Source organism: Macaca fascicularis, chromosome 15 (assembly GCF_037993035.2).
Source record: "Macaca fascicularis isolate 582-1 chromosome 15, T2T-MFA8v1.1".
NCBI classification, from domain to species: Eukaryota; Metazoa; Chordata; class Mammalia; order Primates; family Cercopithecidae; genus Macaca; species Macaca fascicularis.
This window is the reverse complement of record NC_088389.1, coordinates 93,887,451-93,959,539: the sequence shown is the minus strand read 5'-3', so window position 1 is coordinate 93,959,539 and position 72,089 is coordinate 93,887,451. Positions and strand designations below refer to the sequence as shown.

The following is a 72,089-nucleotide window of genomic DNA, read 5'->3' as shown; positions in this document are numbered from 1 at the left end:
TATTTTAGTTGTGATGTTCGGTTGTTAACTTGAGATCTAACTTTTTGATGTGGGCATTTAGTGCTACAAATTTCCCTTTTAATACTGCCTTAGCTGTGTCCCAGAGATTCTGATACGTTGTATCTTTGTTCTCACTAGTTGCAAAGAATGTCTTGACTTCTCCCTTCATTTCATTATTTACCCAAAAATCATTAAGGAGCAGGTTATTCAATTTCCACATAATTGTATGGCTTTGAGTGAACTTCTTAGTTGTGATTTCGAATTTTATGGCACTGTGGTCCAAGAGACCATTTGTATGATTTCAGTTCTTTTGTATTTGCTCAAGAGCGTTTTACTTCTGATTATGTGATTGCTTTTAGAGTATGCCAAGTGGTGATGAGATGAATGTATATTCTGTTGTTTTGGGGTATCTATCAGTATCCATTTGATCCAGTGCTGAGTTCAGGTCTTGTATATCTTTGTTAATTTTCTGTCTTGATTTAATATTGTCAGTAGGGTGTTAAAGTCTCCTACTATTGTTGTGGGGGGGGTGGTGTCTAAGTCTCTTTGAAAGTCTCCAAGAATTTGCTTTATGAGGGTGTTCCTGTATTGGGTGCATACATATTTAGGATAGTTCCATTTTCTTCCTGAATAGAACTCTTTACCATTATGTAATGCCCTTGTCTTTTTAAATCTTTGTTAGTTTAAAGTCTGTTTTGTCAGTAACTAAGATTGCAACCTCTAATTTTTGTTTTCCATTTCCTTGGTAGATTTTTCTCCATCCCTTTATTTAGAGCCTATGTGTGTCTTTGCATGTGAGATGGATCTCTTGAAGGCAGCATACCAATGGGTGTTGGTTCTTTATCCAGCTTGCCATGCTGTGTCTTTGGGGGCATTTAGCCCATTTATATTTAAAGTTAGTATTGCTATGTGTAGATTTGATCCTGTCATTATAATCCTAGTTGGTTATTTTGTAGACTTGTTTATGTGATTGCTTCATAGTATTACTGGTCTGTATTCTTCAATGTGTTTTTGTAGTGGTTGGTACTGGTCTTTCCTTTCCATATTTAGTCCCTCCTTCAAGAGCTCTTGTAAGGCAGGTCTAGTGGTAACAATATCCCTCAGTATTTGCTTGTCTGAAAAGGATCTTATTTCTCCTTCACTTATGGAGTTTAGTTTGGCCAGATATGAAATTATGGGTTGGAATTTCTTTTCTTTAGAATGTTTAATATTGGCCCCCAATCTCCTCTGGCTTGAAGGGTTTCCACTGAGAGGTCCACTGTTAGTAAGACAGACTCTCCTTTGTAGATGACCTGGCCTTTCTCTCTAGCTGCCTTAATATTTTTTTCCTTCATTTTGATCTTGGAGATTCTGATGATTAAGCATCTTGGGGTTGATCTTCTTGTGGAGTATCTTACTGGGGTTGTCTGCATTTCCTGAATTTGAATGTTGGCCTGTCTTGCTAGGTTGGGAAAGTTCTCATGGGTGATATCCTGAAATATGTTTTCCAAGTTGGTTCCATTCCTCTCAGCTCTTTCAGGTACACCAATCAGTTGCAGGTCGGGTCTCTTTACATAATCCCATATTTCTTGGAAGGTTTGTTTATTCCTTTTCACTCTTTTTTCTCTATTCATGTCTGCCTACATTACTTCAGAAAGGCAGTCTTCAGGCTCTGAGGTTCTTTCCTCTGCTTGGTCTATTAATAGTTGGGATTGCATTATGAAATTATTGTAGTGTGTTTTTCAGCTCTATCAGAATGGTTACATTCTTCTCTAAACTGGCTATTTTGTCTTTCAGCTCTTTTTATTATGATTTTTAGCTTCCTTGCATTGGGTTACAATGTACTCCTGTGGCTCAGTGAACTTCATTCCTATCCATATTCTGAATTCTACTTCTGTCATTTCAGCCATCTCAGCCTCAATCCAGTCCTTAACCCTTGCTGGAGAGGTGATGTGGTCATTTGGAAGAAAGAAGGTACTCTGGCTTTTTGAGTTTTCAGCATTTTTGTGCTGATACTTTCTCATCTTTGTGGGCTTATCTACTTTCAATCTTTGAGGTTGTTAACCTTTCGGGTTTTTTTTTTTTATCCTATTTGATGACTTTGAGTGTCTGATTGTGGCATAAAGTGAATTCAACCAATTGGCCTTGTTTCTGGAAGATTTTAGGGGGCCAGTGTTCAGCTCCCAAATCCTGGACTGTGTGCTGTAAGTCTGAGGGACTTGAATTGGGCCCCAACATTGTTCTCTGGCTCCTCAACGTTTGGAGTCTACTATGTTAAGTAGACTAACATGTGGCAGCTGCATCAGAGTGCTAGTGGATTCAGGGGTGCCTGCCTCCCTGCAGGCATTCACCACAGCAGTGGGAGCAAAGTGTTGGTGGGGAGCAAGGGGCCCCTCCTGGAGACTGTGTGCACTGCTGCACTGGAGGTAGTGTTGGTTTGAGGTGGGGTGCTGGACAGCACAGGTGTGGGTGCCATCTCTGTGCCCCATAGCAGGAGTGATCACTCAGGGTGTGAGAGGATACCCTGTTCTCTGTGCAGCATTAACACAAGGGCGGAGCACTGGTGGGGGTGGGGCTTGCTGGCTCTGTGCCTGCCAAGGCTCCATCTGCAATGGCAGTCATCAGAGGTTGAGGGGAGTACTGTACTCTTGTGTGCTGGTGGGGCAAGTAAAGCAAAACCTGCCCATGCAGACATGGGCCAGCAAAGTGATGCAGGCAGTTGTGTGGGTTTGGGGGAAGCTAATGTATGGGGATGAAATGTGTGGGCTGGTACACAGCCATAGGGACTGCCTCATTGGAGCTGTCCACCAGTCAGGCATGGTCCACTGGTGCAGAAGCTATGATGTGGGCCTCCAGGGCACCTGAGACTTCCCTGTTAGCAGGTATGACCAGGATGGGGCCCCGGGAGAGGCCAACACCAAGGAGTGTTCAGGTCGGACCAGCCATATCTGATCTGCAGTATCACCCTTCAGAGATCAGGTCCAACAGTTTCCCTAGAACTAACGTCTCTTATGGGAGCAAGCCAAGCCTAGAGAGGTGGTCATCTCTGGCCACATTCTGCTACAGATGCTCCTGCAGCACATCAGTTGGCTGCTACTCTACCACTTTGCTTGTCTCCTGGGGGCTCTACCCCAGAGTGACGTGGGTCAGCAATTCCTCAGTGCAATCAGTCCAAGATGGAGGGTCTGTGCTGTGGAACGAAACCAGGGGTTCCCTGTTTGATGACAAGCAGTGGGGGATATGTGGGGCCCACAGGAGACAGACTAGACTCCTCTCCTTGGGTCGACTGCAGCTTGCTGGAGGTGTGGATAAGGTGCTTAGGGTTTTTGCTCCTTTGTTATTCCAAGGGTAGCAAGGAAGGTTCCGCTGCAGAGGCAATGGCAGAGAGATTTTCAGTTGCCCCTGGAGGCTCTGTCTAGGGAGTTGCCAAGTTGCTACTGGCTTGATAACTCTGGCAAGGGGTAGCTAGAGGTCCAGGTCTGGAAGACCTGCCTGGTGAGGAGATTTCGGAATGGGGTATCTTGCTGGACTTGTCTGTATTTCTTGTACTTAACATGTCAATCTCTCTAACGAGATTGGGGAAATTTTAATAGACTACCTTCAAATATACTTTCCAAGTTTCTTATTCTCTCTTTCTCTCTCAGGAATGCTGATGAGTTGTAAATTTAGTGTCTTTACATAATTCCGTATTTCTTGGATGTTTTGTTCATTTTTACTTCCTTTTTATTTTTGACTGTGTTGATTTGAAAACCTGGTCTTTGAGCTCTCAGATTCTTTCCTCAGGTTGGTCTGTTCTTCCATTAATACTTCTGATTGTATTATGAAATTCTTGTAGTGAACTTTTCTCCTCAAGAAGTTCAGTTTGAGTCTTTCTTAAAATGGGTATTGTCTTTCAGCTGTTAAACTGTTTCACTGGATGGCTTGGCTTCCTTGGATTTTCAATTTTCTCAATCTTGATGAGCTTCCTTGCCATCCAGACTCTGAATTCCACATCTGTCATTTCAGACAATTCAGACTGGTTAAGAACCCAACTGCTAGTGAGCTAACAGGCTCCTTTGGAGGTTAAGGGGATACTCTTTTTTAATGGCCAGAGTTTTTATGCTGATTCTTTCTCATCTGAGAGAGCTGGTATTCCTTTAATTGTGGTATAAACTGAGTATAGTCCACTGGCTACATATCTGGAAGTTTTCATAAGACTAATGGTCTGTACAGGGTCTTTGAATTTTTGCACATAGTTATGTAGAGGGGAGAATTAATGATTTTTGGTGTACTGTTTTGGCTGTGATCCATGGTGCTTGAGAGCAATAGGTTCTTAGTCACAAAGTTCCTGGCTTTTGCAGCTGTATTCTGCCCTGTTAGGGAGAGAAAGGTGACCCCCCTCACCCGGTCGGCTCATGGACCTTGGGAGAGACACCTCTGATCACTGGCACTGTGCTCACAATTTTGCTGTCATTATTATTAGGTCTTTTGGGCCACAGAGCTCCCGTGGGGAGAGGTCAGATAGGGAAATAGGCCACAGCCTTACAGGACCAGCCCTGTGGAGGGAGGCATGCCTAGGCCCCATACCAGCCTGCAAACCTGTGCAACTCATCTCTCCGTTTTCTAAGAGTGTGGGCTCCTTCCCAATTCAAGTGTCCAGCAGTTCCTGGCTTGGCACTCCTGAGCTACAGACTACAGCCCTGGGGCACCAGGACCTGCTCCTGGCTCCCTTTTCCAGACATTTGGGGTTGGGTTCCCAGTGTGGTGGGAGATCCAAAGGTTTCCCAGGCTGTCAGAATGTATTCGGGTAGAGCAAGCCACCAGGCTGTGCATCAGAGCTTCACTGAGAACACTACATACTCCCACAGGGCAGCTAGGCAGGGACCCTGGGAGGTGCTGGTGGGTAAGCTGGCCTGCAGAACAGACATGCTGTGTCCAGTGGAGAAGTAGGCCCTGTTCTCTCCCCAGCAGTTAGCTGAGGCCAGAGTCTCTCAGAGGGAGACAGGCAGCCTTGAGCAGTAGGCACTTATGGCCAGTCTCTGCCAGAGCTGCCCCAAACTCAAAGGTCCCTGGCTCTGAGCTTGCTTTAACTCCATCTCTGTCAAATCTCTGGAGAGATCCCCCTGCCATCTCACACATCTGTGGGAGTGTGGGGTCCCCTGTAGCAGCTAAGATCCTAGAGGTACATGGCGAGAGTAAGCAGACCCCCAGTCCCTTGACTCACCCCTTCCTTGGGTGCCCTTTGGGGCCAGGAATCAGCCATAGCATTTAGGCAACCCACACGGGATTCCCAGCTCCCTTTGTTTTCAGGCTCAGCAACTGTATCTTTTTTCTATTCACCTTCAGTGTTTTCTTTCTGAAGATCTATTCAAATTTTGTTGGTGTAGTCTCTGTGTGAATTACTTTTCCCAGCTGCATCTACTCAGCCATTTTGCTTACCCTCCTACCCCCCATGATTTCAGCAGCATTTCTATACACGAGTAACAATCAAGCTGAAAACCAAATCAAGAAGGTGATCCTATTTGCAATAGCTACAAAGAAAAATACCTACAAATACAGTTAACTAAGTATATGAAAGATCTCTATAAGGAAATCTATAATGCAGTGGTGAAAGAAATTATAGATGATACCAACAAATGGAAAAACGTCCAATGCTCATGGACTGAAATATCTTTAAAATGACCATATTGCTCAAAGCAATCTACAGATTAAATACAATTCCTATCAAAATAGCAATGTCATTTTCCATAGAATTAGAAAAAAATCCTAAAATTCACAAGGAACCAGAAAGAGCCCACGTGGCCAAAGCAATCTTAAGCAAACAAGAAAATAAAAAATTTAAAGCAGGAGGTATTACATTATGTCACTTTAAATTATATTACAAGGCTATAATATCCAAAGCAACATGCTACTCATATAAAAACGACACATAGATCAGCAGAACAGAATAGAGAACCCTGAAATAAAGCCACATACCTACAGCCAACTGATCTCTAACAAGGTTGACAAAAGCAAAGGCTGGGGAAAGATCACTCTAGTTTAAAAATGGTGCTGGGAGAATTGGATAGCCCTGTGCAGGAGAATCAGTCTAGACCCATCTCTCTCACCAAATACAAAAATTAACTCAAGATAGATTAAAGATTTAAATGTCAGAACTGAAACTATAAACATTCTAGAAGAAAATCTCAGAAAAACTTTCCTGGACATAGGTTTAATCAAAGAATTCATGACAAAGTCCTTGAAAGCAAATGCAGCAGAAACAACAAAATACAAATGAGACATAGTTAAACTAGAAAGCCTCTGCACAGCAAAAGAGATAATCAACAAACACACAACCTACAGAATGGGAAAAATATTTGCAAAATAAAATATGAATCTGATAAAAGATTAATATCCAGAATTTACAAGGAACTCAAACAATTCAACAAGGATAAAACAAATAATCCCGTTAAAAAGTGCACAAAGGACATGAACATTTTTAATGGCCAATAAGCATATGAAAAAATGCTCAACATCACTGATGTTCAGAGAAAAACAAACTGAAACTACAATAAGATGATATCTTACACTAGTCAGAATGGCCATTATTAAATCATCAACAAATAACAGATATTGATGAGGATGTGGAGAAAAGCGAACACTTACTTACTTATTACTAAGTTAGTACAACCTCTATGTAATATAGTATGGAGATTTCCCAGAAAGCTAAAAATAGAACTACCATTCAATCCAGCAAACTCACTACTGCATGTCTACCTAAAGGAAATCATTATAGCAAAAAGATACCTGCATTTGAATGTTTATAGGACCACTCTTCACAAAGACAAAGATAGGAAATCAACCTAAGTATCCATCAACAGATGACTGGATAAAGGACACACACACACACACACACACACACACACACACACACACACACACACACACACAAACACATCACGGAATACTACCCAGACATAAAAAGAATAAAATGTATTTTGCAGCAACATGGGTGGAACTGGAGGCTATTATCTTATGTAAAATAACTGAGAAACAGTAAGTTAGATGCTGCCTGTTCTCACCTAAAAATGGGACCTAAATAACGTACACACATGGTCATAAAGTGTAGAATGATAGACAATGGAAATGCAGAAGTGTGAGGGGGGGGGGTGGAGGTGGACGATGAGAAATTAACTAATGGGTACAGTGTACACTATTCAGGTGATGGTTATACCAAAGGTCCAGACTTTACCACTATGCAATATATCCATGTAACAAATCTGCACTTGTACCCCCTAAATCAATATTAACAATAAAATGATTGTATAAGTAGAAAAGCACGAAAAAGACATTGCAGGATAAATTTGATACTAGTAGAAGAAGTATTTTCATTTGGAAGAATGAAAAATAAGAAAATGTGTGCAACGGCAATAATCTCATTAAAAGTATATAAATAAAAAGATAACTGGTTTAAACAAAGTAATAAAAATGTTCATGTGGTTTATAATGTATGCAGCAGTAAAATGTATGGCACAAACACCAGAAAAAAATGAGCAGGGGGTGGGGACGGAAAGAAAATTGAAGTATACTATTGTAAAAGTCTTAAACTGCCTGTGAAGTGATATCTCATTATTTGAAGGTAGTCTGTGATATAAAGATGTATATTGTAAACCCTGAAGCAATCACTAAAAACTAAAGTTTAAAGTTAAGATAAATAACCAATAGAAGAAATGAAATGAAATTATAAAAAAAATTCAACCCAATAGAATGCAAAAAAGGACAAAAAGCAACAGATCAGATGGAGCACATAAAAAGTAAGACTGTATATTTAAACACAAATCATATTGATAATTACATCAATACAATATTAAACACTCCAATAAAAAAAATACTGTGAACTTGAAAAAGCAAGAACCAATGACATGTTGTTTACAAGAAACTAATTTTAAACATGAAGATACATATAGGTTAAAAATAAATAGTGGGAAAATGATATATGATGGAAACATTAATCATAACAAAGCTGGAATATTAGCAGTGATAAAAGGAGATATGACACAAGAATCAACTTACCAAAAAAAGATACGTAGCTAGCAAAATAATTTTGAAATACATTATGAATGAATGCATGAAAAAAATATAAATGACCTGAGAAGGCAAATAGGCAAATCCATTATTACAGAGATTTCAATACTTATATCTCACTCACTGAGAGAACAAGAAAGCAAGATCAGTAAAGACACAGAACAATGAATAACACTGTCAACCAACTTGACCTAACATCTATAGAATATTCCATCAAAAAATAGCAGAATATACATTTGTTTCATGCACACATGGAATAATTACCACAAATTATTATTTATGGACTATAAAACAATTCTCAAGAAATTTTAAAATATTAATATTCACTGTCAAAATATTAAATTAGAAATTAACATAAGAAAGGTATCTAGTAAATACTGAAACAGCAATTTTAAAACAAACCTATATAACCCATGAGTCAAGAAAAATCACAAAAAAAAGAATGAAAATAAAAACATTAAACTTAAAGCTGTGAGTACAGTGAAATTTATAGCTTTAGATGCTTCTATTTAAAAAGGATATAAAACCAATACCTTAAGAAACTAGAAAATGGTCTTAATAAGACTATTACGGAGGTAATCAGGAGGAAATAATAAAGCTAGAAGCATAAATCAGCAAATGAGAAAAAGAAAATGGAGAATATCAGTAAAGGCAAAAGGTGATGATTTGAAAAGACCAAGAGTTGCTGGTGAGGTGGCCAAATAGGAACAGCTCCGGTCAGCAACTCCCAGCAAGATCGACACAGAAGGTGGGTGATTTCTGCATTTCCAACTAAAGTACCATATTCACCTCATTGTGACTGGCTGGACAGTGGGTGAAGCCCAAGGAGGGCAAGCTGAAGCAGAGTGGGGCGTCGCCTCACCCGGGAAGCGCAAGGGGTCAGGAAACAACTTCTGCAAGCCACGGGAAGCCCTTAGGAACTGTAGCATACACTTTAGTCCAGATACTGTGCTTTTCCCACAGTCCTCACAACCCACAGACCAGGAGATACCTCCCAGTGCCTACACCACCAGGGCCCTGGGATTCCAGCACAAAACTGGGTGGCTGTTTGAGCAGACACTGAGCTAGCTGCAAGAGTTTTTTCCTTTCATACCCCAGTGGCGCCTGGAAAGTCAGCAAGACAGAACTGTTCACTGCCCCAAAAAGGGGGCTAAAACCAGGGAGCCAAGTAGTCTGGCTTGCTGGGTCCCACCCCAACAGAACCCAACAAGCTAAGATCCACTGGCTTGAAATTATTGCACCAGCACAGCAGTCTAAACCCCACCTGAGACACTTGAACCTTGTGGGGGAGGATCATCTGCCATTGCTGAGGCTTGAGAAGGTGGTTTCACCCTTGCAGTGTAAACAAAGCCACTGGGCAAGTTTGAACAGGGTTGAGCCAACCCAACTCAGCAAGGTCACTGTGGCCCGACTGCCTCAGGCAAGAGAAAGAAATAAAAGGTATTCAATCAGGAAAAGAGGAAGTCAAATTGTCTCTATTTGCAGATGACATGATTGTATATTTAGAAAACCACATTGTCTCAGCCCCAAATTTCCTTAAGCTGATGAGCAACTTCAGCAAAGTCTCAGGATACAAAATCAATGTGCAAAAATCACAAGCATTCCTATATACCAATAACAGACAAACAGAGAGCCAAATCATGAGTGAACTCCCATTCACAACTGCTACAAAGAGAATAAAATACCTAGGAATACAACGTATGAGGGATGTGGAGGACCTCTTCAAGGAGAACTACAAACCACTGCTCAGTGAAATATAAGAGGACACAAACAAATGGAAAAACATTCCATGCTCATGGACAGAAAGAATCAATATCGTCAAAATGGCCATACTGCCCAAAGTAATTTATACATTCAATGCTACTGCCATCAAGCTACCTTTGACTTTCTTCAGAGCATTGGAAAAAACTACTTTAAATTTCATGTGGAACCAAAAAAGAGCCTGCATAGCCAAGACAATCCTAAGCAAAAAGAACAAAGCTGGAGGCATCACACTACCTAACTTCAAATTATACTACAAGGTTACAGTAACCAAAACAGCATGGTACTGCTACCAAAACAGAGAGATAGACCAATGGAACAGAACAGAGGCCTCAGAAATAACACCACACATCTACAACCATCTGATCTTTGACAAACCTGAAAAAAATAAGCAATGGGGAAAGGATTCCCTATTTAATAAATGGTGTTAGGAAAACTGGCTAGTCATATGCAGAAAGCTGAAAATGGATCCCTTCCTTACACCTTATACAAAAATTAACTCAAGATGGATGAAAGACTTAAACATAAATCTAAAACCATAAAAACTCTAGAAGAAAGCCTAGGCAATACCATTCAGGACACAGGCATGGGCAAAGACTTCATGACTAAAACACCAAAAGCAATGGCAACAAAAGCCAAAATTGACAAATAGCATCTGATTAAAGAGCTTCTGTACAGCAAAAGAAACTATCATCAGAGTGAACAGGCAACCTACATAAAGGGAAAAAGTTTTTGCAATCTATCCACTTGACAAAGGGGTAATATCCAGAATCTACAAAGAATGTAAACAGATTTACAAGATAAAACCACCCCATCAAAAAGTGGGCAAAGGATATGAACAGACACTTCTCAAAAGAAGACATTTATGCAGCCAACAAATATATGAAAAAATGCATATCATTACTGGTCATTAGAGAAATCCAAATGAAAACCACCATGAGATACCACCTCACGCCAGTTAGAATGGCGATCATTAAAATGTCAGGAAACAACAGATGCTGGAAAGAATGTAGAGAAATAGGAATGCTTTTACACTGTTGGTGGGAGTGTAAATTAGTTCAACCATTGTAGAAGACAACTGGTGATTCCTCAGGGATCTAGAACTAGAAATACCATTTGAACTAGCAATCCCATTACTGGGTATATACCCAAAGGATTGTAAATCATTCTCTTATAAAGACACATGCACACGAATGTTTATTGCAGCACTGTTCACAATAACAAAGACTTGGATCCAACCTAAATGCCTACCAATGATAGATTGGATAAAGAAAATGTGGCACAGATACACCATGGAATACTATGCAGCCATAAAAAAGGATGATTTCATGTCCTTTGCAGGGACATGGATGACACTGGAAACCATCATTCTCAGCAAACTAACACAAGAACAGAAAACCAAACACTGGGTGTTCTCACTCATAAGTGGGAGTTGAACAATGAGAACACATGGACACAGGGAGTGGGACATCATACCCTGGGGCCTGTTGTGGGGTGGGGGACTAGGGGAGGGATTGCATTAGGAGAAATACCTAATGTAGATGATGGGTTTACGGGTGCAGCAAACCACCATGGCACCTGTATACCAATGGAACAAGCCTGCGTGTTCTGCACATGTACCCCAGAACTTAAAGTAAATTTAAAAAAAGAAAAAAAAGACCAATACATTTGTAAACTTCAGCTAGAATAATCAAGAGAAAAAGAAAAACCACATGTTATCAAAATCAGTAATAAAAGAAGCATTAGCATTTATACAGATTCTACAGACATTTAAAGGACGGTCAGGGAATATGATGAAAAACTTTATGCCAATAAATATGACTAAGAACTTTCATTCAATTGACAAATTTCTTAAAAGGAAAAAAAGGCCAAATGAACTTAAGATACAGAAAATCTAAACAGACCTATAACTTTTCAAAAATTGAATTTGTAATTAAAACCTGCAAGCCAAAATAACTTTATTGGTGAATTCTAGCAAACAAGGAAGAAATCATATAATCCTAAACAGATTATTTATGAAAATAAAGCAGGCAACACTTCACAACTCACATTAGGAGTCCCCCATTACTCTGATATCAGAACCAGATAAAGACATAAAACTATAAATGAATATCTCGGTGGATATTGATGCAAAACCCCATGCCTATTAGCAAACATATCTGGATTCCTCAAATGATCAGAATAAAGAAGAAAGCCCATATAAAGATTTCCATATATGCAGAAAAAGTATTGGACAACACTCAACACCTACTCATGGTTAAAAACAAATTCTTAGCAAACAGAAAATAAAAGGAAATGTTTTCAGTCAGAGAAACTGTATCTACAAAAACCCCAAAACTTTCCCTGGTTAATATTGCATTCTCTAGTCAATGTTGCACTGGAAGTCGTAGGCAATGCAATGAGTTAATAAAAAGAGATTAAAGACATTATATTTGAAAAGAAAAAATAAAAGTATCTACTTACAATAACAGGACTGTTTGTAAAGAAAATCCCAAGCAATCTAATCAAATATTAACAAGTTACAAGAATAAGTGAATTTACAATGTTGCAGGAGACAAGTACTAACAGCAACAATGAGACCATCACATTTTAAAAATACCATTTATAGTAGCATTAAAAATAAAATACCTAAAGGTAGGAGAACTGCTGGCACCTGAGAGGCAGAAGGTGCAGTGAATTGAGATTGCAACACTGCACTCCAGCCTGGGTGACAGAACAAGACTGTTTCAAAAAATGAAAAAATAAAGTAAAATAATAAAATACTTAGAGGTACATTTAACAACATATGTATTAAATTGTACATTAAACTACAAAATATTGCTGAAATTAAAGAAGACCTGCAAGAGAGGCGCGCCCAAGATGGCCAAATAGGAACAGCTCCAGCCTCCAGCTCCCAGCATGAGCAACAGAGAAGACAGGTGATTTCTGCATTTTCAACTGAGGTACCGGGTTCATCTCACTGGGTCGTGTTGGACAGTTGGCGCTGGTCCGCCGGTGCAGCCCATTCAGCAAGAGCTGAAGCAGGGCGAGGCACCTCTGCATCTGGGAAGTGCAAGGGGGAAGGAAATTCCTTTTCCTAGCCAAAGGAAATTGAGACATACAACACCTGGAAAATCGTGTAACTCCCACCCTAATACTGCACTTTACCAAGGGTCTCACCAAATGGCACACCAGGAGATGATATCCCACACCTGGACCAGAGGGTCCCACGCCCACGGAGCCTCCCTCATTGCTAGCACAGCAGTCTGAGATCTAACTGCAAGGCGGCAGGGAGGCTGGCGGAGGGGCACCCATCATTGCTGAGGCTTAAGTAGGTAAACAAAGCCACCCAGAAGCTCGAATTGGGTGGAGCCCACCAAAGCTCAAGGGGCTGGCCTGCCTCTGTAGACTCCTCCTCTGGGGACAGGGCATAGCTAAACTAAAAGCAGCGGAAACCTTGGCAGAGATAAATGCGCCCGTCTGTCACCTTTGAAGAGAGCAGTGGATCTCCCAGCATGGAGGTTGAGATCTGAGAACGGACAGACTGCTTGCTCAAGTGGGTCCCTGACCCCTGAGTAGCCTAACTAGGAGACATCCCCCACTAGGTGCAGACCGAAACCTCACACCTCACACAACTGGGTACACCCCTGAGACGAAGCTTCCAGAGCAAGAATCAGACAGCAACACTCGCTGTTCAGCAATATTCTATCTTCCGCAGCCTCCACTGCTGATACCCAGGCAAAGAGCGTCTGGAGTGAACCTCAAGCAAACTCCAACAGACGTACAGCTGAGGGTCCTGATTGTTAGAAGGAAAACTAACAAGCCAAAAGGTCACCCACAACAAAACCCCATCAGTACATCACCATCATCAGAGACTAAAGGCAGAGAAAACCACAAAGATGGGGAAAAAGCAGTGCAGAAAAGCTGGAAAATCAAAAAATCAGAGCGCATCTCCCCCTCCAAAGGAATGCAGCTCATCGCCAGCAATGGAACAAAGCTGGAGGGAGAATCACTTTGACGAGTCGAGAGAAGAAGGCTTCAGTCGATCAGACTTCTCAGAGCTAAAGGAAGAACTACGTAACCACAAAGAAACTAAAAACCTTGAAAGAAGATTTGATGAATGGCTAACTAGAATAACCAATGTAGAGAGGTCCTTAAAAGAACTGATAGAGATGGAAACCATAACACGAGAACTACATGACAAATATACAAGCTTCAGTAACCAACTCGATCATCTGGAAGAGAGAGTATCAGCAAATGAAGATCAAATGAATGAAATGAAGCTAGAAGTTTAGAGAAAAAAGAGTAAAAAGAAATGAACAAAGTCTCCAAGAAATAGGGGATTATGTGAAAAGACCAAATCTACGTCTGATTCATGTGTCTGAAAGTGACGGGGAAAATGGAACCAAGTTGAAAAACACTCTTCAGGATATCATCCAGGAGAACTTCCCCAACCTAGTAAGGCAGGATAACATTCAAATTCAGGAAATACAGAGAATGCCACAAAGATACTCCTCGAGAAGAGCAACTCCAAAATACATAATTTTCAGATACACTAAAGATGAAATGAAGGAAAAAATGTTAAGGGCAGCCAGAGAGAAAGGTCGGGTTACACACAAAGGGAAGCCCATCAGACTAACAGCAGATCTCTCCACTGAAACTCCACAAGCCAGAAGAGAGTGGGAGCCAATATTCAACATTCTTAAAGAAAAGAATTATAAACCCAGAATTTCATATCCACCTAAAATCAGGTTCATAAGTGAAAGAGAAATAAAATCCTTTACAGAAAAGCAAATGCTTAGAGATTTTGTCACCACCAGGCCTGCCCTACAAGAGATCCTGAATGAAGCACTAACATGGAAAGGAACAACAGGTACCAACCATTTCAAAAACATGTCAAAATGTAAAGTCCATCGATGCTAGGAAGAAACTGCATCGACTAGCGAGCAAAATAACCAGCTAATTAGGATCAAATTCACACATAACAATATTAACCTTCAATGTAAATGGAATAAATGGTCCAATTAAAAGACACAGACGGGCAAATTGGATGAAGAGTCAAGACCCATCAGTTTGCTGTATTCAGGAGACTCACATGCAGAGACACACATAGGCTCAACATAAAGGGATGGAGGAAGATCTACCAAGCAAATGGAGAACAAAAAAAAGGCAGGGGTTGCAATCCTAGTCTCTGATAAAACAGACTTCAAACCATCAAAGATCAAAAGAGACAAAGAAGGCCACTACATAATGGGAAAGGGATCAATTCATCAGGAAGAGCTAACTATCCTAAACATATATGCACCCAATACAGGAGCACCCAGATTCATAAAGCAAGTCCTTAGAGACTTACAAAAAGACTTAGACTCCCATACAATAACAATGGGAGACTTGAACACCCCCCTGTCAACATCAGACAGATCAACAAGACAGAAAGTTAACAAGGATATCCAGGAATTGAACGCAGCTCTGCACCAAGCAGACCTAATAGACATCTACAGAACTCTCCACCCCAAATCAACAGAATATACATTCTTCTCAGCACCACATCGCACTTATTCCAAAATTGACCACATATTTGGAAGCAAAGCACTCCTCAGCAAATGTAAATGAACACAAATTATAACAAACTGTCTCTCAGACCACAGTGCAATCAAACTAGAACTCAGGACTAAGAAACTCAATCAAAACCACTCAACTACATGGAAACTGAATAACCTGCTCCTAAATGACTACTGGGTACATAATGAAATGAAGGCAGAAATAAAGATGTTCTTTGAAACCAATGAGAACAAAGATACAACATACCAGAATCTCTGGGACACATTTAAAGCAGTGTGTAGAGGGAAATTTATAGCACTACATGCCCACAAGAGAAAGCTGGAAAGATCTAAAATTGACACCCTAGCATCACAATTAAAAGAACTAGAGAAGCAAGAGCAAACACATTCAAAAGCTAGCAGAAGGCAAGAAATAACTAAGATCAGAGCAGAACTGAAGGAGACAGACACAAAAAACTCTCCAAAAATATCAATGAATCCAGGAGGAGCTGGATTTTGGAAAAGATCAACAAAATTGATAGACCACCTGCAAGACTAATAAAGAAGAAAAGACAGAAGAATCAAATAGATGCAATAAAAAATGATAGAGGGGATATCACCACTGACCCCACAGAAATACAAACTACCATCAGAGAATACTATAAACACCTCCATGCAAATAAACTAGAAAACCTAGAAGAAATGGATAATTTCCTGGACACTTACACTCTCCCAAGACTAATCCAGGAAGAAGTTGAATCCCTGAGTAGACCATTACCAGGCTCTGAAATTGAGGCAATAATTAATAGCCTACCAACCAAAAAAACTCCAGGACCACACGGATTCACAGCCGAATTTTACCAGAGGTACAAGGAGGCGTTGGTACCATTCCTTCTGAAACTATTCCAATCAATAGAAAAAGAGGGAATCCTCTCTAACTCATTTTACAAGGCCAACATCATCCTGATACCAAAGCGAGATACAACAAAAAAAAGAGAATTTTAGACCAATATCCCTGATGAAAATCGATGCAAAAATCCTCAATAAAATACTGGCAAACTGAATCCAACAGCCCATCAAAAAGCTTATCCACCATGATCCCAATGCTTCATCCCTGGGATGCAAGGCTGGTTCAACATACACAAATAAATAAATGTAATCCAGCATATAAACAGAACTAAAGACAAAAACCACATGATTATCTCAATCGATGCAGAAAAGACCTTCAACAAAATTCAACAGCCCTTCATGCTAAAAACTCTCAATAAATTTGGTATTGATGGAACCTATCTCAAAATAATAAGAATGATTTATGACAAACCCACAGCCAATATCATACTGAGTGGGCAAACACTGGAAGCATTCCCTTTGAAAACTGGCACAAGACAGGGATGCCCTCTCTCACCACTCCTATTCAACATAGTGTTGGAAGTTCTGACTAGGGCAATCAGACAAGAGAAAGAAGTAAAGGGTATTCAGTTAGGAAAAGAAGAAGTCAAATTGTCCCTCTTTGCAGATGACATGATTGTATATTTAGAAAACCCCATCGTCTCACCCTAAAATCTCCTTAAGCTGACAAGCAATTTCAGCAAAGTCTCAGGATACAAATTCGATGTGCAAAAATCACAAGCATTCTTATACACCAGTAACAGACAAACAGAGAGCCAAATCATGAATGACCTACCAATCACAATAGCTTCAAAGAGAATATAATACCTAGGAATCCAACTTACAAGGGACGTAAAGGACCTCTTCAAGGAGAACTACAAACCACTGCTCAGTGAAATAAAAGAGGACACAAACAAACGGAAGAACATACCATGCTCATGGATAGGAAGAATCAATATTGTGAAAATGGCCATACTACCCAAAGTAATTTATAGATTCAATGCCATCACCATTAAGCTACCAATGACTTTCTTCACAGAATTGGAAAAAGCTGCTTTAAAGTTCATATGGAACCAAAAAAGACCCTACATTGCCAAGACAATCCTAAGCCAAAAGAACAAAGCTGGAGACATCACACTACCTGACTTCAAACTATACAACAAGGCTACAGTAACCAAAACCGCATGGTACTGGTACCAAAACAGAGAGACACACCAATGGAACAAAACAGAACTCTCAGAAATAATACCACACATCTACAGCCACCTAATCTTTGACAAACCTGACAAAAACAAGAAATGGGGAAAGGATTTCCTATTTAATAAATGGTGCTGGGAAAATGGGCTAGCCAGAAGTAGAAAGCTGAAACTGGATCCTTTCCTTACTCCTTATGTGAAAATTAATTCAAGATGGATTAGAGACTTAAATGTTAGACCTAAAACCATAAAAACACTAGAAGAAAACCTAGGTAATACCATTCAGGACACAGGCATGGGCAAGGACTTCATGTCTAAAACACCAAAAGCAACGGCAACAAAAGCCAAAATTGACAAATGAGATCTAATTAAACTAAAGAGTTTCTGCACAGCAAAAGAAACTACCATCAGAGTGAACAGGCAACCTACAGAATGGGAGAAAATTTTTGCAATCTACTCATCTGACAAAGAGCTAATATCCAGAACCTATAAATAACTCAATCAAATTTACAAGAAAAAAAAACCATCAAAAAGTGGGCAAAGGATATGAACAGACATTTCTCAAAAGAAGACATTCATACAGTCAACAACACATGAAAAAATGCTTATCATCACTTGCCATCAGAGAAATGCAAATCAAAACCACAATGAGATACCATCTCACACCAGTTAGAATGGCAATCATTAAAAAATCAGGAAACTACAGGTGCTGGAGAAGATGTGGAAAAATAGGAACACTTTTACACTGTTGGTGGGTTTGTAAACCATTGTGGAAAACAGTATGGCGATTCCTCAAGGATCTAGAACTAGAAATACCATATGACCCAGCCATCCCATTACTGGGGATATACCGAAACGATTATAAGTCATGCTGCTATAAAGACACATGCACACATATGTTTATTGCGGCACTATTCACAATAGCAAAGACTTGGAATCAACCGAAATGTCCATCAGTGACAGACTGGATTAAGAAAATGTGGCACATATACACCATGGACTACTATGCAGCCATAAAAAAGGATGAGTTCGTGTCCTTTGTAGGGACATGGATGACACTGGAAAACCATCATTCTCAGCAAACTTTCGCAAGAACAGAAAACCAAATACCACATGTTCTCACTCATAGGTGGGAACTGAACACCTGGACACAGGAAGGGGAACATCACACACCAGGTCCTATTGTGGGGAGGGGGTTGGGGGGAGGGATAGCATTAGGAGATATATCTAATGTAAATTATGAGTTAATGGGTGCAGCACACCAACATGGCTCACGTATACATAGGTAACAAACCTGCAAGTTTTGCACATGTACCCTAGAACTTAAAGTATAATAAAATAAATACATGAATATATATATATAAATAAAAGAAATAGAGAAGAACATGGAAATATGAAATAACCAAAAAAAGACCTGCAAAAATGGAAAATATATAATACCATGTTCATGGATCTCAAGGCTCAATTCTCCTCAAATTGATCTGTAGATTCAATGCTATCCCTATCAAAATCCCCAAAAAGTGTTGTAAAAAATAGCAAACTGTTTCTAAAATTTATATGAAAATACAAAGGCCCAAGAATAGCCAATTCAACTTTGGAAAAGAAGAAAAGGGTTGGAGAACTTACACTATTTAAAGATGTAATATAAATCTACAGTAATCAAGAACGTGTGGTATTGGCATAAATATTAATGTAAAGATTAATGAAAAAAAGAATGTCAGAAATAAACCCACTCACATATATTGTCAACCGACTTTTGTAAGGCATAGCCTTTATAATAAATTTACTGGAACTACTGGTTAAGAATTTGTAGGAAACAAACAAACAAAAAAGACCCTGATTTCCATTTTCACCATACAGAAAAATGAACTCAAATGTATCACAGACCTAACATAAAAGCTAAAATTATAAAACTTCCAGAAAAAAATGTGGGAGAAAATCTTAAGAAATTTGTAATAAGCTAAAATTTAAAGTGAAACACCCAAGTTCCTTCAAATAACTGGAAAGACTTCCCAAGAAGGACTAGTACAAATAAACCCAGACTGCGAAGACTACAATAAATACCTAACTCTTGAGTGCTCAGATACTAATGAACATCCACAAGCATCAAGACTACCCAGGAACACGTGAGCTCACCAAAGGAACTAAATAAGGCACCAGGGGCCAATCCTAGAGGGACAGAAGTATGTGACCTTTCAGATAAGAGAATTCAAAAGAGCTGTTTTGAGGAAACTCAAGTAAATTAAAAATAAAACAGAAAAGAAATTCAGAATTCTAACAGATAAATTTAACAAAGAAATTGAAATAAAAAGAATAAAGCAGAAATTCTGGAGTAGAAAAATGCAGTTGACATACTGAAGATTGCGCCAGTCTCTTAATAGCAGACTTGATCAAGCAGAAGAATTAGTGTGATTGAAGACAGGCTATCTGAAAATACAGAGTCAGAGAAGACAAAAGAAAAATGAATTTAAAAAAATAAATCATGCCTACAGGCTCTAGAAAATAGCCCGAAAAGGGCAAATCTAAAAGTTCTTGGCCTTAAAAGGAGGGGGCGGAGTGTAGAATGTTTTTCAAAGAGATAACAGATAACTTCCCACACCTATAGAAAGAGGTCAGTATTCAAGTACAAGAAGGTTACAGAACACTAAGTATATTAAAACCAAAGAAGATTGCCTCAAGGTATTTAATAATCAAACTCCCAAAGGTCAAGGATAAAGGGTCCTAAAAGTGTGTCCAAAATTGGTGAGTTCTTGGTCTCACTGACTTCAAGAATGAAGCCGCATACCCTCGCGGTGAGTGTTACACTTCTTAAAGATAGTGTGTCTGGAATTTGTTTCTTCTGATGTTCAGACAGGTTCAGAGTTTCTTCCTTCTGGTGGGTTCGTGGTCTCACTGGCTTCAGGAGTGAAGCAGCAGACCTTCGCGGTGAGTGTTACAGCTCTTAAGGCAGTGCGTCTGGAGTTGTTCATTCCTCCCAGTGGGTTCGTGGTCTTGCTGGCCTCAGGAGTGAAGCTACAGACCTTTGCAGTGAGTGTCACAGCTCATAAAAGCAGTGCAGACCCAAAGAGTGAGCAGCAGCAAGATTTATTACAAAGAGTGAAAGAACAAAGCTTCCACAGCACGGAAGGGGACCTGAGCAGGTTGCCACTGCTGGCTCGGGCAGCCTGCTTTTATTCCCTTGTATGACTGCACCCGCATCCTGCTGATTGGTCCATTTTACAGAGAGCTGATAGGTCTGTTTTACAGAGAGCTGATTGGTCCGTTTTGACAGAGTGCTGATTTGTGCATTTATAATCCCTAAGCTAGGCACAGAGTGCTGACTGGTGTGTTTACAATCCTTTAGCTAGACACAGAGTGCTAGACAGAAAACTTCTCCAAGTCTTCACTAGACTAGCTAGATACAGAGTACTGATTGGTGTATTTACAAATCTTGAGCTAGACACAGAGTGCTGATTGGTGTATTTACAATTCCTTAGCTAGACATAAAGGTTCTCCAAGTTCCCACTAGACTCAGGAGCCCAGCTGGCTTCACCTAGTGGATCCCGCACCAGGGCCACAGGTGGAGCTGCCCGCCAGTCCTGCACCGTGCACATGCACTCCTCAGCCCTTGGGCAGTTGATGGGATCAGGCGTCGTGAAGCAGGGGGCGGTGCTTGTGGGGAGGCTCGGGCTGCCCAGGAGCCCACAGCAGAGGGAGAGGGAGGCTCGGGCATGGCAAGCTGCAGGTCCTGAGCCCTGCCCCATGGGGAGGCAGCTGAGGCCCGGGGAAAATTTGAGCACAGTGCTGGCAGGCCAGCACTGCTGAGGGACCCGGTGCACCCTCTGCAGCTGCTGGTCCCGGTGCTAAGCCCCTCACTGCCCAGGGCTGGCAGTGCCAGCCAGTGGCTCCGAGTGCGGGGGCCTGCCGAGCCCATGCCCACCCAGAACTCACGCTGGCCCACCAGCCCTGGTTCCCACTTGCGCCTCTCCCTCCACACTTCCCCACAAGCAGAGGGAGCTGGCTCCAGCCTTGGCCAGCCCAGAGAGGGGCTCCCATAGTGCAGCAGGAGGCTGAAGGGCTCCTAAAGCACAGCCAGAGTGGACGCTGAGGCTGAGGAGGCACCAAGAGCGGGTGAGGGCTGGCGAGGGCTGCCAGCACGCTGTCTCAAAAGCAGCAAGAGAAAAGAAACAAACAAGATATTAATACAATGGAACTTCAACATGTCTGGTAACAGACTTTTCAGTGAAAACCTTACAGGCCAGGAGAGAGTGGCATGACATATTTAAAGTGTCAAAGGAAAGAAAACCTTTTGCCCTATAAGAGTATATCTGCCAAAATATTCTAGAAACATGAAGGAGAAATACTTTCCCAGCCAAAAAAAATACAAGAAGAAAAAAAATGCTGAGGAGCTGCATCAGTACAAGATCTGTCCCACAAAAAATAAGAAAATTCTTCAACCTAAAAGGATGTTAATGACCAAGAAGAACATGCAAAACTAATTGGTAATAGTAGGTACACAGAAAAAAATAGAATATTATAACTGTTACTATGGTGTACAAACTACTCATATGTAGAAAGATGAAAGATAAAATGATCAAAATAATGACAAGAACTTTTCAAGACACAGACAGTATGATAAGATATAAATAGAAACAACAAAAAATGAGTGAGTACACAAAGTTAAAGTGCAGAATTATTAGTTTTCCTTTTGCTTGTTTGTTTATGCATCAGTATTACATTGTCATGACTTTAAAGTAATGGATTATATTATTTGCAAGCCTCATGGTAACCTAAAATCTAAAAACATACAACAGATACACAAAAAATCAAAATGCAAGAAATTAAAATATACCAACCAAGAAAATCTCCTTCACTAAAAGGAAGATAGGAAGAAAGAAAAGGCAGAGAAGATCACAAAACAACCAGAAAATATACAACAAAATGGTAGGAGTAAGTCCCTACTTATCAATAACAAAATTATGTGATAACAATAACAAAAACAAAAAGAATGTGAATCTAAACTCCCCATTTAAAAGACATGGAGTGTCAGAATGGATTTTTTTTTTAAAGGATATAAAAATCTTTTGCCTACTAGAAACACACTTTCATGTACACAGACATACATAGACTCAAAATAAAGGGATAGAAAAAGATCTTCCATGCCAATGGAAACCAAAAACAAGCAGGAGCCACTATATTTACAGCAGACAAATTAGGTTGCAAAATAAAAACTATAAAAAGAGAGAAGATCATTATATAATATTAAAGGGGTCAATTCAGTAAGAAGATATAACAATTGTAAACACATATGCATCCAACGCTGGAGCACCCAGATGTATAAAGCAAACATTGTTGGAGGTAATGAGAGACCCCCAAATACATTAAAATTTCAAAACTTCAACACCCCACTTTCAGCACTAGACAGATCATCCAGACAGAAGATCAACAGGACAGATTATCCAGACAGAAAATCAACAAAGAAACATTGGACTTTATCTGCACTATAGAACAAATGGACCTAATAGGTACTTACAGAACACTTCATCCAACAGCTACAGAATACATTCCTCTCCTCAGCACGTGGATCATCCTCAAGAACAGACCACATGTGGCCAGGTGTGGTAGCTCACGCCTGTAATCCCAGCACTTTGGGAGGCCAGGGCGGGTGGATCACCTGAGGTCAGGAGTTTGAGACCAACCTGGTCAACATGGTGAAACCCTGTCTCTACAAAAAATACAAAAATTAGCTAGGTGTGGTGGTGGGTGCCTGTAATCCCAGCTACTCAGGAGGCTGAGGCAGGAGAATCACTTGAACCCAGGGGGTGGAGGTTGCAGTAAGCTGAGATCGCTCCACGGCACTCCAGCCTGGGCAGCAAGAGTAAAACTCTGTCTCAAAAAAAAAAAAAAAAAAAAAAATTAGGCCACAAAACAAATCTTAAAACATTCCAAAAAACTGAAATTATATCATGTATCTTCCCTGACCACAATAAAATAAAACTAGAAAGCAAAAGCAAAAGGAAATTTGGAAACTATACAAACACATGGAAAATAAACAACATGCTCCTGAATGACCAGTGGGTCAACGAAGAGATTAAAAACAAAATTTTAAAATTTCCAGAAACAAAAATAATGTAAACCCAATATACCAAACCTATGTGATATAGTGAAAGCAGTACTGAGAGAGAAGAATACAGCTAAAAGTGAAGTGCCTACATCAAAAAGGCAAAACTTAAACAACCTAATGATACATCTTAAACAAATAGAAAAGCAACAGCAAGCCAAACCTAAATACAAGAAAATAAATAAATAATAAACATAATAGCATAAATAAGTGGAATTGAAATGAATACAAAAGATCAATGAAACAAAAAGTTGGTTTTTAAAAGTCAAACAAAACTGACAAACCTTTAGCCAGACTAACTTAAGATAAAAAGTGACAAGACACAAATAAATAAAATTAGAGATAAAAAAGGAGAAATTACAACTGATACTGCAGAAATTAAAAGGATCATTAGAGGCCACAATGAGCAACTATATGCCAACAAACTGGAAGACCTACAAGAAATGGATAAATTCCTATACACATACAACTTACCAAGATTAAAACATGAAGAAATCCAAAATCTGTGAACAGACCAGTAACACGTAATAAGATCGAAGCTAGTATAAAAACTTTCCAAGCAAAGAAAAGCTCAGGACCAATAGTTTCACTGCTAATTTTAACATTTAAAGAAAAATTAATACCAACTCTACTCAAACTAATCCAAAAAGTAGACATGGAGGGAATACTTTCAAACTCATTCTATGAGACCAATGTTACTCTGATACCAAAACCAAATAAAGGCACATTAAAAAAAGGTAAACTATAGGCCATTATCTCTGATGAACACTGATGCAAAAATCCTCAACAAAATACTAGTAAACCAAATGCAACAACACATTCAAAAATCATTCATCATGACCAAGGAGTATTTATTCCAGGAATGCAAGAACGGTTCAACATCTGCAAATCAATCATCGTGATATATCAACAGAATGAAGGACAAAAACCATATGACCATTTCAACTGATGCACAAAGAGCATTTGATAAAAATAAAAACCTCTCATGCTAAAATCCCTCAAAAAATTGAGTATAGAAAGAACATACCTCAACATAATGAAAGCCATATATGACAGACCCACAGCTAGTATCGCACTGAATAGGGAATATGAAATAGGAAATAGGGAAAAACTGAAAACCTTGAATATCTGGAACCTGACAAGGTTGTCCACTTTCACCACTGTTATTCAACATAGTACTGGAAGTCCAAGCTAGAGCAATCAGACAAGAGAAAGAAACAAAGGACATCCAAATTAGAAAGAAGTGAGTAAAACCATCCTTATTTACAGGTGCCATGATTTTATATTGGGAAAAACTTAAAGACTCCACACACACACACACACACACACACACACACACACACACACACACAAAACTATTAGAACTCATAAACAAATTCGGTAAAGTTGCAGGATACAAAATCAATAGACAAAAATAACTACCATTTCTATATATCAAGAGCAAACAATATGAAAAAGAAATTATGAAGGTAAACCCAGCACTTTGGGAGGCAAAGGTGGGAGGCCAGGAGCCCACAGACCAGCCTGGGCAACACAACAAGACTCTGTCTCTACAAAAAATGTAAAAAATTAGCCAGGTAGTGGAGTGGTATGAACCTGTAGTCCTAGCTACTCAGGAGGCTGAGGTGGGAGGATCACTTGAGCCCAGGAGGTTGAGGCTGTAGTGAGCTGTGATCACACTACTGCATTCTAGCCTACGCAACAGATCCTGCCTCAAAAAAAAAAAAAAAAAAAAGGATAATTTCTACTTAAGATTTTATTGACATCAGTAGTCCTGAGCAGTAGTCCTGTTAGGATTAAAATCTTGATCCACTTCTACCACTAACAAGTAACTTAACATGGAGCCTCAATAAGTTGCTTAATATCAAGGTATCTCAGATATCTTTTTTTCAATTTGGGATTGCTCTAAGGAGTCTATAAATGTAAGTATTCTATCAAAATGTACCACATCATTAGTGCAATTTTAAATATTAAAAGGCAGATGTCAAACCAAAAAGCAAATAAAATAGAACCCAAAATACAAATTATTAGTGTGTAGGGAAGTATATAGCTATGCAAATAACACATTTGGTTAATATAATTTTCTAATTGGGACTTCTGATGTGTGTATATAAGTAAGCTAACTTTATTCTTCAACTACAAGTACAGAACCACACCCTTTCAAACTGAATCATGTACATGGCTGTATTTTAGCCAAAACATAGACAACATGCAGCATTTTCATCTAACGCTTAGCAGACCTACTCTACCACTGAACCATAATATTATCTGTTTTTATATCTACATGGGGAGCTCCCTATATTTACAGATAACGGAATGCAGACTGTACCCTGGAACTGATTAAAAACATTCAAAAATTTTTTAAATTTTTTTTATTATACTTTAAGTTCTAGGGTACATGTGCACAATATGCAGGTTTGTTACATATGTATACATGTGCCATGTTGGTGTGCTGCACGCATTAACTCGTCATTTACATTAGGTATATCTCCAAATGCTATCCTTTCCCCCTCCCGCCTCCCCACATTAGCCCCAGTGTGTGATGTTCCCCTTCCTGTGTCCAATGATTGCATTGTTCAGTTCCCACCTATGAGTGAGAACATGCAGTGTTTGGCCTGTTCACTCTGATGGTAGTTTCTTTTGCTGTGCAGAAACTCTTTAGTTTAATTAGATCGCATTTGTCAATTTTGGCTTTTGTTGCCGTTGCTTTTGGTGTTTTAGACATGAAGTCCTTGCCCATGCCTATATCCTGAATGGTATTACCTAGGTTTTCTTCTAGGGTTTTTATGGTTTTAGGTCTAACATTTAAGTCTCTAATCCATCTTGAATTAATTTTCACATAAGGAGTAAGGAAAGGATCCAGTTTCAGCTTTCTACTTCTGGCTAGCCCATTTTCCCAGCACCATTTATTAAATAGGAAATCCTTTCCCCAATTCTTGTTTTTGTCAGGTTTGTCAAACATCAGGTGGCTGTAGATGTGTGGTACTATTTCTGAGGGCTCTGTTCTGTTTCATTGGTCTATATCTCCGTTTTGGTACCAGTACCGTGCTGTTTTGGTTACTGTAGCCTTGTTGTATAGTTTGAAGTCAGGTAGTGTGATGTCTCCAGCTTTGTTCTTTTGGCTTAGGATTGTCTTGGCAATGTAGGGTCTTTTTTGGTTCCATATGAACTTTAAAGCAGCTTTTTCCAATTCTGTGAAGAAAGTCATTGGTAGCTTAATGGTGATGGCATTGAATCTATAAATTACCTTGGGCAGTATGGCCATTTTCACTATATTGATTCTTCCTATCCATGAGCATGGTATGTTCTTCCATTTGTTTGTGTCCTCTTTTATTTCACTGAGCAGTGGTTTGTAGTTCTCCTTGAAGAGGTCCTTTACATCCCTTGTAAGTTGGATTCCTAGGTATTATATTCTCTTTGAAGCTATTGTGATTGGTAGGTCATTCATGATTTGGCTCTCTGTTTGTCTGTTACTGGTGTATAAGAATGCTTGTGATTTTTGCACATTGATTTTGTATCCTGAGACTTTGCTGAAGTTGCTTATCAGCTGAAGGAGATTTTGGGCTGAGATGATGGGGTTTTCTAAATATACAATTATGTCATCTGCAAACAGGGACAATTTGACTTCTTCTTTTCCTAACTGAATACTCTTTCTTTCTCTTCCTGATTGCCCTGGTCAGAACTTCCAGCACTATGTTGAATAGGAGTGGTGAGAGAGGGCATCCCTGTCTTGTGCCCGTTTTCAAAGGGAATGCTTCCAGTGTTTGCCCATTCAGTATGATATTGGCTGTGGGTCTGTCATAAATAGCTCTTATTATTTTGAGATACGTTCCATCAATACCGAATTTTATTGAGAGTTTTTAGCATGAAGGGCTGTTGAGTTTTGTCAAAGACCTTTTCTGCATCTATTGAAATTATGTGGTTTTTGTCTTTGGTTCTGTTTATATGCTAGATTACATTTATTGATTTGTGTTTGTTGAGCCAGCCTTGCATCCCAGGGATGAAGCCCACTTGATCATGGTGGACAAGCTTTTTGATGTGCTGTTGGATTCAGTTTGCCAGTATTTTACTGAGGATTTTTGCATCGATGTTCATCAGGGATATTGGTCTAAAATTCTCCTTTTTTGTTGTGTCTCTGTCAGGCTTTGGTATCAGGATGATGTTGGCCTCGTAAAATGAGTTAGGGAGGATTCCCTCTTTTTCTATTGATTGGAATAGTTTCAGAAGGAATGGCACCAGCTCGTCCTTGTACCTCTGGCAGAATTTGGCTGTGAATCCGTGTGGTCCTGGACTTATTTTGGTTCGTAGGCCATTAATTATTGTCTCAATTTCACAGCCTGCTATTGGTCTATTCAGGGATTCAACTTCTTCTTGGATAAGTCTTGGGAGAGTGTAAGTGTCCAGGAATTTATCCATTTCTTCTAGGTTTTCTAATTTATTTGTGTAGAGGTGTTTATAGTATTCTCTGATGGTAGTTTGTATTTCTGTGGGGTTGGTAGTTATATCCCCTTTATCATTTTTTATTGTGTCTATTTGATTCTTCTGTCTTTTCTTCTTTATTAGTCTTGCAGGTGGTCTATCAATTTTGTTGATATTCTCAAAAAACCAGCTGCTGGATTCACTGATTTTTTGAAGTGTTTTTTATGTCTCTGTCTCCTTCAGTTCTGCTCTGATCTTAGTTATTTCTTGCCTTCTGCTAGCTTTTGAATGTGTTTGTTCTTGCTTCTCTAGTTCTTTTAATTGTGATGCTAGGGTGGCAATTTTAGATCTTTCCTGCTTTCTCTTGTGGGCATGTAGTGCTATAAATTTCCCTCTACACACCGCTTTAAATGTGTACCAGAGATTCTGGTATGTTGTATCTTTGTTCTCATTGGTTTCAAAGAACATCTTTATTTCTGCCTTCATTTCATTATGTACCCAGTAGTCATTCAGGAGCAGGTTGTTCAGTTTCCACGTAGTTGAGCAGTTTTGATTGAGTTTCTTAGTCCTGAGTTCTAGTTTGATTGCACTGTGGTCTGAGAGACAGTGTGTTATAATTTGTGTTCATTTACATTTGCTGAGGAGTGCTTTACTTCCAACTATGTGGTCAATTTTGGAATAAGTGTGATGTGGTGCTGAGAAGAATGCATATTCTGTTGATTTGGGGTGGAGAGTTCTGTAGATGTCTATTAGATCTGCTTGGTACAGAGCTGCGTTCAATTCCTGGATATCCTTGTTAACTTTCTGTCTTGTTGATCTGTCTAATGTTGACAGTGGGGTGTTCAAGTCTCCAATTATTATTGTATGGGAGTCTAAGTGTCTTTGTAAGTCTCTAAGGAGTTGCTTTATGAATCTGGGGGCTCCTGTATTGGGTTCATATATTTAGGATAGTTAGCTCTTCTTGTTGAATTGATCCCTTTACCATTATGTAATGGCCTTCTTTTGTCTCTTTTGATCTTTGTTGGTTTAAAGTCTGTTTTATCAGAGACTAGGACTGCAACCCCTGCCTTTTTTTGTTTTCCATTTGCTTGGTAGACCTTCCTCCATCCTTTAAATTTGAGTCTATTTGTGTCTCAGCATGTGAGATGGGTCTCCTGAATACAGCAAACTGATCGGTCTTGACTCTTCATCCAATTTGCCAGTCTGTGTCTTTTAATAGGACTATTTAGTCCATTTACATTTAAGGTTAATATTATTATGTGTGAACTTGATCCTGTCATTATAATATTAGCTGGTTATTTTGCTCGTTAGTTGATGCAGTTTCTTCCTAGCATCCATGATCTTTACATTTTGACATGTTTTTGCAATGGCTGGTACCTGTTGTTCCTTTCCGTGTTAGTGCTTCGTTCAGGATCTCTTGTAGGGCAGGCCTGGTGGTGACAAAAATCTCTAAGCATTTGCTTGTCTGTAAAGGATTTTATTTCTTCTTCACTTATGAAACTTAGTTTGGCTGGATATGAAATTCTGGGTTTAAAATTCTTTTCTTTAAGAATGTTGAATATTGGCCCCCACTCTCTTCCGGCTTGTAGAGTTTCTGCCAAGAGATCTGCTGTTTGATGGGCTTCCCTTTATGGGTAACCTGACCTTTCTCTCTGGCTGCCCTTAACATTTTTTCCTTCATTTCAACTTTGGTGAATCTGACAATTACATGTCTTGGAATTGCTCTTTTGAGGAGTATCTTTGTGGTGTTCTCTGTATTTCCTGAATTTGAATGCTGGCCTGCCTTGCTAGGTTGGGGAAGTTCTCCTGTATAATATCCTTCAGAGTGCTTTCCAACTTGGTTCCATTCTCCCTGTCACTTGCAGGCACACCAATCAGACACAGATTTGGTCTTTTCACATAATCCCATATTGCTTCGAGGCTTTGTTCATTTTTTTAACTCTTTTTTTCTCTAAACTTCTCTTCTTGCTTCATTTCATTCATTTGATCTTCAATCACTGATACTCTTTCTTCCAGTTGATTGAGTTGGTTACAGAAGATTGTACATTTGTCACGTAGTTCTTGTGTCATGGTTTTCATGTCTATCAGTTCGTTTATGGCCTTCTCTGCATTGATTATTCTAGCTATGCATTCTTCCATTCTTTTTTCAAGGTTTTTAGTTTCTTTGTGCTGGGTACATAGTTCCTCCTTTAGCTCTGAGAAGCTTGATCAAGTGAAACTTTCTTCTCTCAACTCGTGAAAGTCATTTGCCATCCAGTTTTTTTCCATTGCTGGCGATGAGCTGCGTTCCTTTGGAGGGGGAGATGCACTCTGATTTTTTGAATTTCCAGCTTTTCTGCGCTGCTTTTTCCCCACCTTTGTGGTTTTATCTGCCTTTGGTCTTTGATGATGGTAACATACCGATTGGGTTTTGGTGTGCGTGTCCTTTCTGTTTGTTAATTTTCCTTCTAACAGCCAAGACCCTCAGCTGCAGGTCTGTTGGAGTTTGCTTGAGGTCCACTCCAGATGCTGTTTGCCTGGGTATCAGCAGCGGAGGCTGCAGAAAATAGAGTATTACTGAACAGCAAGTGTTGCTGTCTGATTCTTGCTCTGGAAGCTTCATCTCAGAGGCGTACCCTGCCGTGAGGTGTGAGGTGTCAGTCTGCACCTAGTGGGGGATGTCTCCCAGTTAGGCTACTCAGGGGTCAGGGTCCCACTTGAGCAAGCAGTCTGTCCATTCTCAGATCTCAACCTCCATGCTGGAAGATCCATTGCTCTCTTCAAAGCTGTCAGACAGGGACATTTACATCTGCAGAGGTCTGCTGTTTTTTGTTTAGCTATGCCCTGTCCCCAGAGGTGGAGTTTACAGAGGCAGGCAGGCCTCCTTGAGCTGTGGTGTGCTCCACTTAGTTCAAGCTTCCGGTGGCTTTGTTTACCTACTAAGCCTCTGCAATAGCAGGCACCCCTCCTCCAGCCTCGCTGTCACCTTGCAGTTAGATCTCAGACTGCTGTGCTAGCAATGAGGGAGGTTCCGTGGGTGTGGGACCCTTCGGGCCGGGCGTGGGATATAATCTCTTGGTGTGCCATTTGCTAAGACCCTTGGTAAAGCGCAGTATTAGGGTGGGAGTTACCCGATTTTCCAGGTGTTGTGTGTCTCGGTTTCCTTTGGCTAGGAAAAGGAATTCCCTTCCCTCTTGCACTTCCCAAGGGAGGTGATGCCTCGCCCTGCTTCAGCACTTGCTGGTTGGGCTGTACCCACTGACCAGCACCAACTGTCTCACATGGCCCAGTGAGATAAAGCCGGTACCTCAGTTGAAAATGCAGAGATCACCCGTCTTCTGTGTTGCTCATGCTGGGAGCTGGAGGCTGGAGCTGTTCCTATTTGGCAATCTTGGGCGCTCCCTCCCAAAAATATTTATTATTGCATTCAAAGTATGTATGACATAGATATAAGTGGAACCTTTGTCCTAAGAATTAACAAAGCCAAATAGAAATAAAAAATTTAAGAACATTATTGTACATATTTGGGAAAGAAACTAGAGAACAATCTCAAATGCTGCTTATCAACTAATTAATGGGTATGAAGTAGGAATTCCATTTTGGGTTCACTGGGCTCTGTTTTGCTCTAATTTGCAGTACTAAAATTATTACATGTGTGGACAGGAAAAAAAAACACCAAAAATTTAGTATTATAACTTGTATACTGACTTGAGATATGCAAGCACTTGAATAGTAGGACTTCAACAATATGCATACATTAACTCTATTACCAGTGGTTTTTGATCTTTAACCTACTTCAGAATAGCCTAGAAGGCTTATTAAACACAGATTGCTGGCCCCCATAACTAGAGTTTCTGATTCAGTAGGTTTGAGATGAGACTTTAGAACTGCATTTCTAACAAGTTCCCATGTGATGCTGATGCTGCCGATTTGGTCAGGGACCACACTTTAAGAACCTTTTCTACAGATTTCTCAATCAAATATTGAGATTTATACGTTGATTCAAAGCAAAGACAGGGTATGTTGGAGAGATTTTAGTTTAGATTCACAAAACTCTCTTTTAAGTCCTCAGTAGAAATTGTGAAGAGAAATTACTATAATAAAACTCAAGGAATCAGAAGTGTAACTATTACAGTACGAGGGCTTCTACCAGGAATGGTAGTTGATTCGTTATTTTTAAGTTGGTGGGACAGATGGGTCAGCATTTTGGGGTAGGCCTAACTGTCATGGGCATCAGTTTGCATGTCATACAGATGGAAAGCAGAAGGTTCCATAATCCTTCTTAAAATACGGTTTAAGAGAGTTTCAATGATAATGACAAGTGAACAGGTAAGTCTTAGATGTCTGCATGGGTCAAACCACCTCCAGAAACATCTTCAAAAAGCATATGAAAACTAAGGAAAACAACAGGGTCACCAAATAAAATACTAAGATTCCTATTACCACTGTAAGGTATGGTCAAGTGCTTGCAAGTGCATTCAGACACTGTTCACAGCATATCACTTATAAGCACAATTACAAAAAAATAAAAAGAGTAAAATAAATGTATTAAGCTTTTATTAGGTTAGAAAAATTTCTATAATGGTTAGTGTATCTTAGTTACAAGTGATGATCTTTTTTCCTTTAACCTTTTAAAATCAATATATGGAAGACATGCAATGCTAAGTTCTTCTTTTGTACATCCTGTAAGACAACACTTTTCTGAATATCCTCTGCGTTTTCTTTGCGGATGATTCCCCCAAAACAAATTGCTTAAGGTTTTAATTTTGTTTCTACTTTTCTTCTGAAATTTTGCATTCTCATGAATATATAGATTGATATTATGTGATGAAGAAAATTCTCTTTCCTTATCAAGGGGTGAATATGCCTTTTTATCCTGATACTCAGGTAGTGACTGCATTTCCCAATTGTTTACTGCTTCTTCCCAAGAGGCAGAAGTAGACACTGTTGAGAGAGAAGAAAAGAAATGCTCCTTTATTAAAATCTTCCTTTAGATGAAAATTTAATATTGGATCAGTAAAATCAGCTAATTATTAAAAAACAATCACATTTTAAATAAAGAATGGAAAGTATGGTTATTCAAAAGCAATATTTATTTTTAACTAAAGCAGGTGTCGTGTTTTCCTATAAAAAGGCTGTACACGTTTGTACATTTTATATTAACAAATGAAGTTGAGATATCATTCACATGCCATAAAATTAGTCATTTTAAAGTATACAATTCAGTGGGTTTTAGTGTATTCACAGAGTTGTGAAACTATATATCTAATTCCAGAACATCTGTATCCAAAAAGAAACCCTATGCCCATTAGCAGTCATTTCCACTTCACTCTCCCACTATTCCGTGGCAATCACCAATCTACTTTCTGTTTCTATGGATTTGCCTATTCCGTATATTTCATATAAATGAAAGCATACAATACATGACCTTTTGTGCTTGGTCTCTTTCACTTAGCATAGTATTTTCAAGGTTCACCTACATTGTAGCATGTATCTTTTTATGGCTGAATAATTTTCCATTGTGTGGATATTCCACATTTTGGTTATTCATTTATCAATGGACATTTGAGTGGTTTCCACTTTTGGTCATTATGAATAGTGCTGATGGCCCAGCATGGTGGCTCATGCCTGTAATCCCAGCAATTTGGGAGGCCGAGGCAACAGGATCACTTGAGGTCAGGAGTTCACCACCAGCTTCACCAACATGGTGAAACTGTCTCTACTACAAGCACACAAAAAATTAGCCAGGCGTGGCGGTGCACTCCTGTAATCCCAGGTACTTGGGAGGCTGAGGCATGAGGAACACTTGAACGCGGGAGGCAGAAGTTGCAGTGAGCTGAGATAGCGCCACTGCACTCCAGTCTAGATGACAGAGCAAGACTGTCTCAAAAAATAAAAAAAAAAAGAATAGTGCTGCTATGAGCTTTCACATACAAGTTTTTGTGTGAACAAATGTTTTGAATTCTTTGGGGTGTAACCTAGGGATGGAAGGAGCACTGCATGATATAATTTTGTTTAACGTTTTGAGGAACTGCCAAACTTTTCCACAGCAGCTGCACAAGTTTTCAATCCCAGCATCAATATAGTAGAGTTCCAATTTTTCCACATCCCCATCAAAACTTGACATTTTCCATTTTTTGATTATAATTATCCCCACGGATGCACAGTGGTATCTCACTGTAGTTTTGATTTGCATTTACCTCATGGCTAATGATGTTAAGCATCTTTTCATATGCTTATTATATATCCTCTTTGAAGAAATGTCTGTTCAAATCCTTTGCCCATTTTCAAATTTTATCATTTGTCTTCTTATGCACATCTTATAACTGAGCAGTAGAAACCATTTTGTTCTTTATTTTAATAAAGAAATAGAGAAGTGGTAATATGCTCTAGGTACAATGAACTGATTGTCACTGTTATGCTGCTCTTAACTCACTTAACAATACTGGATACTGGAAACCAAAATAACTCCAGAAGGTAATTATTTGAAGACTTACTGTGCTTCCATTATGGCCCTTGCTCATATACAGTATCTTCTAGGAGAATATATTTGCCAATAGCCTCTACTGTAGTGCCAGCTCTTAGGCAGCCATGTTCTGAACCATGTGACTCTATTCTCTAGCCACAGTTGAACAAACTAGAGGTTGGCACCTGACCCCAAAGAAACCAATCTGTCACAATGGCTAGCAAGCTATGTCATGTGAAAAACATGAATCGACCCAATTAGATTTCCTCAGTTTGAAACTAGAATAAGTAACAATAAAAAAATGAGTTAGTGAGAACCAAAGCTAAAAGGATTCTACGAGGTTTGTCATGACAAGCTAAAATCATAAAGGAACATAGAAAAGATTCAGAGAGAGAGAGAGACGAAGGCAGAAGTTTTTTGCTTTTGTTTTTTAGAGCTAATATGATTCCCCAGGCTTTACCAAGTCTTTCTAGGTTCACTTCTATACCTTTTTTTTTTTTTTTTTTTTGTAATAACTACTATCCCCTTTTATCTTGAGGTTATTTAGGTGAATCTATGTCCTTTGCAGTTAGAGGCCTATTAGAGCACTCTTTAATAACTTTTTATTTAATTAAAAAGTTGCTTGTTTAAAAGAATAAGAACTCTATCCAGACTAATCAGGAACAAAAAAGATGGAAATGAACAAAATACAGCAGAAAAAAAGAAATAAGTACATACAGTTTTAAAGCAAATATCTTAACAAATGTTTTTTAAATTTTTAAAACAAATATTGTTTTAATTTAAAACATAATAAAGTTTTAAAATAAATGTTATGAATGCTTATACATTTAAAAATAAAGATTAAATGGATGAATTCCTAGAAAAATACAAGATGCCTTAATTGGTACACAATGACACAGAAAACCTAAATGTACCAACAACATTCAAATAAATGAAAAGGGTTAGTCAGTTATCACCTTCAAAAAATCACATATATGGATGGTTCCACCTATTTTTAAAAAATAGGAAATACTAATCATATACAAGTTGTTCCAGAAAAAGAGCAAAAGTTGCCCAGCTCATTTTATGAAGTTGGCATAATCTTTATTCCAAAACTAGATAAGAACAATATGAGATTTTAAAATATTTAAAAACTCATTTCACTTTCAAATGTTGATTTCAGACTCCTAAATATTAGTTAACTGAATCCATAAACATGTTTTACAAATATATTAAGAAAGGGTTCGGGGGAGCAGCCAAGATGGCTGAATAGAAACACCTTTGCTCTAGTTTCCACTGAAAAGGACGAAAACGGCAAGTGGATTCTGCATCTTCAACTGAGTTACCAATGTTCTTTCATTGGGACTGACTAGGAGGTTGGTGTGACTCACAGAGAGCAAGGAAAAGCAGAGTGGAGCAAGGGCCCACTTGGGAGCCACATTGGGCAAAGGGAGCTCCCCTCCCCAGCCAAGGGAGGCAGAGAGGGATTGTGCTACCCTTCCCTGAAAACCATGCTTTTCCCACGAATTCTTGCAACCTGGGGATGAGGAGCTCCCCTCATGAACCAGGGCTTTGGGTTCCAAGCATTAAGCTGTGCAGACTGGTAATGGCTGCTCGGGTGGGCAGGCACTGAGATCACGAGTTCCTGGTGGGGGGAAGAGGCGGCTGCCATTACTGTGTCTCCACTCCAGTTCACTGTTTTCCCTTACCATGATGCCAGCGCAGTTTGGATGGGGTGCAGTTCCCCAGCACAACACAGTAGCTGGGACAGTTTGTGGCCAGACTGCTTCTTTAGGTGGGACTCCAATCCATTCCCCCTCACAGAGCAGGGCCTCCCTGTGGGAATTTTGGCATCCCCAGTGGAGGGTTTATGGATAGAACTCTGATATCCCTGAGAAGAGGGTCTAGGAGGGGGGTTGGCTGTGCTATCATGGATCAGCCATCTTAGTCTTTTCTGCCTACTGGCTCTGGAGAGGGAGATTTCTCCCAGCACAGCACACTCGCTCCACCAAGGGGCAGCCAACTGCTATATTTAAGTGGGTCCCTGATCCTATTCCTCCAAACTGGGTGAGACCTCCCAACAGGAGTGTTCCACTGGCATCAGATCAGTGCCCCTCTGGGACAAAGTTCTCAGAGGAAGGAGCAGTCTGCCATCTTTGCTGGTCTGCAGCATCCACGGTGATACCTCCAGGGACAGAAGAAACCAAGGTGAATAAAGTCTGGAATGGACTCCCAGCAAACTGCAGCAACCCTATGGAAGAGTGGCCCTACTGCTAAAAGAAAAACAAACAGGGAGCAACAACAACAACATAAACAAGAAAGACCTCACAAAAACCCCATCCAAAAGTCATTGGCCTCAAAGATCAAAGGTAGATAAACCCATGAAGATGAGAAATAATCAATGCAAAAATGCTGGAAACTCAATCTTCTCCAAATGACTGTAACATGACTCCAGCAAGGGCACAGAACTGGGCTGAGTCAGAGATAGGTGAATTGACAGAAGTAGGCTTCAAAAGATGGATAATAACAAACATCCCTGAGCTAAAGGAATATGTTCTAACTTGCTGCAAAGAAGCTAAGAACCATGATAAAACATTACAGGAGTTGTTTAACAAGAATGACCAGTTTAGAGAGGAAGACAAATAACCTGAAGGAGCTGAAAAATACAACCTGTGAACTTCATGATGCAAATGCAAGTTTGAAGTCTGCAACTGAACAAACCAAGTGGAAGAAAAAATATCAGAGCTTGAAGACTATCTTGCTGAAATAAGGCAGGCAGGCAAGATTAGAGAAAAAAGAATGAAAAGGAATGAATAAAACCTCTGAGAACTATGGGATTATGTTAAAAGACAACCTACAACTGATAGGGGTACCTGAAAGAGATGGGGAGAACAGAAACAAGTTGGAAAACACACTACAAGATACCATGCAGGAGAATTTCCCCAAACTAGCAAGACAGGCCAACATTCAAATTCAGGAAATCCAGAGAACCCCAGTAAGATACTCCATGAGAGGATCAGCCTGATGACATATAATTATCAGTCCTCCAAGGTCTAAATGAAGGAAAAAACATTAAGGGCAGCCAGAGAGAAAGGTCGAGTCACCTATAAAGGGAAGCCCATCACACTAACAGCAGGCCTCTCAGTGGAAACCCTACAAGCCAGAAGAGACTAGGGGCCAATATTTATTTGATATTTTTTCTTTTTTTTTTTTTTTTTTTTCTGAGATGGGAGTTTCACTCTTGTCACCCAGGCTGTAGTACAATGGCATCATCTCAGCTCACTGCAACCTCAGCCTCCAGGGTTCAAGCAGTTCTCCTGCCTCACCCTCCCAAGTCCATGGGATTACAGGCATGTGCCACCATGCCCAGCTAATTTTGTATTTTTAGTAGAGACAGGGTTTCACCAAGTTGGCCAGGCTGATCTCAAACTCCTGACCTCAGGTGATCCACTTGCCTTGGCCTCCCAAAGTGCTGGGATTACAGGCATGAGCCACTGCACCAAGCTGATATTCTTAAAGAATTTCTAACCTAGAATATTGTATCTGGTCAAACTAAGCTTCATAAGCAAAGAAGAAATAAAACATTTTTCAGACAAGCAAATTCTGAGGGAATTAATCACCACCAGACCTGCCTTGCAAGAGCTCCTGAAGGAAGCAGTAAATATGGAAAGGAAAAACTATTATCGGCCACTACAAAAACACACTGAAGTACACAGACCAGTGACACTATGAAGCAACTACATAAACAAGACTGCAAAACAACCAGCCAGCATCATGATGACAGGATCAAATTCACACATAACAATAATAACCTTAAATGTAAATGGGCTAACTTCCCCAATTAAAAGACACAGAGGGCAAGCTGGAAAAAGAGTCATGATCCATTGGTGTGCTGAATTCAAGAGACTCATCTCACATGCAAAGACACACATAGACTCAAAATAAAGTATGAAGGAAAATTTACCAAGCAAATGGAAAACAGAAAACAGCACAGGTTGCAATCTTAGTTTCTGACAAAACAGACTTTAAACCAACGAAGACAAAAAAGACAAAGAAGAGCATTACATAATGGTAAACAGGTCAATTCAATAAGAAGAGCTAACTATCCTAAATACATATGCAAACATGCAGGAGCACCCAGATTCATAAAACAAGTTCTTAGAGACCTACGAAGAGACTTAGACTCCTGCATAATAATAGTGGAAGACTTTAACACTCCACTGTCAACACAAGACTGACCATTGAGACAGAAAATTAACAAAGATATTTAGACTTGAATTCAACTCTGGATCAAATGGACCTGATAGATATCTACAGAACTCTCCAACCCCAAACGAGAATATAAATTCTTCTTGGCACCACATGGCACATCACATAATTGGAAGTAAAACACTCCTCAGCAAATGCAAAAGAACTGAAATCATAACAACCAGACTCTAAGACCACAGCACAAACAAATTAGAACTCAAGATTAAGAAACTCACTCAAAACCACACAAGTACGTGGAAATTCAACAACCTGCTCCTGATTGACTCCTCGGTAAACAGTAAAATTAAGGCAGAAATCAAGAAGTTCTTTGAAACCAAAGAACAAAGAGACAACATATCAGAATCTCTGGGACATAGCTAAAACAGTCTTAACAGGAAACTTTATAGCACTAACTGCCCACATCAAAAAGGTAGATCTCAAATCGACACCCTAACATCACAACTAAAGGAACTAGAGAACCAAGAGCAATCAAACCCCAAAACTAGAGAAGAAAAAACCAAGCTCAGAGCAGAACTGAAGGAGACAGAGACACAAAAAACCCTTCAAACAATCAATGAGTCCAGGAGCTGGTTTTTTTTTTTTTTTTTTTTTTTTTTGGAAAAATTAATCAAATAGACCACTAGCTAGGCTAATAAAGAAATGAAAGAAGAATCAAATAGACACAATAAAAATGATAAAGGGGGTATCACCATTGACTCCACAGAAATACAAATAACCATCAGATAATACTATAAACACCTCTATGCCAATAAACTGGAAAATCTAAAAGAAATGGATAAATTCCTGAACACGTGCACCCCTGCAAGACTAAACCAGGAAGAAGTTGAATTCCTGAATAGACTAATAAAAAGTTCTGAAATTGAGGCAGTAATAAATAGTCTACAAACCAAAGAAAAGCCCAGGACCAGATGGATTCACAGCTGAATTCTACCAAAAGTATAAAGAGGAGCTGATATTCTTTCTTTTGAAACTATTTCAAACAATCAAAAAGGAGGAACTCCTCCCTAACTCATTCTATGAGGCCAGCATCATCCTGATACCAAAACCTGACAGAGATATAACAACAAAAAGAACTTCAGGCCAATATTCTTGAATAATATCAATGTAAAAATCCTCAATAAAATACTGGCAAACCAAATACAGCAGCACATCAAAAAGCTTATCTACCATGATCAGGTTGGCTTCATCTCCAGGGTGCAAGGGTGGTTCATAATACACAAAATCAATAAATGTAATTAATCACATAAACATATCTAAAGACAAAAACCACGTGATTATCTTAATAGAGGCAGAAAAGGTCACCCAAAAAATTCAACATCCCTTCATGTTAAAAACTGGCAATAAATCAGGTGTTGATGGAGCATACCTCAAAATAATAGCCATTTATGACAAACCCACAGCGAAATATCATACTGAATGGGCAAAAGCTGGAAATATTCCCCTTGAAAACTGGCACAAGATAAGGAGGCCTTCTCTCATCACTCCTATTCAACATAGTATTTGAAGTCCTGGCCAAGGCAATCAGGCAAGAGAAAGAAAGAAAGGTATTCAAATAGGAAGAGAGGAAGCCAAATTGTCTTTGTTTGCAAATGACATGCAAACATAGACACCCCATCTAGAACACACCATCGTCTCAGCCCAAAAGCTTCTTAAGCTGATAAGCAAATTCAGCAAAGTCTCAAGATACAAAATCGATGTGCAAAGGTCACCAGCATTTCTACATACCAAGAACAAGAAAGCAGAGAGCTGAATTATGAACGAACTCCCATTCACAATTGCTACAAAGAGAATACACCTATGATTACAGTTAGCAAGGAAAGTGAAGGAGCTCTTCAACGAGAACTACAAACCACTGCTCAAGGAAATCAGAGAGGACACAAACAAAAAAAATTCCATGTTCACAGATAGGAAGAATCAATATCGTGAAAATGGCCATCCTGCCCAAAGTAATTTATAGATTCAATGCTATTCCCATCAAACTACCATTGACATTCTTCACAGAATTAGAATAAACTATTTAAAAAGTCATATGGAACCAAAACAGCTCAAATAGCCAAGACAATCCTAAGCAGAAAGAACAAAGCTGAAGGGAGGCATCACACTACTGGACTTCTAACTACACTACAAGGGTACAGTAACCAAAACAGCATAAACCAATAGAATTTCTGTTCCAGAATTCAGAAATAAGGCTGCACATCTATGACCATCTGATCTTGGACAAACCTGACAAAAACAAGCAATGGGCAAAGGATCCCCTATTTAATAAATGGTGCTGGGAGAACTGGCTAGCCATATGCTGAACACTGAAACTGGACCACTTCCATACACTTTATAGAAAAATTAACTCAAGCTGAATTAAAGACTTAAATGTAAAACCAAAACTATAAAAACCCTAGAAGAAAATCTAGGCAATGCCATTCACAACATAGGCATGGGCAAAGATTTCATGACAAAATCATCAAAAGCAATTGCAACAAAAGCCCAAATTGACAAATGAGATCTAATTAAACTAAAGAACTTCTGCATAGCAAAAGAAACTATCATCAGAGTCAACAGATAACCTACAGAGTGGGAGAAAAATTTTGCAATCTATCCATTTAACAAAGGTCTAATATCCAGAATCTATAGGAACTTAAACAAATTTACAAGAAAAAACAAACAACTCCATTAAAGAGTGGGCAGGCCAGGTGCAGTGAGTGGCTCACGCCTGTAATCCCAGCACTTTGGGAGGCCGAGGTGGGCAGATACCTGAGGTCAGGAGTTCGAGACCAGTCTAGCCAATGTAGTGAAACCCCATCTCTTCTAAAAGTACAAAAATTAGCCAGGCATGGTAGCGTGTGCCTGTAGTCCCAGCTACTGGAGAGGCTGAGGCAGGAGAACTGCTTGAACCCAGGAGGCAGAGGTTGCAGTGAGCTGAGATCATGCCATTGCACTCCAGCCTGGGCGACAAAGCAAGACTCCATCTCAAAAGATAGAAAAAAAAGAGCAGGCAAAGGACATGAAATGACATTTCTTAAAAGAAGGCATTCGTGCGGCCAACAGACATTTGAAAAAAAGCTCAACATCACTGATCATTAGAGAAATGCAAATCAAAATTACAATGAGATACTAACTCACAACAGTCAGAATAGCGATTATTACAAAGTCAAGAAACAACAGATGCTTTTGAGGTTGCAGAGAAATAGGAACTAATTGCCACTGTTGGTGGGAATGTAAATTAGTTCAATCATTGTGGAAAACAGTATGGTGACTCCTCAAAGATCTAGAACCAGAAATACCATTTGACCCAGCAATACCATTTGACCCAGAAATACCATTATTGGGTATATACCCAAAGGAATATAAACCATTATATTACAAAGATGCATATGTTCATTGCAACACTATTCACAATAGCAAAGACATTAATTCAACCCAAATGCCCATCAATAATAGACTGGATATAGAAAATGTGGTACATATACACCATGGAATACTATGTAGCCATAAAAAGGTATGAGATCATGTCCTTTGCAGGGAAATTGATGGAACCGGAAGTCATCATCCTCAGCAAACTAAGGCAGTAAGAGAAAACTAAATACCGCAAGTTCTCACTTATAAGTGGAAGGTGAACAATGAGCTCACATGAACATGGGGAGGGGAATAACACACAATGGGGCCTGTCAGAGGGTGGGGTTGGAGGGCTAGCATTTACGAAAAATAGCTAATGCATGCTAGGCTTAATGCCTAGGTGATGGGTTGATAGGCATAGCAAACCACCATGGCACACGTTTACCTATGTAATGAACCTGCATATCTCGCTCATGTATCGCTGAACTTAAAAATAAAATTAAAATAAAAAAAAAAAAGAATGAAAGGGTTCATCCCAGAAATGCAAGGATAGGTCAAGATCACAAAATCTATCAATGTAGTTTACCATGTTAATAGACTCCCATCCTCACTCACAGCTGGATTTGCTTTCTACTTCAGGAGAAAATTGAAGCAATCTGAAAAAGAACTTGCATCAACTCCCTTTGCCAAATTTTTAAATTCATCTCTTAACATGTACACCCATATACTCTCCCTTTCTACCTATTTCTACAGATGAACTATACACTCTAAAGCCAATTTCTGCACTTACATATTACATCTCATCTCCTCTTGCCCACTCTAGGACACTACTCCAGCAATCCTTCTCTGTATTCTTCATCAGTTTTTAACTTCTATTGAATCACTCTTATCAGAAAACCTGTTATTTCTCCCACTTACAAAAACACACACACACAAACCCATACATATTTCTCTTGGCCCCACTTACCCTGCCAGCTACCATCGTATTTATTTTCTCTTTTCTGTGACAAAACTCCTTGATAAGAGTTTTCTACATTTACTAACTTGTTCCTCTTCTCTCACTGTCTTAAACCCACTCTAATCAGGCTTTTGTTTCATCACTCTACCGAAACTTCTCTTATGAAGGTCACAAACATATTGCTAAATTCAACAGCCATTCACATCTTAATTGATTTATCAAATACACCTCTTCCCGATATACTTTCATCATTTGGTTTCCACAGCACCACACTCTCTTTTCTTCCAACCTAAGTAGCTGTCCCTTTTCTGTCTCCTTTACAATTCTCACTCCCCAACTTTTTAATGTTGGTGTTTCTGAGGACTCAGTTCTTGGTACTATTTTCTATGTACACTTACTCTTCTGGTGATCTCCTCTAGTCTTATGGCTCAAAAAATTACGTATCTACCTATGACTCCTGAACTTCTACCTGCAAACAAGATTACTCTTTCAAACTCCAGATTTATATACCTTACTTCCTACTCAACATCTCCACATTAATGTTTCAAACTCAACATTGTTAAAAAACGCCATGAAATTCAACATGTCCAAAACTGAACTACTGATACTGTCTTCCAAACCTGTTCCACTTTGAGGCCTTTCCTATCTCATTTATGACAATCCTATCCTTCTAGGTGTTCCATATACAAAATTTTAGAATCAACAATGTTTTGGAGTCATTCTTGATTTATCTTCCTCATATCTCACATCAAATATGGCCCATGTATAACCAGAATTTAAGTTTTCACTACCTCCACTTCTATCATCCTTATCTAAGACCCTCCCTAACAAGTCTGTTTCTACTCTTGCCTTTCTACAGTCTATTCTCAACACAGTAGCCAGAGTGATCCATTTAAGATGTCAATTATGTCACTTCTCTGCTAAAAAATCTTAATGACTCCTTGCATCACCCCAAAACAAAGTCTTTAAAATGATCTAAAACAGGGGTCCCCAACCCCTGGGGACTTAACTGGTCTATGGCCTGTTAGGAACCAGGCCACATGGCAGGAGGTGAACAGTGGGCAGGGGAGCGAGCAAAGCTTCATCTGTATTTACAGCTGCTCCCCATTGCTCGCATTATCACCTGAGCTCCACCTCCTGTCAGACAAGGGACAGCATCAGATTCTTATAGGAGCGTGAACCCTATTGTGAACTGCGCATGCCAGGAATCTAGGTTGCATGCTCCTTATGAGAATCTAACGCCTGATTATCTATCACTGTCTCCCATCACCCCCAGATGGGATCATCTAGTTTCAGGAAAACGAGTTCAGGGCTCCCACTGATTCTACATTATGGTAAGTTGTATAATTATTTCATTATACATTATCATGTAATAGTAATAGAAGTACACAATAAATGTAATGCACTTGGATCATCTGAAAATCATTCCCTTCCTGGTCCAAGGAAAATCTGTCTTCCATGAAACTGGTTCCCGGTACCAAAAAGGTTGGGGACTACTGGCCTAAAATACTCTATTTTATCATGTCTGCCTATTACCTCTTGTACCTTATCTTTTACTACTTTCCTCACTTTCTCTGCTCCAACCACACTTGGCCTCTTAGGTATTCCCTGTATACATCAAGCAGAAGGGTATCTGCTCCACTGTTTCCTCTGCGTGAATGTCCTTTCTTCAGATATCCGCTTGGCTAATTCCCTTACCACTTCTTTTCTCATATCTCACCTTTTCAATAATTGGTCTACCCTTACCACACTGTTTAATACTATACCCCACTTTTCAACTCCTTGCTCTGTTTATCTCCCTTATACTGTTTTTTCATTTTTCTGTAGCTCTTACTACATTCTAATATTTACTTATTATGTTTATTACTTCAGAGCGCTCCATAAAGCCTTTGATCTTTGTCTGTTTTGTCCACTGATATATTCCCAAGAATCTAAAATTGTGCCTGGGTGCTTAGTAGGTACCCAATGAGTATTTGCTTAATTAATGAAAGAAAAAATCGTAAGACTATGCAAAAGTATGCCAAAAGAAGACCTTAATAAAGTACAGCCCTATTTACAATGATTAAAAAAAAATCTCTTAGCAAGCTTCCTTACCTTAGTGAAGATTATATAGCATAAACCTACAAACATCATACCTAATGGAGATATTTTAATGTACGCCCTTTAAGCCTGGGAATAACACAAGAAATCGAAGCAAAAAAATGGTATAAGTTCAGAAAGAAAGTGATATAACTATCATTTTCAAATGATAAAAAAAAAAATACAGAATCAACAAACTATTAGAACTATGAAGATAGTTCAGCATGGTTGCTGGATAAAGATCAACCTATAAAAGTAAATTGCATTTCTCTAGCCAAGTCACTAACTAGCAAATATAATTCACAGGTATTTACAATAGCTGAAAAAAAAATTATTAAGCCCAATACCATAAAAGTTTCCATAAAGAAAACTTTAAAATCCTAATAATAGAATATAAGTAATTTCATGACTTTGATTAGGATGACTTTATGTAATAAAGATATCAATAGCGGGGAGGGGAACAAGATGACCAATTAGATGCAGCTGTGATCCGTGGCACTCAGGGAGCGGAATAAAAGAGTGAATTCAGCACCTTCAACCGAAAGATCCAGGTTCTCACACTGGGACTGACTAGGCAAATGACTTGACCCAAAAAGAATGAAGAAATACAGGGTGGAGCAATGAATGGCCCACCAGGGAACAGCAGGGAGCCAAACCCCACCCTCAGCCAAGGAAAGTGGTGAGTGATTGCGTCACCCCGCCCGGGAAACCACGTTTCTCCCAGAGATCTCTGAAACCCAGATCAGGAAATCCCATCTTTGATCCCTGATCTTTGCAGATCAGGAGATCCCATCATGAGCCCATGCCACTAGGGCCTTGGGTTCGATACACAGAGCTGTGTGGAGTCTCAGCAGAGCAGACACTCAGGCACACACCGAGGCCCAGGAGTTTTACAGACTCTGGCCCCGGCATCCCGGCAAGGCGGGAGATACAACAGTGCATATCCCAAGGAAGGGGGCTGAATCCAGGGAGCCAAGCCATTGTTCTGCACGTCCCACTTCCACAGTACCTCACAAGTTAAGACCTGATTTGGAATTCCAGCCAGCCAAGGCAAAAGCTGGAGTCTGCCTGAAACGGGACAGAGTTCCTGGGAGGAGGGGCAGCCGCCATCTCTGGGAAAGGTCAACTCAGCCTTTTCAGCCTCCCGACTTTGGAGAATCCAAACAGTCCAGAGGAGGAAGGTACCTCACAGTTCAGCACAGCTGCTGTGTCAGATTGTGGCCAGAATGGTTTTTTTTTCTTTTTTGAGATGGAGTCTCACTCTGTCATCCAGGCTGGAGTACAGTGGTGTGATCTCAGCTCACTGTAACCTTTACCTCCCAGGTTCAAGCAGTTCTCCTGCCTCAGCCTCCCGAGTAGCTGGGATTACAGGCACGTGACACCATGCCTAGCTAATTTTTGTATTTTTAGTAGAGACAGAGTTTGCCATGTTGGCCAGGCTGGTCTCGAACTCCTGATGTCAAGTGATCTGCCCACCTTGGCCTCCCAAAGTGCCATGATTACAGGCGTGAGCCACCACGCTCAGATTGCTGCTTTAAGTGAGACCCCAATCCATTCCTCCTCCCTGGGTGGGACCTCTTTGTGGGGGCTTCAGCCACTCCAGCCAGGGGCACAGGGACAGAGACGTGATCTCTCCCTAGGACTGAGCTCCTGGGGAGGAGGGGCTGCCACCATCTCTGCAGTTCCCTTTACTCAGCTGTTCCAGCCTGCCAGTTGGCATGAGAAAGGGTTCCCCAGAAGGCAGTACAGCTGCTTTGGCAGATTGTGACCAGACTGCTTCTTTAAGCAGGACACCGATCCATTACTCCTCACTGGGCAGGACCTCCATGTGGAGGCTTCAGCCACTCCGGCCAGGGTTATACAGACAGAGCTCTGATCTCACTCTGGGACAAAGCTCCTGTGGGGAGAGGCAGCCACCATCTCTGTGGTTTTCTGCATCACACTACCCAACTTCAAACTATACCACAATGCTACAATAACCACAACAGCTTGGTACTGGTACAAGAACAGACACATAGACCAATGGAACAGAATAGAGAACTCAAAACCACACACCGCACACCTACAACCATAGGCTCTTGGACAAACCTGACAAAAACAAGCAATGAAGGAAGAATTCCCTATTTATTAAATGGTGCTGGAAGAACTGGCTAGCTGTAGGCTCAAAATTGAAACTGGATCCCTTTCTTACACCCTACAAAAAAATTAACTCAAGATGGATTAAAGACTTATGTAAAATCCAAAACCATAAAAACCTTAGAAGAAAATCTAGGCAATACCATTCAAGACATAGGCACAGGCAAAGATTTCAAGACAAAAACACCAAAAGCAATTGCAACAAAAGCAAAAATTGACAAAGGGATTTAATTAAACTGAAGAGCTTCTGCACAGCAAAAAAAAAAAAAAACTATCATGAGAGTGAACAGACAACCTATAGAATGGGAGAAAATTTCTGCAGTCTATCCATCTGACAAAGCTCTAATATCCAGCATCTATAAGTAACTTAAACAAATTTACAAGAAAAAAAACCACCCCACTAAAAAGTGGGCAAACAACATGAACAGAGAGTTCTCAAAAGAAGACATATACGTGACCAACAAACATGAAAAATAGCTCAACATCACTGATCATTACAGAAATGCAAATCAAAATTACAATGAGATACCATCTCATGCCAGTCAGAATGGCTATTATTAAAGTTAAAAAACAACAGATGCTGGCAAGGTTGTGGAGAAAAAGGAACACTTTTACACTGTTGGTGGGGTTCAACCATTGTGGAAGACAGTGTGGTGATTTCTCAAAGACCTAGAGGCAGAAATACCATTTGACCCAGCAATCCATTATTGGGTGTAGGAATATAAATCATTCTATTATAAAGATACATGCAAGCGTATGTTCACTGCAGCACTATTCACAACAGCAAACACATGGAATCAACCTAAATGCCCACCAATGATAGACTGAATATAGAAAACTCAATACATATATACCATGGAGTACTATGCAGCTATAAAAAAAGAATGAGATCATGTCCTTTGCAGGGACATGGATGGAGTTGGAAACCATCATCCTCAGCAAACTAATGCAGAAACGGAAACCAAACACCACATGTTCTCACTTGTAAGTGTGAGCTGAATGATGAGAACACATGGACACATGCGGGGGAACAACACAATGGGGCCTGCCTGACAGGGGGCCTGGGGGAATGGAGAGTATCAGGAGGAATAGCTAATAGAGGCTGGGCTTAATACCTAGGTGATAGGATGATCTGTGCAGCAAACCACCATGGTACACATTTACCTATGTAACAAACCTGCACATCCTGCACATGAACCCCTGAACTTAAAAGGTGAAGGAAAAAAAGAAGTCAATCCTCTTCAAATTAGTGTATACATTATGTTGCCAGAAGTCAGGGACCCTGAACAGAGGGACTGGCTGGAGCCGCAGCAGAGGAACATAAATTGTGAAGATTTCATTTTAATGTGGACATTTATCAGTTTCCAAATAATACTTTTATAATTTCTTATGCCTGTCTTTAATCTCTTAATCCTGTTATCTTCGTAAGCTGAGGATTACGTCACCTCAGGACCACTGTGATAATTGTGTTAACTGTACAAATTGATTGTAAGACATATGTGTTTGAACAATATGAAATCAGTGCACCTTGAAAAAGAACAGAAAAATAGCGATTTTTAGGGAACAAGGGAAGGCAACCATAAGGTCTGACTGCCCGCGGGGTTGGGCAAAAAGAGCCATATTTTTCTTCTTGCAGAGAGCCTAGAAACATTCATCAGTCCAGTCCACAGAAATGCTTGTTTGGATCCCTGACAATTGGTGAGCTGTCTGTGTATTGTCCGGGGTAACAATGGGTCATGAAGAGTCTAAACACTATGCTTATCTCTGCTATATTAACCTCCTGTTAAAACAGGCAGGAGTTCAAGAGCCCATGGAAAATATGGTCACCCTATTCAGGGCGGTGGAGGAACACTGTCCTTGGTTTCCTGAAAAGGGAACATTAGATGTGGAACTATGGGATCGTGTTGGTACAAAATTCCGGGAACTGGTCCCAACAGGGAATTATGTTCCTGTCACTGTTTGGAGTGATTGGGCCTTGGTACGTGCCATCCTAATGACATACCAATCCCATGATCCCCTGCAGTTACAATTTTCTGAATCTGGAGACCCTCTACCTCTTTCTCAGGTTTCCTCTCCCGTTCGGCCTTCGTTATGTGCTCAGCCTCTCCCTTCACCTACTCCTCCCCGACCTGACGATATTGAGGATTCAATATCTAACTCTGGTGACTTTGGCTTAACGTTACCCCCTGATGACCTTATTTCTTTTCAGAAAGAAATAAGGGCTCCCATGGCCCTGACTTGGACAGCCCGGGACCATAACTATGCTAACTCTTCCCTCTTCAAACCTTTGCAGCCTTTGCCTCCAGAGCCATCTAATGGCTCCGGGACCAAACTACAATTTACCTGTAATTCTGCAGGCCCTCCCCCATCCTCCACAGCCCCTCACCCTCCTGTCATTTCAGTCCCTCAACCGGTCACTTTGCCATCCGCTCAACCTGCTCCTCTACCCTTCTTCACACATGGATGCCCCTGCCATTCTGGTTGCACAGGATTGGGACAATAATCATCAGTATGCATCTGCCTCTTCTCCCCCAATGACCCTTTCTCACACTCTCATACCAGTCTGACCTCCTCAACCTCAGTTTCCCTTATCTACATATACTTTTCCTGTCACTTCTATGCCGACTCTGTCTCATGTGCCTGTTCTTGAAACTACCATGCAACACTTATTACACCAGAACAAAGAAACAAGTGGATTAGAGGCATGGGCTTATCCCGTCGCACTGGAACCTCCCAATGCTCAAGGAGCACAAGTGTGTTGATATGTGCCAATCTTACCTTTTTAAAAGAATTCAAGGATGCTTGTACTCAGTATGGTCCTACTTCTCCATATGCTAAAATGGTATTACAGACTCTTTGTACTGAGGTCACTTTGCTTCCTTTAGACTAGGACCTTTTGGCAAAAGCTGTTCTAACTTCATCTCAGCATTTACAATTCTGTACCTGGTGGTCAGAGGAGGCCCATCTGCAGGCTCAGCTAAATCGGGCTGATGGCATTCCAATGACTCAGGCTCAGCTCACAGGCTTGGCTATTACTCTGACACTACTGCCCAATTAGGCTTTGATGCTCTCACCACAGAACAAGTAACAAAGGTGTGTATGAGAGCTTGGGATAAATTACACACCTCCGGCCAAGCTCCTGTTTTCACCACTGTTAAATAGGGTCACAATGAATTATACCCTGATTTTTTATACCACAATAAATTATAAATTACAAGATGCTGTTGAAAAATCTGTCTCTGATGAGCACGCTCAAGGTTTTCTCCTTCATATTTTAGCTTTTGAGATTGCGAACTGTGAGTGTAAAATGGCCATGTGTTGCTTCCAATGACAAAATTTACCTCAATTACATTTAGCATTGTTTAAACTTTCTAAATGTTCCTGGATACAATACTCTGACTGCAGCTGAACACCATTATACAGGCAAAAATATTCTCCCTAAATGAAGGCAAGCCAGTGTTATGGAAAAACTCCCAAACCAATACCTGGGAACCTGGAACAATTAAAATGTGGGGAAGAGGGCATGCTTATGTTTCACCAGGAGATCATCAATCCCCTGTCTGGGTGCCCACTAAAAGACTTAAACTTCGTGTGAATACTGACAATGAAAACCACAGGGAAGAGACGTCTGCATCAGAGACCACCCTCATACCTGGTGAGATCTGTGCCAACTCCTCATAAACTGGCACACCAAATCAAAATGGGTCTGGTTCAATCCTCCCTAATGGCAACAGAGACCCCTCTAACTAATCCCACTTCTCCTAATTCCCTTTTTCTCCTTACGAACCTAAAAAATCTCACCATTTCTACTAGCCTGAAAATAATATCCCCCTGTTCTTCTGTTCCTCCTTCAGCACTAGATCTCGCTTACAATAGGTTTTACTTAATAATTCTCTTCCTTATACTTTGTCTCACCAGTTTTCCCTCAAACTGATTTACCTGCTACACAAAATTATTCTTACTGGGCTTATGTGCCTTTTCCTCCACTTATCCAACCTCTCACCTGGATGGATGCTCCTGCAGAAAGGTATACTAACAATAGTGTGTGGATGCCTGGAGCTACAGATGACCGTTGCCCTGCTCAACGAGGAGAAGAAGGCACTGCATTTAATGTTACTGTGGGTTATAAATACCCTCATCTGTGCCTCAGACATGCACCTGGTTGTATCCATCTAGAAACTCAAGTCTGGGCTGCTTATCTTCCAGAGAGATTAGCCACAGGGGAATGGGGACATTTGGTCCCCGGCCTCTCCCTTTCTCCTTTAAGACAAATGAAAAGGGGAGTAATAGGAGATCCCCATATTTTCAATATAAACCTGTAGGAAAACCATGTTCTAAAAATTTTGAAAGCCTATCTAAAACTTTAATTTGTGAAGACTGTTAGTTCACATGCAGTAGTATTTAAAAAATGATTCATACGGTTTAGTAATAGACTGGGCACTAAAGGGCTATTTAAAAACAGTTGCTCCTCTGGCTGAAAGGAATGCCTAGAGGCTACTTATTTTATTTCTTATTGGGAGGACAAGGATCATCATCCTACTTTGCATAGAAGGTTCAGCTCGTTCTTTCCCTTAAAACGGGAAGATAATGGCATTACCCACACACCCCCCACCCCCGCCAAGGCCTCATATGATATTCCCCATTCTGAGTCCAGAACATCCAGAACTGTGGAAATTGGCTATTGCCATGTCCGGACTGCGAGTATGGGAATTGGAAGCTTTTCTGTCTGTTGTCCCAACTATCGCCCCTCACATACGTGATTCTGAACCCCATGATAAATCCCCTTTGAACTCTTACCCTCTTTTTGATGCCAATCCTCCTTTATGGGACTCCAATTGGCCTTATAATTCTTTTCAACCCAGGTATGCCCCTCTACCTCTTTGGCATCCCCGGGCACCTCGGATTGCTTCTTTACGGTGGAGAACATTGGGTGTTGCCACTGCCGCTCCTCTCCCTCAGTATCAATGTAGATTCAAACATTCTGCTTTGTTTACCTCCAGCCTGACCACTCCCGTACAGAGTTGTGTTAAGCCTCCTTACATGCTGTTAGTGGGAAATATCAAAATTTGGACGAAAAATCAAACTGTCCAATACATTAATTGTCATTCATACACTTGTGTTAACTCCCATTTTGACTTCAGGAAAACTGTAATGTTGGTTCAAGCTTAAGAAGGAATCTGGATACTGGTAACTTTACCCAGACCTTAGGAATATTCCCCCTCAGTAATTTAATTAATGACTTGTTACAACAAATTCTCAAAAGATCAAGAGATTTGTTTTCACTTTAATTGCTGTGATCATGGGCCTAGTGACTGTGCTGGCCACCACTGCCGGAGTGGCATTACACCAATCTATTCAATGTTGTTAGATTGGTGTAACAACACTTTGTTAAGGAATGGCAAGGCAATTCCACCCAAATGTGGAATTCTCAGCAGGGCATCGATCAAATATTAGCTAATCAAATTAATGATTTAAGATAGTCTGTTATTTGGCTTGGAGACTGGCTAATGAGTCTCGAACATTGCAAGCAAATGCAGTGCAATTGGAATACTTTTGATTTCTGTATCACACCATATTCCTACAATGAGACTGACCATTCATGGGAAATGGTCAAAGGACACCTTCTAGGTAGGGAAGATAATTTATCTTTGGACTAACTAAATTAAAGAAACAAATTTTTGAAGCCTCTCAGCTCATTTATCCATTGTGCCTGGAGCTGAGGTGTTAGATAGGGTGGCAGAAAGTCTTTCTGGACTAAACCCCACAACTTGGATTAAGTCTACTGGGGGCTCCATCATAGTAAATTTTGGAATCATGTTTCTCTGTTTAATCAGCTTGTTTTTAGTGTGCTGGACCAGTCAAAGAATCCTGCGTCAAAACCGAGAGAACGAACAAGCCTTTATCACCATGACACATTTATATAAAAAGGGAGAGATGTCGTGGGAAGTCAGGGACCCCGGCTGGAGCCACGGCAGAGGAACATAAATTGTGAAGATTTCATTTTAATACAGACATTTATCAGTTCCCAAATAATACTTTTATAATTTCTTATGCCTGTCTTTAATCTCTTAATCCTGTTATCTTCATAAGCTGAGGATGTACGTCACCTCGGGACCACTGTGATAACTGTGTTAACTATATAAATTGATTGTAAAACATGTGTGTTTGAAAATATGAAATCAGTCGCCTTGAAAAAGAACAGAATAAAACAATTTTTAGGGAATAAGGGAAGGCAACCATAAAGTCTGACTGCCTGCGGGGTCAGGCAAAAAGAGCCATATTTTTCTTCTTGCAGAGAGCCTATAAACGGACGTGCGAGTAGGGAAGATATCGTTCAATTCTTTTCCTAGCAAGGAATATTAATATTAATACCCTGGGAAAGGAATGCATTCCTGGGGGTAGGTCTATAAACGGTTGCTCTGGGAATGTCTGTCTTACGTAGCTGAGATAAGGACTGAGACACACCCTGGTCTCCTGCAGTACCCTCAGGCTTACCAGGGTGGGGAAAAACTCCACCCTGGTAAATCTATGGTCAGACGGTTCTCTGCTCTCGAATCCTGCTTTCTGTTATCTAAGATGTTTATCAAGACAATACGTGCACCACTGAACATAGACCCTTATCAGTAGTTCTGCTTTTGCCCTTTGCCTTGTGATCTTTGTTGGACCCTTATCAGTAGTTCTGCTTTTGCCATTTGTCCTGTTCCCTCAGAAGCATGTGATCTTTGTTAGACCCTTATTAGTAGTTCTGCTTTTTGCCCTTTGAAGCATGTGATCTACTCCCTGTTCTTATACCCCCTCCCCTTTTGAAACCCTTAATAAAACACTTGCTGGTTTGAGGCTCAGACGGGCATCACAGTCCTACCAATATGTGATGTCACACCTGGCGGCCCAGCTGTAAAATTCCTCTTTTTGTACTCTCTCTCTTTATTTCTCAGCTGGCCAACACTTATGGAAAACAGAACCTACATTGAAATATTGGGGGCAGTTTCCCCCGATAATTTTCCATGCATCCCAAATAAAATACCATGTGGATTTTTTAAAAAGAAATTCAATAAGCATACTTTTAAATATATATGAAAGAATAAAGGTTGAAGATTTAGCTTAGTCAATCCTAAGGGAAAAAATAAACATTGAAGACTTGTCCTGCCAGATAAATCACATCCTATAGAGTCACAGTATCAAAAATAGTAATGATACAAGGTCAAATAAATAACCAATTAAAATAGGAAGCTCAAACTTATCAATAATGGTAATCCCACAAATTAGTGAGAAAAATAGTTGATTAGTAGAAAGTGTTCAGAAAACTGGCTCCCTATGTAGAGAAAAATAAGACTTATTGAGAAACTGAGGTAATATTCCTACCTGCACCAGAACTAAAAACTGGCCTAATAATTAAGGACTTAATGTGAAAAGTAAAACTGAAAAGTTAACAGAAGGACAGAAAAGGACCTCTAATACATAAGGCAAAACACTTACTGCCTAATTATATAAAAGTTAAGGCTTTTAGTCAAGCAATACCAATAGACAGATGTCAAAATGGGAGAACACATTTGTGACATCTAAAACCAACAACTAGTTATTATTGTATCTAGATTTGATTAACTCCTACAAATCAACTGGAAAATGATAACAATTCCAACAAGAATTGGGCAAAATATATAAACAGGAAATTTTAAGAGAAAATCCAAAAGGCTAACATATATATGAAAAGATGTTCAGACCCAGAGCAAGTTAAAATAGATATATAATGTCATTTTATGTCTATTACACTGGTAAAAGTTAATAACTGTATAATGCTCATTGTTGACATAGATACGAGGACATAGGATTAGTGGTACAACTATACGTTGGTGTAGTCATTCTGAAGAGCAATCTGACACTCCTCAAGCAAATTAAACATACACATACTTCATGACACCGTAATTCCACTCTAGATGTGTATCCTAGAAACACTTCTAGGTTCATAAGGGGACACATACAATGATGTTCATGGCAGTGTTATTTATAGTGGTAGGGAGTTCAAGGCTATATAGATTAGGTGTTCATAATTGAATAAATCAGTAAAATGTGAGGAATGCACATGAGTACTACGCAGTAGTTAGAAGCAATGGACTAAATGTTCACATGGCAACAATAAGATGTAGATCTTAAATGCCATTTAGATATATCTTAAAAACATACGCACAGGAAAGAAGCATAATTTGCAAAAACTTATACAGACAAAAAATATATAATGAACACATTACAACTGTCAATGACAGGAGGAGAATGGAAGTGCAGAAAGGGGCTAAGAGAGGACAATCATCTTCTGTAAATTATAATTTACTTATGTTTATTGTCTATCTTTACTATTCTGTAGGCTTCATGAGGGTAGAAGCCTTCACTGTTTAACATCCCAAGCACCAAGAAAAATGCCTAACACATAATAGGCACTCAAATTTTGTTAAACTAATATATAAAGGGAAAGGCCGTTTACAGATTAGTTGTGATATCTGAAACATAAAGAAACAAAAAAAACAAGAATATGTGACATGAAGACCAAGAATATGAGAATATGATTAATCTAACTGGAATAGAGGTTACAGATTACGAAAAGCTGATTTTGAAACATTAATGATTTCACCTGGCACTAATATCTGGGAAGCACAATACTCAGTCGTAATTTAGAAATATGTTGTCAACTTCATGGTGCCACATTATGGGTAGGTCTTGGAGATACTGCCTCCACCTTCAGGGTTCATTAAGAAGAAGCACACAATTACAGATTCAAGTTATGTATGAGTAGCTTTGAAAAAAAGCATTTTTTAATAGCGGCGTAGCAAATTATATTTTTCTGTGTCAGACTCAAATAGATGATCAGAATATTAAAATTTCAGACAACTGACTTGATTTAACACAACAACTTGTCCTGCTGATAAAAGCGAAATAAAAAGTAACCAACTTTCCAGCCACATTCATATATAAAAATGACGGCATAATTATGTATTCTATATTAGAAACACATACATCTCTGCAACTTCTAAATTATTTCCTAGAAATTAACAGGACAGAATAAATGTCATCTTCCCTTATGGATTAACAATTTTTAAAATAATACAATTCATATTGATAACCTAACTCATTTTTCCTTCCTCTACATATTTCAATACAACTGTGGTTTTACTGCTACACCGTATTTCCACTTCAGCAAATTGTCTTTCACATAGTTTCCATAGTAGCAGGTTTTGTGTGTATAACAATTTTCAAATATTGTCAGACACATTTTTATTTTCTACAAGTCTTGTTTCATTGCAGCTCCCTGCTCATTGTTAATGACATTTATTCTTCCAGGGGAGTGTGAATAATACCTAAAACAAAGGGATCATTAACAAGCTGTTTTAAAGTTGAACATTTTTATTAAGAAAATTGTCTTTAGAGCACTTTGTTGAGAAAAGGCATTCCAACCTCTATTTAAATAACAGCCTCAAGCTTGGAGGTCTAAAAATAAAATTTTGACTACAGTATTATAGCACAGGTAGTGAGAGCACAGTATTTGATGTAAGAGAAATGCCCACCCAACATAAAGCAGAAAGGGAAGGCTCTTCTTGCACTCCTGGGAGAAAAGAATAAGAAAGAGGAGTTAAAAAAAAAAAAGAGAGAGAGAGAGTAAGCTGGACCTTGTTACTCAAAAGTGTGGGCCACCAACAAGCAGCACCTGGGAGCTAGTTAAAAATGAAAAATCTCAGGCCCCACCCCAGGCCTACCAACTCAGAGGCTGTAAATTAACAGGATTCCCAAATGATTCATATGCACATTAAAGCGTGAGAGTCACTGAACTAAAGTAAAAGTAGAAGACTGGGGAGAGACACTTCCTTCATTCTAACAGGACAAGGTGAGGTTTGTATGTGGGTTAGTTTGACGGTCAGTTTGAAAATGATCAAGAATCAGTCTCATGGTTTCTGTCTTTAAAAGTTTTCATTCTCTCAGCAACAGTGATTTTATAAATTGTATTCATTTATTTCAAAAAAGTTAATGAGTGCCTACAATGTGCACTGTTTGACTTTTTTCAGTACTCTACATTAGGGTCTCTTTTTGGCATGATAGTTTACTCGTTTCCTTAATTTCAGAAATATTCACTTTTGCAACCTTTGTCTGAATCAAATAAACTGAATTACTGTAAAAGGCAGTAATTTTCTTCCTATGGATAGACTATAAACAAAGTGCAATTTCTTTTAAAATGGCAAATCATATTGGGACTAAAATATGTTAAGTCACAAATGTAAAAACATAGTAAGATGATACCAATGAATCTGAAACAAGAATATTCTTCCTGCAGACTGCTTGAAAGCATTAAGTATAAATTCAACACATATTAAACACATGCTACGTGCTAGGCCATCTGCCAGGCATTTCAGACAAAAATATGCATGAAATAGTCCCTATAATATAGTATGGTATATAAGGCTGACTTCATGGGACTGAAACCTGTGTAGTCACACAGGCCTTGCATTTGGTTTAAATGTTCCGTTGTTGTAGTAGAAATTCTCAATAAATTTACCTTTGAAACTGTAAGTGAATGAAATACAAGTACGTAAACTTTTAAATGAAGCCTGATAGAATGAACCAGGCCTATCTCCTGGTGCGTGACCAGGGGATATGAACAAGTAAACAAAGCAGTTTTATATTTTACCACCTTTATTTTAATGGCCCTTTCCTGCTTTTTTGAACAAGGTATCTGCATTTTTATCTTCTACAAGGTTGGCTCATTCTGTAGCCAGTGACGACAGTCAAATAGAACTATGTGCTAGACACTTTGGTAGAAAGGACAATGGAGCTATTGGATATGAAAAGGTCAATGATGACTTCACAGGGAAAATGATACTTAAGTTGGGCTTTGAAGGACAAAAAGGAGTTTGCCAGATGACAGGCACTCCTGAAAGGAACAACATTCTTACATAAATTGTAGACTTACAAGTGTACACTTATTTCCTCTAAGTTTAAAAAAACAAAAAAAAACGCTTCGCTGAAGTCTTGTATATTTTCAATACACTGTTTTTTACATTTTTTTAAAAAAGCTGTATACTAGGCACAAATTCCACTTCCTGGGGAAGCTTACCTTCTGGCAAAGCAAATACAGGAATAAGAAATGTACAGAGGTGAACAAACATGCCTTCGGTTTAGATTTTTACCTGGGTTTGTGCCTCTTCCCCGGGCCGGGAAAGCGGTTTGCGGGCTTTCGAACCGGTAGGGGCTGAAGGCTTCGACCTTTTCCGAGGCCTGTGCAATCAACCGTGGGAAAGGGGTTTCCTCCTCGAAATGGAACTGGCTCCAGTTGGCATGGCCGCAGAGTTTTTCTATTTCTTTCACCAAGTACCTGCCGCACAGCTTCCTGGCACTGCTGATGTCGCTCAGTTCACGGGAAAACCGAACCAGCAAGAGTCCAAGCCACAGCATGCACAAGCAGAAGCGCCTCAGCATTCCTGTAACCGCAGGCGAGTCCTCCGCGTTGTGCAATGGCGGTCAGCCTGACCCTGCTCCCTCTCTGCGCCTGCGCCAGGCCGAGCCGCGCGCACAAACCCTGCGGAATTCCGAGCGCGTGGGGGCCTCGCGAGAACGTCAAGGGAAGGCGCGCGCTGGCGGCGCCGAGGCTTTCCCGCCTTCCCAGGGGTCTCAGGTGGTCGAAGGTAGCAGGCCCTGGCTCCTAAAATGAAAGCCAAAATCCCCTCACTACCCCGCTACCCTCCGGTTTGATTCATTTTTCTTTCGTTCCCCAATGGGAGATTCCTCACCAAGCGAGAGAGCATAGGACCCCTGTGACCTGATAACGTACGTTGAAAGGTGTTGCTCCCTCCACCTGGATTGCGTTTCCCGTTCTTGTTTGCCGGGTTGTTAATGAAGCTTCGTCTCCCTCACAGAAACCCCCTCTCATCTCTTTCACGGTGTTAATCGACCTGTTTCCATTTGTGGGCGTGTGACCTCTTTCCTGAGACCCCCGCTTCATGAAGGCAGGGCCTGCGTCTGTTCTTGCTTTCCACTGTACCCCGGGAGCTAGCATTTAGCTGGCAATCAAATATGTGGTGAAACGTTTGTGTGTTGCATATGGGCATGTGCATTTAGTCAGGTTCAAAGCTTCTTCAGAAAAATCCTACTGGTTCACAGGGAGGCATAGGCCTTAGCCTCAATCTCCGGAAAAAAGAAGTAGGGATGCTGTCTTGAGGTACCTGGGATAGAAATGTGGTTCTTTCGGTTAGAGAACGTAGAGGATTGTCTGTTACCAAATTAACTTGTGACAGGTACCCCTAGAGGATTTGCCTTGTAAGAATAACAGCATGCGGCATGAAATGCTCATTTAGGTGAGATAATTTTGCTCAGTAGGGAAGGGGCATGGAAGCGAAGCACAATCGGCATAGGTAGCTTTATCATTTTAAATGAAGTTCTGCGTTATTAGTGTGTTGGCGTGGAAGGATGTACTATCGGCCACAAGAGGGCATTCGGGGGCTGTCTCAGGAATAAGCTTCAGGATGCTGAAGCTACAGGTGCCAGCTTATCAGTGATCTTACCATTTCCCTACACAATTTTATTTTTTTCTCCCTTTCTTTTCCGTCTTCTGACTCTGTCTTTTTCTTCATTTTCCATTTCCCCATCTTTTCCTTGCTTCCCAGTGGCATCTATGAATGCTGTTATATTAACTGCCCATTGGATTTTTTAAATGGTTGATATAATATAGATTAGTAAAATTTAATCACCTTCCTTGAAAAACAACTTATGTCCGAACTATAGTGGGCCATGAGTCCTAGTCAGAACTTTATCAGGTAAAGTTTTTGAGAAAGGAAAATATTAATCATACTGAGATGAATGTAAGCCCACTATAGTGGCAAAACGTAAAAAATGTAAGCCCACAAGGCAAAACCTATAGTAGATATATAAAAGATTTAAAAAAAAGAAATCAAAGCATACCACTACAGGAAATCATCTAACCACAAAGAGAGCAAGAGAAAAAGAAAAGAACAAAGAATCTACAAAATAACCACTAAACAATTAGCAAAATGGCAGTAGTAAATTCTAACCCATCAATAACTACTTTGAATGTAAATGGATTATGTTATTTGATTAAAAAAACAGGGCTGAATGGATTTAAAAAACAAGACTCAACTATATACTGCCTACAAGAGACTCATCAAGGGACCTGAACTATACTTTAGAACAAGTGGAGCTAACAGATATTTATGGGACATTCCATCCAACAGCAACAGAATACACATTCTTCTAAAATGCACACAGAACATTCACCAGAATAGATCATATGTTATGCTACAAAGCAAGTCCTAATAAATTTAGGATAATAAAATAATATCAAATATCTTTTCTGACCACAATGGGATGAAAGTAGAAATCAATAAAAGGAATTTTTGAAAACTCACAAATATGTGGAAATTAAAGAACATGTTCCTAACTACCAATAGGTCAAAGAAGAAATGTAAAGGGAATTTAAAAAATATCTTGAGACAGGCTGCTCAGTGGCTCATGCCTGTAATTCCAGCATTTTGGGAGGCTGAGGCGAGTGGATCACTTGAGGCCAAGAGCTCAAGACCAGCCTGGCCAACATGGTGAAACCCTGTCTCTACTAAAAATACAAAAAAATTAGTCAGGTGTGGTGGCAGGCACCTGTAATCTCTGCAGCTCAGGAGGTTGAGGCAGAAGAATCGCTTGAACCTGGGAAGCGGAGGTTGCAGTGAGCTGAGATTGCATCACTGCACTCCAGCCTGGGTGACAGAGTGAGACTCCATCTCAAAAACTCCAAAATGGAAACACAACATACCAAAATTTATGGTATGCAGCAAACACAGTGCTGAGAGAGAAGTTTATAGTAATAAGCACCTATGTCATAAAAGATCTCAAATCAACAACTTAACATTGTATTTCAAGGAACTAGAAAAACAAAGTAAGCCCAAATTTAGCAGAAAGAAGGAAATAACAAAAGTCAGACAAAAAAATTTAAAAATAGAGGCTAGCAAAACAATAGAAAAGTTTCACAAAACTAAAGTTGGTTCTTTGAAAAGATGACCAGGATTAGGGACCCACTTAAATAAGCAATCTAACTGCCCCTTGGCAGGGTGGGTGTGCTGCACTGGTGGGAATCCCCCTCGTCTGGGCTGCCCTTACTCTTCAGAGCCAGCAGGCAGAAAAGACTAAGATCGCTGACCCACAATACCACAGCCACTTCTCCTCCCAGGGGCTCCTCTCGGGGATATCAGAGTTCTGTCCACGAACCACTGACTGGGATGCTGAGATTCCCACAGGGGGTCCCTGCCTGGTGAGGAGGAGTGGATCAGGATCCTACTTAAAGAAGCAGTCTGGCTACAAACTGACCCAGCTGCTGTGCTGTGCTCTGGGGAGTCCCTCCCAATTCAGACTGCTGAGTCTCGTTGGCACCAGTGGCATGGGAAAACTGTGGACTGGAGCCACAGTGATGGCAGCACCCCCAAGAACTCAGTCTTTTTAGGCAGTCTCTAGCCTGCCATGCTGGCCAGAGAGGATTCCAAGCCAGCAGGTTTTAGCTTGTGGGGTTCTGTGGGAGCAAGACCTTTTGGCTCCCTGGCTTCCGCTCCCTTCCAATGGGAGTGGATGGATCTCCTGCATCGCGGGAGTTTCCAAAGCTGAAGTATGCACATATTCCTGTGTCTCAGTGCCTGCTCTACTGGCCACCCACCCCAGCCACCATCATGAGTGTGTACAGCTTTGTGCTTGTGACCCAAAGCCCTCGTGGCATGGACTCACAAGGGGACCTCCTGATCTGCAGGTTGCATTGATCCATGGGAAAAGTGTGGTTTTCAGGGTAGGGTAGCACAATCCATCACTACCCCAGATGGCTGGGGGAGGGAGTTCCCTTTGCCCCATGCAGCTCCTAGGGGGGCCCTCACTCTACCCTGCTTTTTCTCACCCTCTGTGGGTCGCACCAACTACCTAGCCAGTCCCAGTGAGAGAACCTTGGTACCTCAATTGACAATGCAGAATTCACTCTCCATTTTCATCCTTCTAGGTAAGAGCTGCAGAGTGGAGCCGTTTCTGTTCCGCCATCTTGGCTGCTCCGGGATTCAAGGAATTTGCCTATCTTCTGTTTTATTTAGCTCCATTGTAATCTTCATTTTTTTTTCTTCCTTCTTCTGGCTTGTTCTCTTTCTACCTACTTAAGGTGCATTTACTTAATACTGCTGATATGGTTTGGTTCTGTGTCCCCACCCAAATATCATCTTGAATTATAACTTTGCAGAGGAAGAGATGAGGGATATGGGCCAGGGACAGGCTCGATCTAGGAAGCTGCCTTTTATTTCTAGGGCAGCATGTTTGTCTTGTTCTAGCATTAACTTTGCTGGGCATTGTTCTCATCCTTTTGGATTAGAATCAGTATTTCAGACAGCACTCTCACTGGCTTTATCCCAGGTAGCTGATGGTCTCTGAGGTTCTGAAGCTCTTTTTTGTATTCTGTTGCTCATAGCCTTCTATCTGTACCATCTTCCAGTCTCCATTTCATCCAGTCAGAGGTTCTTAGATAAACTCATTTTGATTTGAGATCATATCTGCCACTCTTTTAATTTCATGACCAATTTCTTAGTAACAACTTCATATTTTCTGTGAATTCCTCACTGTTTTGCCTGACTTGACAACAGCAAACAATTTACATTCAATCCCTAACAACTTCTAAAACTGAAGTTTCTGATTTTTAACAAATTAAATTTTAAATTTTTTGATAATTACAGATTGACACATGCCAATATAATAAATAATTACTAGACCCTTTCCAGTTTTGCCAAAAGGTAACAGCTATGAAACTACAGCATATATCAAAATGAGGATATTGACAGTTGAATAGTCATGATATAAATCTGTTCCACCACCATAAGGATTCCTTAAAGTCATACCAACTTCCAACGTGCTCCCTAACCCAGTCCTTAAATTTTGAAAAAGAGATTTTCCATTTTTAAATTTTGTCATTTTGTGAATGTTTTATAAATGAAATCATACAGCATGTAACTTTCTGGAGTTATTGAAAAAACTCAGCCTGATTCTCTGGATAGTCACGTGGCTTATTGCATTTGTCACTAGTTGGCTGTTTTTATTGTTGAGTCTTATTCAATGGCGTGGATATACCACAGTTTGTTTAACTAACACGCATAAAGAACATTTTGTTTAGTTCCAGTGTTTGGCAATTACAAATCAGCCTATATAAACATTCATGCACAGAATTTACATAAACATTAATTTTAAATTCCTGGGAAAATGTTCAGTAATGTAATCTCTGCTTTGTAAGGTGGTTACATTTTAGTTTTTCTTAAAAAGTCACCAAAATATTTTCTTGGGTGGCTGTACCATTTTGTAGTCCCAGGAGAAAATTTTGCCTCTATGTTTTCTCAGAAGAGTGGTTTATTTTTATTTCTGTGTATCAAGGGAGGGAAGAGAGGTAAATGAGTGTATTCTTTCAGCCGCCCTGACTGTCCTGTCTGGATTTCTCCTCAGGCTCTGTTATGCATTGAATTGTGTCCCCGAAGTGATCCACTGAAACCATACATACCTGTATTTCAGAATGGGACCTTTATAGACCCTAGTGTGACTGCAGATGTAGTTAGTTAGGATGAGGTCCCTCTGGAGCTGGGCCCTATATTCAGTAGGATGGATATCCTTACACAAAGATAATGTGAAGACAAAGGAACAGAGAGCACCATGTGTCAAGAGGGATAACATTGAAGAGCTGCAGCTGCAACGAAGGAATGCCAAAAAGCAGCAGCAATCCATGTGAAGTTAGGAAGAAGAAAAGAGGATGCTCCCCAAAGGTTTCAGAACAACATTGGCACTGCCAACACCTGGATTTTAACTTGCAGCATTCAGAACTATGAGAAAAAAAATTTCTTTTGTTTTAAACCAGTTTAGGTTCTTGGTTACATCCAACCTGGGAATCTCACAGTAGGGCCTTAGAGCTACTCTAGGAGTCTGTCCTTTTACTTCAGTTGTCACACTGATTTATAAGGAATATTAAAACTAAGAATAAAGGGAAATTCATATCTTACAAATGTCCTCCAGGAAGCAAAGCTTTGAACATTTCTTGGTTAAGAGATTTAAAATTATATACACTAGTAAAATTATGAAACTTCATCTATTATTATTTTCCCTCACATCTTATTTTTATAATAATAGCAGGGTTATATATAGAGTGCATATGGCAAGGGAAAGTTGAGAAACAGTTATGTGTCTAGGTAGAAGCTCCATGTGAGCAGCAATTTTGTGGGTTTCCCTCCAACTATTAAACCCTAAGGACATAAGACACTGCTAGGCATGTAAGAGGAGGAGGTTGATAATTGTTTGCTGAATAAATGAATAGGATCCCCCAAATATTGATAACTTATTTATCATTATTAATGTCAAATCATATAACATATCTGATCCTACTCCTTATTCTCACAGAAGAAGGTAGAGTAACTTGGGCAAACCAGAGGATTTATTTCAAAGTGTGCAATATATTCTATGATTCCTGGGTTCTCTGCCCTAATGGTCCCAAGATTCCTTCTCATTCTGTGTCCAGTATTGATGGAAAACATTTTCTATGCAAGAGAAATTGTAATCATGAGTGGTTCCCGAACACATAAGGATGCAATCTAAACTCCATATCCAGGATGAACTAGATGAGTTACGAATCCCTCTTCCTGCCTCCATCTCCAGCCATACCTTGATAATCCCCTTTACAGTAACTGGCCTCCTATCCTACTGACTTCTGGGCAGGTTCACACATACTGTGCTTTCTGTTGTTCTCTATGTCTTTCCCTGTCCCTTGTTGCCCTCTCATTTGCTCAGATACCTTTTAAGATTCAGATCCAACATTACTTCCTTTAGGGAAATTACCACAAACTCTCTTCCCTTATGTTGCTTCCTCTATGTTGTCTCCTTCCCATGATGGAAATAAAGTAGACCCCATTCCCTGTGTGTTCATTACATTCTCAGTGATGCTTTACTGATATCATAGCCCTTATTCCCCCTTACTTATTGGCCTCCCACACTAGACTGACTATGAGCTTCTGTGAGCTCGCTGTAAGGTCAGTTGCACGCACATGGTAGCTGCTCAACACATCATATTAGTTAAAGGAAATTGCACTTCATCACAAGATATTTGCAGACTCTGGGGCTGGAGGATAGGAGGATGGTGGAACCGTAGAACCTGGCTACAGAGTAAAAAATGCACTGAGTGCTCAGGTTAGTAGAACTAGAAAAAGGCAAAGCCTCTATGATTAGTGATCCTGTGCCATACAGGGATGAGGTCAGGGATGCAACAGGAGGACCCGACCCATCCTAGGGTGATTCACCTCTTTGATGAAGTTAACTGGTATAGTCACTATGGATAAAAGTACAATTCACAGAGGACTGTGGGTTAGAAGGTGGGGGACCGAAAGGGAGTTAGAGGGTTTTTATGGGCAAAATCTAGGGCAGCAGGGCTTTCAAGATGTGTATGGGGTTTCTCCTAGGTAATCATGCCTAATTCCTCATACCACCAAACCAATCTTTTAGTTCCTTTTATAATCTTTAGTCTGGTGATGAACTAGAGAAGGTAGCTCCTTTAGCTCTTGCCTGCTTTCTACTTTAAAGAGGGCGGAATATATTGAGATCTACCTGTTTGTGAATATGTTTAGGGCTTCAAAAAATTCCTTCTAGTAGTTTTTGGTTCTTATTTCCTGCATATTTTGTCCACATTCATAATCAAATGGTCACATTTCCACAAGATTTAGGAACTATACATCCTGATGAGCAAAAATTAACTTTCCAATAAAGTCTTATCACATATAATCCTGACATTTCTTCCTCAAAAAAAAAAAAAAAAAAGTGACTGTTCCTTCAAATCAGCCAGTCATTTCTGGCCCCCACTGCACTCTTTGTGCTAACTCACCCCACACCCCGCCCCAGTAGTTCTCCGGTGTATTAATAGCAGCACATTGGAATCACATGGGAACCTTTAAGAACACCCTTTCCCGCTGTTGCACTCTGAAACAAGGAAGTCATATCTCTGGGTGTGGAGCCAGTCCTGAGTATTTGTGAAGATCCCCAGTGGTTTCTAGTGTGCTAAAAGTAGGAGAAATATTACCTAGCTATTCCCCAAAGACCTTGTAGGAAGATTTTAGGAGTAATTCAATCGCATCTATTGTCTATCCCTTTGCATTTCGTAATGTTACAACTTTTATATACTGTGTACACCAATCATTAGCAACACAGGGTGAAATATGAAAGAGTAAAGGAGAACAAGAGGCAAGAGTCACCACTGGATTTGGGCAGTGGGGGCCATTGTGGCATCTGACAGAGTCAGAGTGTGAGAGGGAAGCCCATTTACAGTGGGACCCAGCGGTAATGAGAAGTATAGAATTTCAGAGATACTTTAGAGTTTGGTGGGGAAATGATTGGTGTTTGTTTATGAAAAAATATTAGAAAACCAGGACTAATGCCAGGGAGAAGGAAAGGCTGAAAAGGTTAGTGATCAGTGTGTGTGTTAGGATAATTTCTTGAGATGTTATCCTGATTTGGCGTGATACTGTACTATTCCATCTCACATTTCCATTCCCTAGCCCAGCTCAAGCAGGCTGCCTGGGCCTTGGTTTTTGCCTGTCTAGCTTACTTTTGAAGGGCTATACTAGAAAGGAGATGCCTGACACTGCACGGCCAATTGTTTATAAATGCCCAAAGACAGGTAAAAAGTTATGCAAGTAACCCTGATAGGACTTGAGCCAGAGAGAGAGAAATACAGAGACAGACACAGAAAAAGAGACAGAAGGGAGATAATATGATTATTTCTTTAAACTACCCTGGGGTTGAAACTTCCCTATCCAAGGGAAGAGATATCATCCTTGTCAGCATTCTTTCTGTCCCCATTGAGGGACACAGGTACAGAAGTGAGAGGACTATGTGGGATTGCACTGAGTGTTGCAGTGGTAGCCATTGAGGATAGTGCAGCCCAAGGGTCTTGGTGCTTTAGTGCTAAGACCATGGGTTCAGTGCACACCTTCATGGGTGTCCCCATTAGAACAATGTCTGATGTTGAATTCTCTACTAGGTTACAGAATTGGGATTGCTATTGATTTGGTAAAGAAGAAAGGTGGATATTTTCTGCATGTGAGAGACCGTGCCTTAAAATTCATACCTGTTGCACAAAAACAGTCTTTGGGAATAAGAAAGGTAGGGGTCATGACACAACTGGGAAAGGAGAGGGAAAAATGGAGAGAAAGATAGGCTAGTAGTAGGAGTATATACTGGTACAGATTGAGGCAACTATGTCAGTAGATAATAGATAGATAATAGTGATAGTCCTCAGTGTTATCAGTTAAGGACAAACTTGGAGAAAATGTGTTCTGTAATGGACAGTGAGCTGCATACTGTGGATAAGTAAGTTTGAATGCAAGAGTTACAATGAGCAACAAGGGTTCCACCATGAAAGCACAACTCTTAAAACATGTTGGCTATCTGCGCGAACAGTTACATTCTGTCGTTCTTTGCTCTCTCAGTGAGAAGAAGCTCTCTAGGAGGGACTAGGAGAGGACATGATAAACCTCCGAGCCTTGGTTATGATTGACCATGTATGGAACTTTGGAATATAGGAACTTCTGTGTTCATCTCCTATAATTCTGTTTACAGACATTTGATTGAAGCAATTTACTTTTCTAAAGTAAATTTTTTCTAAAGTGCATTTTCTCTGTAGAGGCTAGTTAAAATGTATGGATACAGAGGTTGAAGAAACTGACTAAATTTAAAAATGATACCATGATGCTTTACCAACTCTAAGAAATGCTCATATTATTTCATGGTTTATTTTACTTACATAAATGTTCTGTAAGTTCTAAAATGGTAGACTTGAATCCATTTCCTTACCAGTTCTAACACCAAAAAATGAGTTATTTATTCAGTTATCTATATGATGATATATTTATTTAGAAGCATAAAAAAGCCTTACTAAAGAAACAGTTGAGTTCATTTGGGCACAAAAATCTGAATATATTTATTGTCAGTTCAGATTGTTTTCAAATAATATTTCACTAAGCCCCAAACCCTCCCACTTCCAATGAAGTAAAATATTACAATGTGTGTGGTTTTGTGTTCATGTAGTGTATGTTGACAAAATTGATTCAATAATGTATAACTGTTATATGTGGTTGGTGTCAGTTGTGTATAAAAAGTTATGTTGGTTAAAGTAATAAAGCTTTTATAAACATTATATAGTTAATAAGATTCAAAAGCAATTGATCTAAATATACTATTAATAAAAAAGAAAAAGACTTTTTCAGCAGAAAAACGATCAATTTCATAGAAGTACAATAGTGGAAAGACTATTGTTACAGAGCAAGTGAAACATGTAAGCATTAATAATGATTTCTCACATTCTAACAATCAGTGGTGACTGAATTGGACATCAGTGAATGTTTCGTGGAGAATACATAGGAGGTTAGGTGAGAAGTTCACAGTTACCTACTTTGTGCATACTTTCAGAAAAGTCCCTTTGTCACAACATTCTTCACAGTATAGTTTACTGGCATCATCAGCTTCACTTCTCTTTGGTCAGGAAAGTAGTACCTTTCTCAATGACAGCTGCCCCTCAGACAGAATTGCCTTCAGCTCCTGTGACAACTTAGGAATGAATCCCAACATCATATCTAAGGTCTCTGCATCTTTGTTAATGGTGGATGACATCATCTCTGTGAAGTCAAAAAGGAGGGGTGGAAGGTGAGGAAAACTATTCATGTCAAAGAGGATTAGAAAAATTACAGAATTTTGCCTGGATCACATTATAACCATTGCCTCAATGTAATTAAACACCAAAGAGAATCAGCAAGTATCCTAACATCTAAACAACTTAGCTTACTTAGAGTTGGGCACCTTGAAGTACTACAGTATTATTAAGGATCTGCTAACTTCACTCTCCTGTCTGTGGACTCTTTCCATGACAATCAAAATGCTTGCATCATGGCACTTTTGACTCTCTCTAATGCTATTTTGATTGATAACTTCCAACTGCATTATCGACTAGATAACGATAAGGAAATTTCTTTCATAATCAAAAATTTTCCAGTAGAAAGACTCACATATTCAAGTCTCTATTCACATACAACTCTACATCTATATCTACATCTACCCCAATGCCAGACATTTAACATTGATTTTCTATGTGTACTTCCCATTTTTCTTGTTAAATTCATCTAGTTTTCAAAGATTTTTAATGAGCATTTTTACTAATTTATTCAGAAAAAGTGAAAATTAAACACAAATTGTACTATAATCTACTCTTTCTTGATTTGCATTAGTAATTTTCCTAAACTGTGTTGTTTTTCCCTATTTTATAATAAGATAAACAAACTCTGACCAACAATGTAGGAAAAGTAAATAACTTTGAAATCATGCTGTGAATCCTATAAAAAGGAAGCGTTTGCTGTCCATGATGACTTTTAATGGGGTCATTTAGTGATTTAATATAGGTTATGCATATAGTCTACAAGATGTAATTTTGGAAGGCATCCATGTACACCACTATACCACCAATGCACTTACAAGATGTAATTTTGGATTCACACATTGCCTCTTCAAAACCTGTTTCCTCTACATTAAATGTAAAACAATAATTAGTAATTTGCCTTGGCTTCTCAGAATTTAATACAACCTATTAGACCGACTAGAGTAGCCTCTATAGCTTTTGAAAGATGCCCTTGCTAATTCTAACTTAACTTGCAATTTATCTTTATGACTACCCTATGACTTGGTAAAGTTTAAACACCATTCTGGTATTGAACTATTCTCAACTCTGAAATTTCACTTTTAAAATACATTGCAGCTTCAAATGTTGAAAACATTAATCAGATCTTCAGCTACAGTGGTCTGAAGGGGTAGCTTCCCTTGTCTCTGGTCCTCTCCAGTTTCTCCTGTAATGATCCAGGCATCTTTCTCTTACAACCCTTGTCTCTCAACACCCTGTAAGACCCATTTAAAAATATGCGAAGCAAGGCTGTCTTGGAGTGCATTTAAAACCATTAAAAGAGAGAGAGAAGGAAGACGCTTTTAATTGCTTAGGCCACAGTCTAGCTTTTGGACAAAAGAAGAGTCATTAAATCTAAGGCCCTTTCTGTCTTCCATTCGAGGACCCTAACAGGTCTCAGAGTGCCTGTGCCTGTCTGGCATGTAAAGCAGCTTGATAACCAGTGCACCACCTCTCTGCTTGCTCACTTTTCTCTCAATTCGAAATTCGCTGTCCAGGTGCCTGTCCTCCTCTCTCCCAGCACCTTCCCCTGCCCCCCACCCAGGTCCTACCTCCTCCCAACTGTCCCACTGAGACCCTTTCAATAAAAGTACATTACAAAGGAAAAGCCCAAACTTCAGGTATCAACATCTGTGGAGTAAGGACTGAGCAAGGGCAGCTACAGAGCTGTGGAGCCAGGCCTTGCAGGCCGCTGTTCCAATTGATTGTTTGCCCTAAGGCAACCAATAAGAAGTGTGGGATGGCCAGGGATTGGGGGGCCATTTGCCTGTGGGTTGTCCAGATACCTGCAGAAGCTCCTCCTGGATGCTCGAGATTCTGTCCTGGGGATCCTTGTACATTGTGGTCTCTTGGAATTTAATGCCACTTAACTTCACCTTTTCATCACTCACCCACTTCATGGGGTTCTTTCGGAAGCTGACTTTGCAGTAGCCAGAATACTGGCATACAGGACCAGAACAGTTGAGCATGCTGGAGCTGGTTTGTCCTGTTCTGGGCATTTCAGTCTTTCTTTAGGGAGTGTCACTGCTGTTGCCTAACAGCCTGTGCTTATGTACCAACCTGGGCTTCAGACTACTTTCTATATGTCTTCCTAGAGCTATTACTCACCTTTAGAGTCAATGGTCCAAGTTCTACCACTTTTCCACCTACCCACAAAGAACTTTCTCCCTCAGTTCTTATTCACCCTCCCTACCTCCACTCCTCATATCCCTTGTCATCTCCATGCTCCCAACTTCTACCCTTTGCTCGATTTTAATTTAAATTTTCTACTTCTTTTTTCTTTCCTCCTCCATGAGTATTTTTATGTTTACCAAAATATTTGTAATTTAAATGTCATTTGCTTATTTAAAGGTATGTCCTGGTCATTATGGAAAATTCAGGTAAAATAAAAGTGAAATTGAAATATAAGTTCATCAGATAGAGACTGTCTCCATTAACACTTGCTGTATAACATTTACTATTCTTCCTAACTTCCCCCATTTTGTTTTTATTCTTCGAAGCAGTTAGATATTATAATTAGATCGATTTCTATAGTGCCTTGTTTATGCATCTGCAGTATTGTGATGAGTGGATGGAGCAACTGCTCACAAAAGAAAGAAAACTGATGATATTTAAACCAAGTCCTGTGAACATTATTAAAATTTCAATAACATCACTTTAAGCTTGTATATAATAATGTTTAAGGTTTACAAGGCAATTTCCCATTCACAATTGTATAAACCTGAAATCTTCTTTTTTCCACTTTTATTTTGGATTCGGAGGGCACACGTGCATGTTTGTTACACAGGCATATTGTGTGATGCTGAGGTTTGGGGTATGGATGATCCCATCACTCAGGTAGTGAGCATAGTACCCAAAAGGTAGTTTTTCAGCCCATGCCACTCTACTTGTCTACCTCCTCTTGTAGTCCCCAGAGTCTATTGTTCCTATCTTTATGTCCATGTATACTTAATGTTTAGCTACCACTTATAAGTGAGAACATGTGGTATTTGGTTTTCTGTTCCTGCGTTAACTCACTTTGGATAATGGCCTCCAGCTGCATCCAAGTTGCTGCTGAGGACATTTCTGTTCTTTTTTGTGGCTGCATAGCATTCTGTGGTGTATATTTGCCACAGTTTCTTTATCCAGTTAATCACAGAGGGGCATCTAGGTTGATTCCATATCTTTGCTATTGTAAATAATGCTGCAATGAACATAAAAGTGCATGTGTCTCTTTGGTAGAAGGATTTCTTTTCCTTTGGG

General features: G+C 39.8%; 1 protein-coding gene across 1 annotated transcript; it reads right to left on the bottom strand.

Annotated features, from left to right (window-relative positions):
- Window positions 1-32,424: 32,424 nt before the first annotated feature.
- Window positions 32,425-58,626, bottom strand: INSL6 (insulin like 6). Its single transcript, XM_005581790.4, has 2 exons — window positions 58,270-58,626; window positions 32,425-32,828 (listed from the first exon to the last, which is right to left on the bottom strand). Exons 1-2 carry the CDS (start codon window positions 58,556-58,558, stop codon window positions 32,470-32,472), a joined length of 648 nt encoding a protein of 215 aa, XP_005581847.1. The 5' UTR covers window positions 58,559-58,626; the 3' UTR covers window positions 32,425-32,469.
- Window positions 58,627-72,089: the final 13,463 nt, after the last annotated feature.

Coding starts and splice junctions, on each gene's coding strand:
- INSL6 (XM_005581790.4), bottom strand. CDS start 58,558: ATGCTGAGGCGCTTCTGCTTGTGCATGCTGTGGCTTGGACTCTTGCTG. Junction 32,829..58,269: donor GGGAAGAGGCACAAACCCAG/GTAAAAATCTAA, acceptor CTCTCTCAACAG/TGTCTACTTCTGCCTCTTGG.